The sequence below is a fragment of the Mus musculus genome, chromosome Y, assembly GCF_000001635.26.
Source record: "Mus musculus strain C57BL/6J chromosome Y, GRCm38.p6 C57BL/6J".
Taxonomy (NCBI): domain Eukaryota; kingdom Metazoa; phylum Chordata; class Mammalia; order Rodentia; family Muridae; genus Mus; species Mus musculus.
In genome coordinates this window covers 1,919,512-1,991,600 of record NC_000087.7, presented here as the reverse complement: position 1 = coordinate 1,991,600, position 72,089 = coordinate 1,919,512, and the positions used below count along the sequence as shown (strand labels likewise).

General features: G+C 39.0%; 1 pseudogene; it reads right to left on the bottom strand.

The window, feature by feature from the left end:
* Gm8446 (predicted gene 8446) lies at window positions 28,156-42,936 on the bottom strand (annotated as a pseudogene).

Here is a 72,089-nt window from a genome sequence, read left to right as displayed (position 1 = left end):
CTATAATGTTTTTATTCATTTCCATCATCTGTTTGGATGTGTTTTCCTCTTTTTCTTTAAGGACTTGCAACTCTCTAGCAGTGTTTCCTGTATTTATATAAGTGAGTTATTAAAGTCCTTCTTGATGTCCTTTACCATCATCATGAGATATGCCTTTAAATCCGGTTCTAGCTTTTCGGGTGTGTTGGGGTACCCAGGACTGGCTGTGGAGTGCTGGGAGTGCTGGGTTCTGATGATGGTGAGTTTCTTGGTTTCTGTTAGTAAGATTCTTACATCTGCCTTTTGCCATCTGGTAATCTCTGGAGTCGGTTGTTATAGTTGTCTCTGGTTAGAGCTTGTTCCTTTTGTCATTCTGTTAGCCTCTACCAGCAGACCTGGGAGACTAGCTCTCTCCTGATTTTCAGTGGTTAGAGCACTCTCTGCAGGCAAGCTCCCCTCTTGCAGAGAAGGTGCATCTGTTGTTCAGATTTGCCTCCTGGTAGAAGATAAAGGCCCGAAACAGGGCTTGTCCCAGAAGCCGTTAGCTTCTTTAGTCCACACTCTCACCTGTGCAGACTAGTCTTGGTGGGATCCGGGAAGGAAGATGGCTCCCTCAGATGCTCCAAAAATGCCCTCCCAGGCAGGGTGGACACCTCTGTTCTGGCTGGGAAGGTGCCTGGATGTCTGGAGCCCGAAACGGGGCCTGCCTTAGAAGCTCTGTGGCTCCCGCCTGATCCAGAAGCTGTTAGCTTCCTTAGTCCACACTCTCACCTGTGCAGACTAGTCTTGGCAGGTTCCGCGAATGAAGATGTCTCTGGCAGATGTGCCGGCAAAGCCCTCCCGGCCCAGGCAGACACCTCTCCTCGGTGTCTTCCTCGTTATTAGAATACACAGGTGTAGAGGGGTTTGAGTGATTGTTTGAGCCAACCATGCCTTAATCTGGTTCTGATATTATAACCAAAAAGAGAAGAATAAGGATAAGAATAGCTTAAAAAAGAATAAGAAAGGCTGAAAAGGAGATGGCCCCAACATCAAGACTTGAACATTAGCAGTTGAGAAGATGGTTCACAGGTTTTAGGTAAAGGCTTTGTGGCCTACATATAATCCCATTCCTGGGAGATAGAAATGGAAGCATCCTCAGAGCAAGATGGCTGTCAAGGCTAGTCATGTTGGTGAACTCTGAGTTTGACTGACAAATGCTGCTTTAATGAATAAGGTAGAAGAGAAAATGGAAGAGTTCCTACAATTTACACTTTACATTCATACACACACACACACACACACACACACACACACACACACACACACACACACACGGATTAATGCAGTCACACACTCATGCATGTACCCATGCACACAGTATGAATTTACCATTTTTTTAATTTTGCAATTTAAAATATTTGTGTGTGTGTGTGTGTGTGTGTGTGTGTGTGTGTGTGTGTGTTCACGCACATACATACCACAGTGGCTATGTGTAAATCATGGACATCTACAGAAGAAGTCAGGTCACTCTTGCCACTACTCTTCTAGATAGTTCAACTCCAGAAGTACCAATCTTGGCTAAGGGCCTTTACCCACCAAGACATTTCATTTGACATGTCATATGTATTCATATGCAACATGTCTTACCCTGAGTTCTCTCTTTGCAAGTTGACACCATACAAAGATTTTTTTTTTTTTTTGGATATGATGCTCATTCATTTAGCAGCTTTGCAGAGCATAGTAAATAGCACCTCAAATTGGTGACTGTTGTCTAGAACCATCATGAGAAGAAACTCCAAAGAAAGTAGCCTTAGCATCTGTGCCCAAGGTATCCGCATATGACAGCTGAAGGCAAATTGCACCTGGTCCCCCTGGAATTTTTGATGGTGCAGTCAGTTGCAGCTTTCTTCAAACAGCAATATCAGCAAATCTCAGAGTCTCTACATCCACCTCCTCTGTCAGCTGAGTCAGGGAGAAGCTCATTAACTCCTGATGTTTCTCCAACTTAATTGGAGGTTTGTAACTCCAGATACCCATGTGCATTTCTCAGGAAGTGTTCAAGCATGTGCTCACATCGTGCAACTCTCAGTTGCCCTGACACTGGACTGCCAACCTACTGATCTCCATACACTCTCTATACTAGTCTCCATTCCAGATACCTCTGTCACCAGCACTGACCTGAGAATCCAGCTCTCTCTTCCATCATTGGTGTGGACATGGAATGTTGCCAACCTGTGTGTACTGACTAGTTTTGTGTGTCAACCTGACACAAACTGGAGTTATACCAGAGAAAGGATCCTCCATGGAGACAGTACCACCATCAGATCCAGCTGTAAGGCATATTCTCAGTTAGTGATCAAGGGAGGAAGACTCTTTATGCATGGTGCCATCCCTGGGCTGGTAGTCCTGGGTTCTACAAGAAAGCAAGCTAAGCAAGCCAGGGGAAGCAAGTCAATATGTAACATCCCTCCATGGCTCCTGCATCAGCTCCTGTCCTGTGTGAGTTCCAGTCCTGACTTTCTTCGGTAATGAACAGCAATGTGGAAGTGTAAGCTGAATAAACCCTTTCCTTTCCAACTTGCTTCTTAGTCATAATGCTCTGTACAGGAATACAAACTCCGTCTAAGACACAGTGCCACCTGCTCAAGGCCTCTAGCTTCCTATATGCTATGCTGAGATGTTCCTCCATCCAGAATCTGGATAGTCTGCCCTTTTCCTTTTCATGTCTCTGCTCTGATACCCTGTTTACATTTCTCCTCCAGACCCAGCCGCCTGAACCACCTCAAAGTACTTAAACTTTTGTTTATTCTCATTCCTTTGTTTACAACCTATGTCCAAAGACAGAAAGAATTTTAACACTGCTGTGGTCCATATCACACTCACAGACTTTGAACTTTTATCAAGTATCAAAATCCCTCAGAAGCTTTGTTAAAACAGATATTACTGGGAGATTGTTCTGGAAGGATTAGCTCTGTTTGGTACCCTGGAGTTACATTTCTATTGAGACTTCAGTGATGCTGATGCTGTTGGCATAAGAAGCACATCAAGAGTTTCCACCTAGTACACAGGATGTGCATAGAAAATAATTGTAACGTGAATTGATGGAAAATGGATCATTATGTCTAACCATTCACATGACAGGTCCTAACTATGCTCATCTCTTGTGGCTTTCAATACGATAAGTATTGCTCATAGACATGACATAAGGAGTGTCTTCACATATATTTCAGACAGCTCATACCCAACTTCAAGTCTTCATTTCCAGCCCCCTGTTAACCACCAACCTCAAAATATATGTCATCAGAGCTACAATAACACAGATGGCAAAGCAGTATTTTGTTTTTAATGCCATCATCTCCTCCAGCAGGACTTTTCTGTTCATTTTTGAAGAGAAGCATCAACATCCCATTCATAATAACCAAGTGCAAGCAACATCCTAATGATCCAATAGCAGGGAAATAGTCAACTCCATGACAGTATATCTATATGGTGGAATATCTTTCTGCCATAAAAATCGTGTTTACACAGATTGTCTTAATGGCTCGAATAAAACAGCTTTTATATAATCCCATAAATAATAATACCTGAGTATCATTCTCTGTGGAACTTGCTCCAGGTGGGGTACTCAGAGGAAACCTTGCTCTGTAGAAGCTCATTTGTCAGCTGGTAGGAATGGTAAACCTTTGCAAGTTAATAGGCATACCTCCTGAGTTTGCTTTAGTAGAGGGGGAACAAAAGAATGGGGAAATGCATTGGAAATAGCCTGGAAAGTGCTTCCCACTAGGTCTTCAGACTGGGTTTAGCTTCTCCATTTTTAGAAGACAGTGGTAAGTTTATATTTACACAGGAAGAACAGCATTGTGAGGCAGTAACTATGCCCAGGGGACATGTATTCTATCTAAGCTATATATACATATCAGTTGCATTTCATTTATTCTGGAATCCAATTACTTCAAAATACCAAGGGAACCATTTATATAACTCACTATGTGCAGTGGCAGGACAAATCCGGACTTCTATTCCTAAAGATGCCTTTATAGAAACATATTATCTAAAGACCAAATTCCTGCTCCTGTGAAATTAGTATTCTATTTCATTTTGTGTTTAATTGTGTGCTTGTATACATATGTTATGTGTGTTTCTACAAATGAGTGCTTGGCTTTGCTGAGGTCAGAAGTGTTTGTTGGAGCACCTGGAGATAGAGTTGGCTGTGAGCCTCCTGATATGGGATGCTGGGAACTGAACCTGGGTCCTCTGTAAAAATAGAAAGTATTTTTAAACCTCTGAGCTACCTCTGTTGCACTTCAAGAAAATGTCCTAGTATGAGCAAAATGGGTGAGCAAATTAGAACAGCTATTACAAACTGGTGAAGGCTACAAAAAGAGAAAGCCAGGTACAATAACACTTTTTTGACAGTTAGGCAGCTTTCTTTAGTGGGTGGCAAAAAGTGACAGGTGAACATTTCAGACAAAGTTTGAGTTGTCATGGCCCTAGAAACTGAGTACTCAGGTTACCCCAAAATTTCTAGTTTGGCAACAGTTTTGTGAAGCTTCATGAAAGCAAAACAAAAGGTAATCATAAATCCACATAGATTTTATGGATCTTTATAGAAAATTGTCCAGCTCTTGTAGAACTTCTATGGTAGTAAATTTGTTTGTTTGTTTGTTTTACAATCTTTCCCACTTTTATTATGATGTAATCTCAACCCCCAATAATCAACAAAATGAGGTTTTTCTCTTTTACTAAATAAACCTGTAAGTATTGGGATTACATTATTAGTCTTTCTAAAGAAGAAACTATTTCCTTTATTACTTAATCTTTTTCCTTTCTTAACCTGCTAGCTTTAATTCTTGGGTTCTTATTTTATGGTTGAATTAGGATTTGGAAAGAACTTACAGTCATTTATAAATGCAGTTATGAAAGGATCCAATGCCCTATTCTGGCCTCCATGTGCACTGCACACATGGTACCCAGACACACGTATTGACAAAATGCTCATACAAGTTATATGAACATAAATAATTATTAAAATAAAATTAAGGATGAATAAGGAAGACATTCGGTGTCAACCTCTGGTCTCCATGTGAATATACACATGCATTCACTGTACATGTGGAGCTGCATGTATGTAGACATGCATGCACACAGCACATGTACAAGTTACACACATAGAAATGAAGATACACACATAAACATGTACATTACAGAAACAACAGAACACCATCTCTCCCTTCTTTTTTACTATGTGCTGTATACACAAGTATGTATGTGTGCTAGACAATGTGTAGTAAATAAGTTTTCCATCCTAAATAGGATGGACATCTACATCAAACCCGCCCCTTAGGCTCAGGAATCAGTGCAGAAGAGGAAGTAGAAAAACTAGAAGAGCCAGAAGCAACAGATGACTTTGAGGAAAGAGAATCTTCCAGACAAAACACTACAGTCATATCTACATACTCACAGAGACCATGGCATCACACAAAAGACCTCCACTGGTACAAGCCAGACAAGGTCACAGGGTTACGAGGGAAAAGTGGACATAGGCCACTACCTTTACCCAAGAAGTCTCTGTGATTTTTATCTTCTTGAAGAGGAAATTTTTAGTCATCCCCAGAGGATTCTCACTGAGTATATTAAACACACTATATGTATACAGACACAAAGGATAGACCCCATGCCCATGATAGATGTCCTACACAGAACAAATTCAGTGATACTGCTGTAGACTTTCCATCTCAAACAGGTTTTTATTGTTGTTGTTGTTGGTTTTTTTTTTTTTTTTGGACACATTTGTTTTCTTAATCATCTTCTGCTTGTACATTTTAATTTACAGTTTTGCATTTTTGTAGAGTGTGTGACTTTCTCGTGTCTTATTTGTTTTTAAAGTGAGGCAAGAAGAAAGGACATGGATTTTGCCAGGAGGGAGCGACATGGGAAAGAGTTTGAAGAAAAGCATGAACAGAATATATTATTGGAAGATAAAAAAATTCAATTAAAAATATGTGTGTGTTCAATAAAAGGCCACATTCAAATTTCTACAGTAATTTCATAATAAATATGAAATAATTTTTCAATTAAAAATCATGTGTGTGTGCAATGTAAAAATATGTTCAAATCCCTACAGCTGATTTTTATCTCAGTGATGGAGGCTGTAAACACTTGAAACTTAATCTCAGCCTCCATGACAATAGCCTCCTCCAGATACTCCTCTATGTACCCCTAGGGGATCATACTGAATTATCTCTGAAGGGAACTCTCCAATGAATATTCTCCAGTGCTCATTAGAACCTCAAGTTAAGGCCCAAACTCCTGGTCAGTAAACAAATATCAGCCCCCAATCACACATAGCCTGACATCAGATTCCACCTATCCTGCCTGACTGAACTCAACCTGACAGTTTCTACTTTAGTTTTTAGTGAGTTTAATATACTTTAGTTTCTACTTTAGCTAATGAAGAGAAATATATAGAAAAAATAATAATAATGGTGAAGCTGCTCCTGAGCTTTGAACCAAAATTCAGATGTGATTATACTACCTCAAGTGAGGCCAATGTTGAGGACAACGAGAGAGACCAAGATGCCTTTGACTTCCTCTAAACCCAGGTGCATTATGCAAATAATATCCATAAATCTCAGATACTGTGTCCTTTCAGCTGAAAGTACAGAAGAGGGCTTTTTTGGGAATTTGTTTCTCCTTGTGATTTCTAACACCTGTCTCTCTTTTCAAAGAGTTTTCCCAAATGTCCAATTTCTTCACTTACAAGATGGAACTACACCATGACCCTCTGAAACTTACTACTTTTCAAATTGTCTGACAGTTGGAAGCTTACACCATTTCTTGTACATGTACTTGCCACTCACTGTTTGGAACTGATTCAAAGATGGGCCCTGTAGGGTTTATAGAAGCTTTTGCCATAATCTGTCCTCAAAGAATACAGGAGTACACCAGAGAGAGAAACTGGGATGCTACACAAAATTGAAGACAACTTGAGTGTTGAGTGATTGAGATTTATTTTTATTTACATTATGTATGTGTGTGTGTGTATGTGTGTGTGTGTGTGTGTGTGTATGTATGTATGAATGTATGAATGTATGAATGTATGCATGTACGTACATATGTATGTTCACTCATGTGCAGTTGCCCAGGGAGTTCAGAAGAGAGCATCAGACTGTACTAGAGCTGGAATTACAGATAGTTGGGAACCATCTGATATAGGTTCTGGGACTTGAAACCCTGTCTTTTGGGAGAGGTGTGGACACTCTTAACTGCTAAACCATCTCACCAGTTCAATGTTTTCTGACTCTTAAATGACATTATTTCAGTTTTGCATCAATTCAGTTGTGAAGCATCTTACCATCCACTGTGTCATATAATGTGTGGTATTAGTTTCTTAGTGTAATGGTGTCTTCTCCCTCATGCTGGATTTTAATGGTTTGTTTGTATAAGAGTTGCATGGTGCAGACTATGAGCTATGTGAGCAGAAAGGTAGAGTGGGGGTGGGGATGCTAAGATGCAAAGGGAGGCATTGTGGGATGCATATGTTCTGATGCATTGCACTAACTGCTCAGGACACTGTCTTCATTCTGCAGCATGTGCCTTCTGTGGAGCTGACAGCCCCTTCAGTATGATCAGGGTCCTCCTCTGTGCATCCCCAGAAGATCATCTTGAATGATCCCTGAAGGGAAATTCTGAACGAAATTGTCCAGTCCTCATTAGAACTTCAGGGTAAAGCCCAAACTCTTGTTTGGGAAATAAAATCAGCTCCCAGTCAACCACAGATTGACATCAGGTCCCACCCATCATGTCTGTCATTTAGCCCACAAACACTTCTATTTTGATATGGTCAATGATCATACTGAAATAGGGACCCAGCACACTCCAGTGTGGCTATTATAACTACTTTCATCTGTAATGAATCTACTTCTGATGGATATCACAGCCTGAGCAGCCAGGAGTTAAGACCTTGGGGATGATAGTGTCTGATACATGAGCCAGACACTGACCCTGTCTAGGATATTGGCTTACTTTATTTAATTTAATGATAAAAGGATGGGATGCTAAAGTACTTAAGAATCCTTATTAAAGTAGATCTTGAAAAAAATAAGCTTGCAGATTAGAACCACTCCTTCAATAAATGTTGATTGACAAATAGTTTCTATGGGAGGTAAGGAACTTTATGGCTTCAGCTATCCTTGATGAAATGTTGAGGGGCCCAGCCTTGTGCCCATGACTATAGCATGAGTTTAAGAGTTCAATGACTTAGTCACATCTACAAGACATCTTTTTGCTGTCTATCCCCCCATCTTCTGGCTCTTACAGTCTTTTTAACCACTCTTCCATGATGCCCTCTTATCTGTGGAGGGTTACATTCAGCTCTCCTATTTCCATCTGAACAGTCAAACATCATTGATTCCCATTACTTTGTCCAGCTGTGCATCTCTGCCCATGGTAATCAGAAGCTTCTTCTCTGATGAGCGCTGAGTATAGCACTGATCTATAGATATAAACATGACTATTTGGAAGGCAGTTTGACAACATATTTAGCAAAATGCTAGTATTAGATTCCTTCATTGAGCATAAATGACCCTGACCAAGGATTCTTGACTGAATCTATGTGTATTCCTTCCTCTGAAACAGGCTTTTGTATCCAAGTGGAAAGCCACTGGTTACCCCCATGACAGGCATGCCATTAATGCACTAGTAGGGCATATTGCCTAATATTTTTGCTTGAATGGTTCACACCCAAGTAACACTGTAGATGGTTTTTCTCCCATGGCAGCCTACATAACACTTTCTTAGACCACAAAGGCTAGCCATTACAGAGAATGCTTACATCTCAACTCCAGACAGATCCTCTGTGACCTGTGACCAAAGTACTCAGTTACATCAGCAATAGGGTCTGACTGCCAAGTTCTGGTGGGCTAGCAAGAGCAATGGGAACATCCAGTAATTTCAGGGCTTTTTAGATTTCCGTGGTCTGCAACTTGCAGGAAGACATCCCAATTCTGGCACTGTGATTTTTGTTTAATAACTATCCCATTTTGATTTTCTGTTGCTAAGACAAATGCTCTTACCAAAAGCAACTTGGAAAGGGAAAATTTTATTTCATCTTACCTGTTCCAGCTCATCACCAAGGAAAAACTGCAGAGTCTTGCTTTTAATCTTGCACTGGCTTGCTTTTAATCTCCCATTCATCAACCTTCATATTGACTAGACTCATCTGTATAGGGTAGTGCATCCCACAACAGACTGTGTTCTCCAACATCAATTACCAATCAAGGAAATGCCATGTAGAAACAGCTAAGGCCAAATGGACCAAGGCAGCTATTCCACTGAGGTTCTTTCTACCAAGATACAAGAAATCAATTGCTTCAGGACGAGCAGAACTTATTCATGGAAAGTCCTCCATTTGAATTCAACATTTACTTTTGTAGACATATTCTGCAACACAACATCTTATAAGCCATCTCACTAAACTCCATTCTAACCTCATCACCTAAGAGGAGATGGATTGGAAAGTAAAAATAAATAGAATTGGAGCAGAAAGGAATGCTTCTCAGAAATAAAGCAATGACTTTATCCTACATGCTTTCCCCACACCATCTATACAATGATAATAAAGCCATTAAATTCCAGGTACAATAATTTCCAGTGTTACAAATAACATAAATAACACTGCTTGTCATTCATAAAACATATTTTCACTAATAATTTTGATGAGTTTTTCTGGCTTACTCCTAATGGAGAACTGACAAGTGGAATTGTTTGTTTCTTCATTTATACATGAAGGAACTTAGGTTTAAACACTGTGCCATTTTTCCAATACTCTAAGCTAGTAAGTGGCACTGTAAAAAAGCCACACTTCTCTCCGACTTTATGGCATGGGCTCATGATAAATGCAATGCAGCGTACTTAGCACGAATTCCAATGCTTGGCAGATGACAATTGAAAGTTGTCTTAGATGGAACACTGAGAGTGAAGCTCAACTCAGACGAGACCCAGCTCAGGATTCCTAAAACAAAAACCCAAAATATGTTAGAAAGTGAGGAAACTAAATTAAACATATGCGAGTCCTCAGCAGATTGTAGAGCTAATAAAGATCCAGGGCAGAGGTTTTATAGGTATCTTGGTTTTTGTGGGGAGTGGAAAGGAACATTTAAACACCTAACTCCTCCTATATACTACAGTGAAGTCAGTGCCTTTAGGTATCTTCAAAGTCCAAAGCTTTTTGTTCTGTTCCTGTGTGTGTGTGTGTGTGTGTGTGTGTGTGTGTGTGTGTGTGTGTGTGTGGGGCGCATGTGCATGTGCAGTGTATATTGTAGGAACTCTTTCATTTTCTCTTCTACCTTATTCATTAAAGAAGTGTTTTTCAGTCAAACCCAGAGCTCACCAACATAACTAGCATTGACAGCAATCTTGCTCTCAGGACCACTCCCTTTTATCTCCCAGGATTGGGATTATATGTAGGCAACAAAGCATTTACCTAAGACCTGTGAACTATCATCTCAACTAGTAAGGTTCAAATCTTGATATGGGAGCCATCTCCTTTTCAGCTTTTCTTATTCTTTTTTTGGCTTTTCTTATTCTTTTTTCTTCTCTTTTTGGTCATGATATCAGAACCAGGTTAAAGTATGGTTGGCTCAAACAATCACTCAAACCCCTCTAAACCTGTGTATTCTAGTAACAAGGAAGAGTGAGTCTCTGTTCTGTAAAGTAAATATCTTGACAAATGAATGAAAGGACAGGATTATGCTGGCATGTGGTTGTAGCTGCTATTGTTGATATTGAGGGAGGCTGGCAAGTGAGGGGTCACATCTGTTATAATAACAGATACAAATCTAGGTGTCATAGTGCACATCTATAATCTCAATACTTGGGAAGATCATAAGTTCAAATCCAACCTGAGCTACATAATAAATTGAAGGCCAACCTGGGCTACACAGTAAGTCCATGGCCAGGCTAGGCTACACAGTAAGTCCAAGGCCAGCCTGGTCTACATAATAAGTCTATATCCATCCTGGGTCACACAGTAAGTCAAAGGCCAACCTGGGATGCATAGTAAATGTAAGGACAGCCTGGCCTACTCACATGACTCTTCTCCAAACAGCAGCAACGTTTTATTTTTTCCTTTTTGGCTTCTGTTTCTCCTCTTTCTACTAAATCAATGCTTGTATCAATTCAATTGTTCTATAGCTGTTTGGTGTCGGGAAACATAGCTGTCTGGGAGGACGTTCACTATGTCTGATGGTCCAGGATCTCCAAAGCAGCTCAGCAAGCGAAACAGTGCAGCAAACAGTTCTGTTTTGATTTTTGCAGAAAAATCTGACACAGCTGAAGTTCTGTCTAAACAGATGACTCTAAGATTGAACAGCACCTGGGGAGACTGGGCTTGGATCTTCTGCTAGTCCTATGATAAAAACAATCACGTTCTCAAGTAGAGTCTGTGTTGGGAATACAATGCTTTGCTTCCATTTCAACACTGCATAATCTCTATATAGCAACACTGAGAATCTTTTATGATATTAAACAGACTATAGGAGAGAAAAGTTGAGTAAACTGTCATTAAAAAGAGTTTTAATAATGAATAATTTTTTTTTAAAAATTGTTCTGTTGTATAAGGTTCAGTGTACTGCATGAACGCTAAAACATAGTAATTTCTTCTTTTAAATCACCAAACAGAATGGACCTTATATTTTTCTATCTTGGTCTAATAAAGACCATAAGACACCATTCTTTGCTATAAATAAATAAAGGATGGATAGATGGATAGATAGATAGATAGATAGATAGATAGATAGATAGATAGATAGATAGATAGATAGATAGATAGATAGATAGAAAGATAGACAGATAAACAAACAAAAATTTTGCTTCATTGGCTTTTCTTGTTAATACTTATTTTTTAAAGTTGGTGTTTTGGAGTACATTTTAACAATTATTTTTTTTCTTTGAATTAATTCTTGTCTTATTTTCTAGTGTAGATAAGAACTTAGATCACTACTCTTGGTTTCTAATATAAGAATTAGTGTTGATAGGCATGGTGGCACACACCTTTAATCCCAGCACTTGAGAGGCAGAGGCAGGCAAATTTCTGAGTTCAAGGCCAGCCTGGTCTGCAGAGTGAGTTTCAGGATAGCCAGTGCTACACAGAAAAACCCTGTCTCAAAAAAAAAAAAAATAGTGTTGTAAATAAAGTTTCAACTTTCAACCTTCATAATTATATCTCACACATTTTAATACTCTGATTCCCCTTTTTCCCCCACTGTTATGTAGTTTCATGATTTCTTTACACATGTACTACGTGTGAATGTGTAATTTTAATTTTCCTGGATTTGTATTTCCCCTGCTGTCTTTTGCCGAGGACTTCTATTTCAATTTTGTTGTATTAGCTACTGTGAAGTGGCAGTCAGAGATATTGGTTGGTGAAGGCTGCCACATCCTTGCTGCCTGATTCTGTTGCTGATGAGCTGATTCATGATGAGCTATGCTCATAGCTGCCCTGTTTCCTTTTCAGTTCTACCTCTTCTTGTTTCCTTCTGAGGCTATGATAGAATAGTGACACAAAGAATCAGAGTTTCCTTGAACCCCAATGATCCTCAAAACACTACATATATCTCTTTCCCTAAAGAACTAGTTTCTCTGATACCTATCTTACCAGAAATAAATATAACACTTTTTTTGACACTTGGTTTCTTTATGTACCTATATAATACAGGCATTCAACTTATAGAGATCAGCCTGCTTCTGAATGCTCTATTAAAGGGGAATAACACCATACTTGGCTTCTTTTTTGTTTGTTTATTTGTTTACTAAAAATTTTTTTAAAAATTATCTCTCTGGGATGTGTGTGTGTGTGTGTGTGTGTGTGTGTGTGTGTGTGTGTGTGTGTGTGTGTGTGTGTGTGTGCGCGTGCCAAGGAGTCAACAGATCCTCTGGAACTAGAATTGCAGGTGCTTGTGAACCACCATGTGAGTGCTAGAAATTGAACCCTGGACCTCTGCAAAAGCAACCAGTGTTCCTAAGCAGTGAGCCATCTCCCCAGTCCCTTCTGCCTGCTCTAATTTCCACTTCACTGTTCATCTTGCCCAGACATGTCTTTAATTCCTACTTCTTCTGTCTGTTTTTATTTGCTGAATTCCCCTTTGCTTTTTTCTTGTTTCTCCAACTTCTTCATCAAGATTTTGCATTTCCTTTTGTTTTGGAAGTTTCTCACCTAATCTTAAATACATACATTAGGGCCGGTATTTAAAATCCTTGCTGGTGATTCTGACAATGGTTTCCTCCTTATATCTCCACCAGGGAACTGATTTTTTCCCTCTGCTTCTCATTTGGGGAATGGTCATGGTGTGACAGTGATTTCCATTTTGACTTCATTCTCCTAATGTCAGCATGTCCTACTTATAGACTGTGGCCCAAGAGCTGTTTAATTTTCATAATTTTTTGATGTTTTGATTTTTCTGAGTTTGTCTTATTGAATAAAGGGAATTATTCCTCCAGACCATACTGGCAGGCATGCTTTAGAGGGGTCAGGACTAGTGGTCCTCAGTCTTCCAAATGTTGTGATCCTTTAATCTGGTCAACCCATGGTTTGAAAACCACTAATCTGGAAACACTGGGGATACCCTTATCGATGTAGATTTTTTGTCCAGTGTTGCTGTGCAGAAGTCTCCATCCCTTGAAGGAAAAGGATGTTCCAAGAACAGGCTTCTTCTTCCCAGTCCCCTAACCTGTGTCCTCACCTTTACACCTTGTTGATGACCACTGATGTATCTATCAAATGACTCCAGACTTAGTAAATTACAGTAATACTGTTTTCTTTTAAGTCCTAGAAAATGGTGGTTCTAAAAATGGTACCATTAGCTAAAAGCAGTGGCTGGCACTCTTCCTAAGGATCCCTTACCTAGTGACCCCTTAGATCCCTAAGGCCAACAGTAGATGGCTGAGTCCCTCCTGGGCTGTACCTCTTTGATCTATACTCACCTTCTATGCTGCTTACTTTCATGAAGAGAACACATGATAACACTGAACCCATCCCATCTTCAGTCAGCACAAATAGCCTAATTATTTTTCCCATATGGCCTGGTTGCTCATGATTCTGAGGCATAATCATACATGTTGTATTGTCAAGAGAATGACACTGATTGGCTAGTATATAATGAAGCATATTTTGTGTGACTTCTGTTTCAGGAGCATGAAACAATTTCAAGATAAAGACACCATCAGCAGATGAAGGAATTCTTGTGTGATGTTGTCATCACAGAAGGGATCGAATGGACTAGAAAGACAAAAGAGGGAGCCAAACTCCCTTTCATAATTAAGCATTGTCTATAACATCACTATTAATTGATTTTTATTTGTATGTCATAGCCCTACTGACCCAATCAATTTCTTCCAAATATATTCACACCTGGAAATTAATCTTCAGAAAATTACTTTTGGGCAAACACATTCAAATCAGAGACGAGGGAGAATATTTCAACATCTATAGTAGTGTGAGGGCATTATTCCTCCTACCTCATGTACCCTTAAGAGCTACCTCCTTCCCTGTAGTAGTCTAGCAGCTCACGGAGTGACATGTGTTCTTGATGATTAATGATATACAAAGACGGAAGCACCTTGCCATATCCTGTCACCCATATCAAGCTCAAAATAACAATAGCCACATGTGAATAGAAAAATACAAATAAGCTTTATAGTCTTTCTTGAAGCTAAAAGCCCCAATTTAATCAAAATATTATTTAGGCTCTGTTTCTTTATACCAATGTGCTTTAAGTGTACAAATCTCAGGGATTTGTTGTGGCTCTTTACACAGGTTTATAGTGTCCCATAACCATCTTCATCCTCCCAACTATCCTCCATTTCCATCTGTTTACCCCCCCAACCTTGCTGCTGCCCTTACTCTTCCAAAATACCTCCTTTTATTTAATGTCACTTATTAAAAATCTAATTTCACAGTTGTCTTTTTAGTTTGGCTTGTTTCACCTAACATGTTGAATTTTACAGTTCCATCCGTTCTTTTTTCAAGATCAAGTTGACCATCTAAACAGTCCCATATCCCCCAAAGAAATAGAAGCAGTTATTAATAGTCTCCCAGCCAAAAAAAGCCCAGGACCAGACGGGTTTAGTGCAGAGTTCTATCAGACCTTCACAGAAGATCTAATTCCAGTTCTGCACAAACTTTTTCACAAAATAGAAGTAGAAGGTACTCTACCCAACTCATTTTATGAAGCCACTATTACTCTGATACCTAAACCACAGAAAGATCCAACAAAGATAGAGAACTTCAGACCAATTTCTCTTATGAATATCGATGCAAAAATCCTCAAAAAAATTCTCGCTAACCGAATCCAAGAACACATTAAAGCAATCATCCATCCTGACCAAGTAGGTTTTATTCCAGGGATGCAGGGATGGTTTAATATACGAAAATCCATCAATGTAATCCATTATATATACAAACTCAAAGACAAAAACCACATGATCATCTCGTTAGATGCAGAAAAAGCATTTGACAAGATCCAACACCCATTCATGATAAAAGCCTTGGAAAAATCAGGAATACAAGGCCCATACCTAAACATGATAAAAGCAATCTACAGCAAACCAGTAGCCAACATCAAAGTAAATGGAGAGAAGCTGGAAGCAATCCCACTAAAATCAAGGACTAGACAAGGCTGCCCACTTTCTCCCTACCTTTTCAACATAGTACTTGAAGTATTAGCCAGGGCAATTCGACAACAAAAGGAGATCAAGGGGATACAAATTGGAAAAGAGGAAGTCAAAATATCACTTTTTGCAGATGATATGATAGTACATATAAGTGACCCTAAAAATTCCACCAGAGAACTCCTAAACCTGATAAACAGCTTCGTTGAAGTAGCTGGATATAAAATTAACTCAAACAAGTCAATGGCCTTTCTCTACACAAAGAATAAACAGGCTGAGAAAGAAATTAGGGAAACAACACCCTTCTCAAGAGTCACAAATAATATAAAATATCTCAGAGTGACTCTAACTAAGGAAGTGAAAGATCTGTATGATAAAAATTTCAAGTCTCGGAAGAAAGAAATTAAAGAAGATCTCAGAAGATGGAAAGATCTCCCATGCTCATGGATTGGCAGGATCAACATTGTAAAAATGGCTATCTTGCCAAAAGCAATCTACAGATTCAATGCAATCCCCATCAAAATTCCAACTCAATTTCAACGAATTAGAAAAAGAAATTTGCAAATTCATCTGGAATAACAAAAAAACTAGGATAGCAAAACTCTTCTCAAGGATAAAAGAACCTCTGGTGGAATCACCATGCCTGACCTAAAGCTTTACTACAGAGCAATTTTGATAAAAACTGCAGGGTACTGGTATAAACACAGACAAGTAGCCCAATGGAACAGAATTGAAGACCCAGAAATGAACCCACACACCTATGGTCACTTGATCTTCGACAAGGGAGCTAAAACCATCCAATGGAAGAAAGACAGCATTTTCAACACATGCTGCTGGCACAACTAACTGGTGGTTATCATGTAGAAGAATGTGAATTGATCCATTCCTATCTCCTTGTACTAAGGTCAAATCTAAGTGGATTAAGGAACTCCACATAAAACCAGAGACACTGAAACTTATAGAGGAGAAAGTGGGGAAAAGCCTTGAAGATATGGGCACAGGGGAAAAATTCCTGAACAGAACAGCAATGGCTTGTGCTGTAAGATCGAGAATTGACAAATGGGACCTAATGAAACTCCAATGTTTCTGCAAGGCAAAAGACACAGTCAATAAGACAAAAAGACCACCAACAGATTGGGAAAGGCTCTTTACCTATCCTAAATCAGATAGGGGACTAATATCCAACATATATAAAGAACTCAAGAAGGTTGACTTCAGAAAATCAAATAACCCCATTAAAAAATGGGGCTCAGAATTGAACAAAGAATTTTCACCTGAGGAATACCGAATAGCAGAGAAGCACCTGAAAAAAATGTTCAACATCCTTAATCATCAGGGAAATGCAAATCAAAACAAACCTGAGATTCCACCTCACACCAGTCAGAATGGCTAAGATCAAAAATTCAGGTGACAGCAGATGCTGGCGTGGATGTGGAGAAAGAGGAACACTCCTCCACTGTTGGTGGGATTGCAGGCTTGTACAACCACTCTGAAAATCAGTCTGGCGGTTCCTCAGAAAATTGGAGATAGTACTACCGGAGGATCCAGCAATACCTCTCCTGGGCATATATCCAGAAGATGTTCCAACTGGTAAGAAGGACACATGCTCCACTATGTTCATAGCAGCCTTATTTATAATAGCCAGAAGCTGGAAAGAACCCAGATGCCCCTCAACAGAGGAATGGATACAGAAAAGGTGGTACATCTACACAATGGAGTACTAGTCAGCTATTAAAAAGAATGAATTTATGAAATTCCTAGCCAAATGGATGGACCTGGAGGGCATCATCCTGAGTGAGGTAACACATTCACAAAGGAACTCACACAATATGTACTCACTGATAAGTGGATATTAGCCCAAAACCTAGGATACCCAAGATATAAGATACATTTTTCTAAACACATGAAACTCAAGAAAAATGAAGGCTGAAGTGTGGACACTATGCCCCTCCTTAGAAATGGGAACAAAACACCCATGGAAGGAGTTACAGAGACAAAGTTTGGAGCTGAGATGAAAGGATGGACCATGTAGAGACTGCCATATCCAGGGATCCACCCCATAATCAGCATCCAAACGCTGACACCATTGCATACACTAGCAAGATTTTATCGAAAGGACCCAGATGTAGCTGTCTCTTGTGAGACTATGCCGGTGCCTAGCAAACACAGAAGTGGATGCTCACAGTCAGCTAATGATGGATCACAGGGCTCCCAATGGAGGAGCTAGAGAAAGTACCCAAGGAGCTAAATGGATCTGCAACCCTATAGGTGGAATAACATTATGAACTAACCAGTACCCAGAAGCTCTTGACTCTAGCTGCATATGTATCAAAAGATGGCCTAGTAGGCCATCACTGGAAAGAGAGGCTCATTGGACATCAAACTTTATATGCCCCAGTACAGGGGAACGCCAGGGCCAAAAAGGGGGAGTGGGTGGGTAGGGGAGTGGGGGTAGGTGGGTATAGGGGACTTTTGGTATAGCATTGGAAATGTAAATGAGCTAAATACCTAATAAAAAATGGAAAAAAAAAACTGGTAGCCATAGATCTGTTGGAAGCTTGTTGGTATAATCCAAAATTTTACATTCTTTTAATTTTGTGTAAAAGGAAATCCCTTGATCAGATGAGTGATTAATTCTTTTGAATATTGTCAATTCTTGAATTATTCTTTTCTCTTTCTCACTGGTATCAGTTAAGCTGGCCAAAAACTTTCTTAGAGCATCCTTGTGGGTTGGAAATAATGATGCTATTTGATTACACAACTTCTGTAGTGGTATCTTCTCCATTATCTACAAAATAGCACTCGGTAATGGGGAATGAATCTATTTTTTTAACCAGTGGATGCTGAATAGAGGTATCTAGTCTTTTCAGGACTACTCCCAAGTTTTTGTTCAATATCTGCTAAGAATTCTAGAAGCTGAGCTTCAGTTTCATCATCTAAAATGACTACTGATGGGATCCTGAGTCTGATGAGTTCCACACACATCTGGTCCTCATTCAGTATATTTCTAGGGATAAGTGGCATCTCATCAAATAAAGTCAAATCTTCTGAGAAATGTATATAGAGATTCTTCCAATCTTAAGCCATGAAAGGGATGGGTGATGTTTGTCTTCACTAAATGGATAGCACTGAACCAACAACTCTCCACCACGCCAGAATTTATTCATGACTTCTTTAATAAGACATGCAAATCATTCTGGATTTAGAAGCTGCAGCTGAGTACATGGTCTTCCTGAAGATCACACCCAGAAATGTTATGCACAGTTCTACTTTACACTCTTCTAGTTTCAAATTTAAGATGTCACTGGAAAGCTGCTTTTAAAAATGCAAATATCCAGTATAAGTAGACTAAAATAATTTTAAAATAATGATAGCCTATACAGAAACTCATACTTACAATAACCTCTAAGAGAAGTCATTCTCTCCACAAAGTGCTTATTCTAAGTAAATATAAAAAGGTCATAAAATACGTTCTCAAAAGTACCTAGTGTTCTACAGATGGAATCAGTAACAACAACAAAAAAATGTTTAATATTTAGTTGTCCACAAGTAAAACTATCAAAAATGCAGATAACATTTACATATTTTTTCACTTAATGGGTAAACATTGATAAGTAGATCCAACACAAATATGTTTAGAGTTGTTTTACACTTTCAGCACCTCACTTGCTCAAAGTCAGTACAGAAGCTGGAGTCTCCTTTTCAGAAGCTAACACTTTCTGAAATGTGGTACCAGTGAGTCGTGGAATTTCCTTTCAGTCTCTAACAGATATGCAACTGGGTGTCATTTACTGTCTTAGAGACTTGAACTCACCATTCTGGAAAAGCAGACAGTCATATACAGGGCACAGGCACAGTTTCTCCAAGGTTGCTATTTATTAAAGTGTGCTCTGCAGAAGTGGGGGATTTCATAAAAGTGCTTCAGGGAAACCTAACTGAACATGTGGGTGTTGCTGTAAGGGCAGGTATTCTTCCCACCAAAACAACTCTACTTCTGCATGCTTGTAAACTAGGAGGCTAATAACATTTTTCCTCTTAGGGGAACAGTTGCTTATTTTAATAGACTACCTAGAAATTAACATTTATTTAAAATGTATTTTGTATGTCAGAGTATTTGTGATATTTAACACCATTAACAACAAAATAGAAAAGCAACCACGTAGCTTTAGGTATGAATTTGTCCATACAGTAAAATAAAACATCTCAAAATCAGTTATGTGGAAACTAACATTTATCTTTCCCCTATGTGCAAAAAACTTCTAGTTCCCTAGGAGTGAATTTGGGAAATACTGTAACAGTATACCTCTGAGGGGTATACTTCATGCTCTTGGAACTTTTGAATTTAACTTTTTTTTCTTGAGAATGTCACATGTGAGGTGCTGTACAGGCCTTCTAATGGAGGGCTTGGAGATTCCTTAAAAGCTAGCTGTCTTCAGTACAAAGTAGCTAGAATTTGGACTTGCGATTGAAGATACTGCTTGTTCCCGTGTCATTCCCATGTTTCCCTCGCCCCACTCTAGCATGTTTTAGTCAAAGGAGGACATCTTTGTTTCAAAGGCTCTACTTTCTACCCCAACATTATGTCATGCTATTTTCAAACCATTGTCATAGAAATCTCAGCAAGACATACAATTGAAACTTCAGGAGAGTGATAACATACAGATTCAGAAACATTTCCAGTTTCCTTGTCATGTAACAGAATGACTCAAGTAATATTTTTAAAATGAAAATGTTAGTAATATAATCAATATAGTTTCTTTGGGCTATGGGGTGAATTAAATTTAATTTATAATAATGCTTCCTCAAGTGCTTGCTGAATAGAACTACTACCAATACTAAATATCTAAGTCATAAGTGAAGATATATTTTTAAATATATAAAAATGTTAAATTTAAAATTCAGAGTACTCAGAAAGCAAAATCTTAAATATGTATCATGTATATTCCATGTGAATTGTCACATCACATGAGCCTTATAGATAATCCTGCCCAATAGCCTTACATAGATGTGGCAATTTATAAAACATGTACTTACCTTTAGGAAAATTACTTGGTATGAATATGTAAATAAAATGTCAAAACACACACACCTCACACATAGCATGCAACTAACATATCAGTCATGCTCAACTGGAAAAACAATAGGAAGTAAAGGAGAGAGAAAATGAGGAGGGACTCAAACCTATGTACATTAAGTTCATTAAGGCTTTCGTCTAGCTACTGCATTTACCCTGAAGTATAAATGCTCACATAGGCATCTCCATGCCTCCATCAGAATGCCTCTAAAGCACCTCCACTAGGATGAGCAAATCAGTTTTTAGGCATTTTAGTAAATGACTTGTGGGTTTTGTGGCTTTTACAACTAAGAGCAAGGTCAAAACATATTTAACTATGTTTCTGAAAAAACTGATCCCAAGAACAGCAAACTTTTACCAGGTATGATACTGAAAACAACATGAATACAACCAGTCTCTACTCAGAGATTGTGCTATTTATGTTTCTATCTATTCCCGTGTCTATGATCCTTGCTAACCTTGAGAATGAATGCAATGTGGTCAGAAATTAGAAATATCAGATGGTATAAAAATTCATTTAACAATAACGTTTTAGTTCAAAATGCTTCAAGTGAGCTCCTTCAGAAATGCACCCCACTAGAGAATGCTAAATCAAGGTGCTGGGCACACAGACATTCTTTTGCTTTTCAGAGACACAGTGGCAATGGCAGATTTGATGGTTGCTGAGTTCTAATAATGTGCCATCATATAGAAAATTCAAGACTTTGTAAATACACATCAACGAGAAAAGTCCAATTAAATGATGAACTATATATGAGTCACATCTTTTTCTTTATGTTTTTTTTAATTATTATTATTATTCGTACATCCCAATCCCTCCTCTCCTCCTTGTCCCTTCTCAGTCACATCTTTAAAACCAAAACAAAACAAAAAGAATGAAGAAAGAGAAAAAAAAATGTAGAGGCTTGGGAGGGGGGGAGTAAAGGAAAAGGCAGCCCATTGCCTGCCAGTCAGAAGTCCACCAGCACTCACGCCTAGATGTGGTGCTGCTGGTCTCTGGCCTTTCAGAAGCATCTTAATCCAACTCTAATGGCCCAACTGCTTCCTAGAAAGTCTGTTCTGATATTCTGCCACGAACATCTTGGGTTTGGCCTTTGGTTGTTACTTTTCTTGTAATATTGGGCAGTGTCTAGTAGGTCTCATGCAAGTTAGGCAAAAACCCTACTACTGAGCGATATCCCAACCCTCCTTTTACTTTTCTCTTCATAGATTCTAAGTTGTCCAGGCTGGCCTCGAATTCACTTTGTAGCTCAGGTTGGTCTGGAACTTACAATCTTATAATCTTCCTACCTTAGCCTCAAGGCCGATGGTATTACAGGCATACACTATCAGGCTTGGCTTGGGCCTGAATAGCAACAGAGATTCAGTAACCAAAATGGGACAGTCCTTAGGGCAGCTGTTAACAGTGTAACTACTTACATCATGACTCTGTTGTCTCTTTTACTACACAGTCCCAATATAAGAGCTAATGATAAAGCATTAGATACTTTTAATATAAAGTAGAAGCCAAATTTAATATTTATAGAAATTATCACTCTAATAATGGCTTAGTTTTTAATTTTATATATGTATAAATGTATAATCTGCTTCAAAGTATATGTATATAAATAATTTCTATAAAGCAAATCTTGCATCCTTTAAATTTCCAAGTAAAACATGAACATTGGAAAATAATAATAAAGGTATTTATTAAGACAAAACAAAAAGGATGAGCAATCAATAAAATGACCCACTTGGCACTGTAAGATCAGCTAACTATCCCTAATAGGAGATTGGCCGCTTTAGTGTTCCTTGTAGCTTGGACAGGGGCTTTCTACTCGCACAGGTCTTGGTGCTGAACTATAATCCTAACAGTTTCCAGAATTTTCTCCCCTCCTTCATTTCTCCTCTGAGTATTTGTGTGCATAACAGAAATGCAGTCATGACACTCTCTCCCATTTAAGCAGTCTAACATGCAAATTTTGCAAGTTTCTTTTATTTGAAACTAAATAATTATGAAAGTTATCAAGTCATTTAAATGTGTTTTTAAAAATCAGTGTTTGCAATAACAAAAGCCTGTGTTTCCTCTCTCTCTCTCTCTCTCTCTCTCTCTCTCTCTCTCTCTCTCTCTCTCTCTCTCTCTCTCTCTTTGTCTCTTCTTTCTAGGAAGGAAAAAAGATTGACAGAATTTCTAGCTAGTTAGGTTAAAAGCAAAACAAAACAGAATTCAGCACACCAACAAATGACAATAAATAAATAAATAAATAAATAAATAAATAAATAAATAAATAAATAAAGTTTCAAATGAACACAACATTCAGTCAGTGATCTGACCTGAGTATCCCCAGAGAAGCTGCTGTGCTAGAATATAATTAAAGCCATGCTTAGAGAGGGCCATAATAGTCAATATTTCACAAGCTCATTACAGAAATTACTCTGCATTTTACAGCAATGCTGTCTGCAAAATCTCCACACAGCATTATGCAAAAGAAAAAGTGTAAACAAAGCTCCAAACAGTATATACATTTAAGATTTAAAGACCTATTTTTATGCAAATTAACCCTAAACTATGTAAGAACTGAGTCTTAGTTCAGAAAATAGCAAAGAAGGCAAGTGCATGTTTATAAGCACAAATTACACTGTGTTCACAGCAACCTGGAAGCCAACTATAGGCATTTTCACAGGCTATTAGCATTAAACAGTCAGAGGGCTTAGAGACAAATTGAGAAAGGGGGAAATAGAATTTTTATAAGTACTTTAACATTTACACAAAGTAAAATTACACTAAATTCTCAGTATGATAAGAAAAAGGTGAATTTATCAATCACTCCTATTGTTTGTTTATGACAATCAATAATCATAAAGTTCTAAGAATTACCCCCATGGACAGCTAATCTTTCTATGCAAGTCATTTATTTTATTATATATACCATTGCATCTCTGTACAATATGCTTGTGCACTGGGATACATTGGACTCAAATTCAGGGCTAAGACAGAGACTGTAAGTCTCATTGGAATAACCTCCTCACCAGCAGTATTTGTCAGTCAGGCAATACTAAGTGCTAGAGCACTGGAAATAAACAGCCAGACATGAACTCAGATCTGGTCTGTACCTAACAAGGATGGCAGATTAGAGAAAGAATTATAAGTAACTAGACAAGTGCAGGTGTGTAGTGCTTTGTTATAAAAGCATGCTTAGGTTGCATGTAACGAGATGAACTAGGTGTGCACATCGGGGGGAATCAGATGTCTGTGCCTAGTGGAGAAAAATAAGTGTTCTTTAAATATGTCAGTGATCAGGGGGAAAATAAAACCAAGGAAGGAGCTGGGTAACAGCAAACACCCACTTAGCATTCCTGTGTACCAGAAATCTTTTTAATGCCCAGAAAAAAATAGAACCAGGACATGAAAAAAGCCTCATGGACAATGTCAAGGACTTTGATTTTTTTTTATATGAATAAAAACAAGAAGCCTTTCAAAGATATTTGATAAAAGGTGGAAAAGCAATGTTTTAGAAAGGTAAGTTCTCTCAGTGCTGGGTTAACTGGAGAAGTAAGAATGGCTGTGAGAGTTACCAAGGTTATGCCTGAATTTCAGGGGGAGACGGCAGCAGCCTGAATAAGGGAGAAGGTAGGCTTCGAACAGACTCTTCCTAGCACATGGTCCTTTTTTGCAACATGTAATTATGGGTATGGCAGTCTCAAGTATCTCTACAAATCTTGTGTCAGTTATAGCTATCTGTATGCCAGAGGCTGACAATGAAAAATGCAAGATTCTCTAAAGATTTGGATACATGCATATGTGGTCATCATCTCTTCAATAGTATTCATCGTAATAAAGTTGTGTCAGAGTCATCACTGAAAACATGTTGTCCCCTGAGACATGAAGACTAGAGGCCAGGAAGAATACACAACACCATCCCTGCTGTGCTACCCAGCTGAGCAGGCCCAGTCCATGCTCAGCATCTGACCAAGTACTCATCACATGAGTGACAGTGTTTATTCCTATCCATATCCTATGCAGCTGTGGGTTTTATCATCTATTTATTAACTTCACCTGGCACAATGATTGGTATATACAGGAAAGTGAATCATTTAAGGACTTTTGAGTTACTAATTGTAACAGAGAATGTAATCTTACCTAATTTTTTAAAAAAGCTTAATTTTTAGATTAAGAAACGTATGTAGGATCCTGACACCAACTCCATTAGTAATTTGTCTCACTTAACTGCTTATTTTTTCTAGTTAGTTCTAGAATTATTTAACTAGTCATCTGTCACCTAACTTCAGCTATTCATCCATTTACTCATGTAATTTAAACCACAAATAATCTAACTCACAAAAAAATGCGAAAACAAAACCAGAATTGTGGCTACAACTGCATCTCAAGTTATTGAAAACCTTCTACTTCCTTGAACTTTTCAAGTGGAGATGACAGAGGCTCTGATACCTACGGGTTGTGGAGAGCAAACAACAGAAGGTCCTCATCACAAACAATGTCTCCTACTTGTAGAAGGGAGAAGGATCCAAGACAAGGTCTTGAACTTGAAACCCACTACTAAATCCACCACAATAGCATCTAAAACCAGATAGAGCTCCAAGACCATTCCCTCACACTGTGACCTATATACTTCTCAGGGCCTGTGCAGAATCACATTTACTTTGTGTCTCAAGGGCTGCCTCCAGCACCCCTCTCCCTCACTTGGGCAAAAGAGAAGACAAAGACTCCATCTACTAGGAAGCATTCTAGGAAAGCTAGGCAGGAATTTCACTCTGGAGTTCAAGGCCAGGTCTGCTATAGTAAGATCCAGACTCAGCAAAAAACAGAAGCCTTAAGAGCCTTCCCAACACTGGACAGAGATCTTCGAAACAGAACAGACTCATGTTCCAGCATGCTTCACTGTCAGCCTTAGAGCAGGACTTCTTCCTCAGCTGTCTTTTTCTCCCATGTTAATATCAAGCTCATGAGTGCCTTCCAAGCTTCTTCCATGGTTACCACATGATGGGAGTGCAGGCATGGAATGTGTGGGACACATAGAGGCTGTTCAGTTGGAATTATTAAAGGTCAGGTTAAAAAGTTCTGGGTACTATTGCATAGTAGGGTAACTGTGGATTAATATCATATATTCTATGTTTCAAAAAACTTGAAGATTCTCCATCAAGAAGTGGAAAATATTTTAAAAGACAGGTGTGGTTAACTTGATTTGAATATTATATAATGTGTATAAACATGCAATTTTTCTTTTTTATGTATCACTTAAAAGATGGATTCAAAGTGAGTTAGGAGCTGAAGATGTAGCTCAGTGGTAAAGCACTTGCATAGCTGCATGAAACCTTGAGTTCAATAACCAGGAACAGACAAAGTAATTAACGGACAAAGCACAAGATGGAAATAAGTCTTCCCAGCAAAATAAATGCTGGGTAGATAAGTATGGATATAAGAAAGTGCTCACATAGGTTTAAAACAATGACTGAGCATGAACCTTAAAGTGTTATGTAGTCTGTTCTACAGTGTGGGATACAGTGGAGACAAGTCTGACCAGTCTCACTGCTCTCCTGAAACTAGGAAGTGTCCAGGTTCACAAGTTTGTGTTCTTCCAAGACTAGAACAGAGAGGGGCCCTAAATGGATGGAAGCCACTGAAACAGCAGTTCACAATCACACATGTTCAGAATCACAGCTGACCACTCTCATGGCAAGTTAAGTCATGGAAAGCCACCTAACTCATACTACAAGCCCACAGCAGCCAAGTGTCACAGTCATATGAAGAGTGAGTGCCACAGCAATGGTTAATTCCACAAGTGAAGTAACATCACAAGAAAGTACAATAATAGCAGATCCATAGACAGAACAAACAGAAAGTTTCTACAAATTGTTGGACAGAAACTACAGTTGCAGAACAAAGATGATAACCCAATGGTTCATTCACTGTGGAGTAAGCTTCAAGGATAGAAACAGCATTTTAAAGGGGTCACACAAGAGGGAAACAAGAGAAAAGGAGAGGTCTGTGGCTGACATTCTGATTTTAAAATACCTATGGATCTCCAATTAAAGTGAACACAACAGCTCCCACATGCAGGAAGTTATGTGTTAGGCACTAGAGTGGACTATCACTTCTGCCTATATGATCGAGTCCTCATAGGAATGCCTACAATGTATTATTACAGTGACACTTTTAAGTAGCCTGCCTTGATGTAACTATGCAAATTAGAACCAAGCTCAATAGATATACAGTGAATGCTGCCAAATTCTTCCCAAGCCTGATCAACATAAAGTAACAAAACTTGACATAAAAAGGAAAAGAAAAGAGGGAGGCTGGGTAGAAGACTCAGTGGGAATGCATATCTAAATACTTCAATAGCTTTCTTGAAAAGAACAGTTTAAAAGTGCATCATCAGAATGCAGAAAACTGGCATCACTGCGGGTCTCACAGGCACAAATCCTTGTGACAAGAAACATTTACAGGCTCACTCTTGGTCTCACTTTTATCTCCAATCTCATTGCCCTGACAAGTTCCAAATCCTTTCATGCATATTTTAATGAATAAAAATAGAAATGATGAACAACTTTTCCTTGAAAGGAAAAGGTCATGTGTTGTCTATGACATATCCAAAGAATAAGCTTTGTAAGACAAATTCTGAAGTCTAGGGGGCAAATGTCTAACTTAGGAAATGTCCAGACAGTAGTTTCATAGGTGATAGAATATTTGCAGAAGTTGGGAGATAGAATTAGAGTCAGAACCATGGTAATTTTCCCTCCAAATTACTGTCATTTCCCAAAAATCATTCCCAATGAAGGGTGTTTATAGCTTCCGTAGGTCTTCTCAGTCTCCTTCTCTGGCAGTGTCTTGGAATTGAATTGGAACACATTTCCTGGAAGTTGATCCTATCTGGTAGCTGACCACTTATAACTGTGCTGGGATGTGAGATAGCAGACAAGGGAGATAAGGCAGAAAACCTGGCCTTCTGTACTCATCTGAAAACTCTGAACCTAACTTTTCCTCTCATCTGTGAAATTTTACAATTACTTTCATGCTGCAAGATCTGAGGACAGGAGAGTCTGAAAAGAACTAGCAAGCATTGAGAAAAAAACCAAAAGCACTGTGCAGGTTAAGTTACACTTCCTGTAAAAGCCTGCTACCAAGAGCGATGACATGAGGTTCTCAATGACATTGTCATTGGATTCTTGTTAGACGCTAGACTGGCTCCTGACACATCTTAAACTGAACAATTGTCCTAGGCTGAGCCATATGGACTCAGACTTAGAGGTCTAAAATGAACAGTTATTAGAAGAAACCTTATAAAACCTGTTTGTATTTTTAGAAAGAGGGTTTTTTTTGTTTTTGTTTTTTGGGGTTTTTTTTTTGTTGTTTTGTTTTGTTTTTTTGAAAAGCACTGAGAGCTGGAGAGATGGCTCAGCCATTAATGGTTAGGCTCACAACCAAAAATATAAGAACAACACTGGATAGTTATAATACCTCGGGTCTGCACAGCTTCTTTTAAAGCAGCTAGAAGGAGAGGCTTCAAGTTCTCCAAAATAAATCTGGCTTCAAGACCTGGGAAAGGGGACCTAGAATTTGAGAAGTACACAGCAGTTATAATTCCAACAATTCTTCTGTTAAAAACATCCACCATATAATTTCAAGCCAGTTAAACCTGCTATTTTATTTTATGTGAATTATAGTACACATCAAAGTTTACTTTAGGCATCATAAACCATAAAAATTCAAAAACAGTCTTAGTTACTGAAGCCAAGTATGATGATGGACACATGTAACTCCAGTAGAACATGATGCCGGACACATGTACCCCAAGCAAAGCATGATGATGGACACATGTAACCCCAGAACTTGGGTGGCTAAAGCAAGAAAACTTCTTTCCAGGCTAGACTGGGATACATCATGACACTGTCTTAAAAATACAAAGAAATAGTTATCTAATATACTAATCTAATTTAAATTTAATCAAAGTAATTCTAACTAAACTTACCTCTATAAGTGATTTATAATAATTGTTTTTAGTGTTGTGTATGACAAATAGCTACTAGAATAATTGGTTTTTTTGAAACAAGCTATTACTACTATGTTGTCTTGGAATTCCCAGGTCCAAGTGGTTAACCTACCTAAGCCTCTGAAACAGCTGGAACTGTCAATATACGGCAATAACCCAGCTTTTCTACAATGCCTTTTCACTTTAAAATATAAAATGTATCTTTTAACATTTCATGCCTCACCCACCCACAAAATCCACACAGACACCTGGAAGTAAAGAACTCTGTAGAAAAGCCAGCCCCCTACTGCTCAGATCAACAGTGTCTGAGCCCCACAGTACCCACCTTGGGAATTCTTCTGAGGTGATTTAAACAACATCTTGATCAGAGACAGATGAGGAGAAGGGGACAAAACCCCCACTCTGTAAAGGCAGCAGCTCAAGCCCAAGCAGGTAGGCTCGGTCGAAAAGCACAAATTCCAGAAGATGGAGCTTTTCTTCCTCACTGCCTTGGTGTGCACACTCCCTCAGTACCTGCCGCACCCACGCAGGCGTCACCTTCCTCACAGGAGATGCAATGGAGGTGGTAGAGGCTGCACTAAGCTGAACAGCAGCAGCCAAGTTCCCTGGTACCTTGGCAATCTGCTTCCCTGAGCTCAGAAGGTAGTTGAGCACAGATCATGTGGATTCTATACGTCCGTCAAGTTCTGAGAAATGCACCAGCTCCAGCTTCACCCACTCCCCACCAATTGAATAAATGACAGCATGATGGAACAGTTCACTAAACAGTGGACCCAACACTGGATGCCAGTGTACCTTGACCTTGCTGGCCTCAGGCCAAAGTTTGTAGATGGTGTCACTGATAAGGGGAAATCACAGCTCTTCTCTGTCTCTAGGCATTTTATTGAATCTAGGATGAGAGTAGCATAAGCTTTGGGAACAACATTCACAATAAGAAATTCATTCCACAAGGCTGCAGGGTCTTTCCATTGGTTCAACTCTCTCTATTTTATGCTCCTGCAGTTGTTAGTGAGGCCAAAGAAGCCACTGATATGAACTGGAAGCCCTATTCTGCTTTCTTCACCAGGAGGCAAAGGAAGAAAACAAAATGCATTTCCTGAGAAATCAGATATTGCTCCATTTTCTTCATCCTTGACTGATAAAGGCATGGCTAGTCCAATGATTGGGACAAATTTCAGCTCATCAGCCAAAGAATCCAGTTTACTACTAATGCCCTGCCCACCCACACTGTTACATACCAACCAAAATGTCTTCTGGGTATCTTTCGTGCTGTCATCCTCCAGAACTATGTTTATATGATATGTGACACAGGTGTCACTGTTGCTTGAGGTCTTTTTACAATGGTTACTTATAGCTGTTCCCAGAATCTTGATAGAATTTGGCAGTTCATGTTTCAGAGCCTTATTCTCACTAGCAGTCACTCTAAATACCAGTTTTTCTGTCCCATCAGCCTCTTGGACTTGTAAAGACATAGCCTGCCCACTCTTCAGGAAGAGTAGGCACTGTGTCTACATCTGCCTGGATAGAGTCAAACAACTCCAGAACCTTTTGCTTAGTGTAGAGATTGCTGCTAAGCTGGGAAGGCTGTAAGCAAATAGGGAAATGGAAAAATGTCCCTGGGAAGCTGCCATTTGTAAAGGTCTTTTTGGTGCTTCCAAAAACACCAATGAAGGGTGCAAACTGATCCAGAAGCTCATTTATTTCTTTGATGTCATCTTTGAAATTCCAACATTGGCCTGATTCATGGGAGCCGAAAAGTGTTTGATGAGGATCTAGCATCCCAATCTAGTTACCACTAAAGATACAAGGAACATCTGTAGAATTGAAAACCAAGGTATGACCAACTCAGAAGACCAAAGAACAACTGTAATTGCAGCCATAATGAAATGATAACTACCATTAAATATTATATAAGAAATAGTCTGACATATAAAATTCAACAAGTAACTTCATACTTTGACAGTGATACAAAATGGTTTCCGGTTTGAGGCAATCTAATAAGAGCCAATAATAGAAACTTCCATGTTTTTGTGAAAATCTGTGCTATCTCTTCAAATATTCATTAAGTGTAAGAGATAAAAACTATTTAGATATTTATACTCAGTGCTCACTGCCACATAAGCCCAGTTAGAAAGAAAAGAGTTACAATCTATGTTCCAAATTAAAGATTGAGCTCTTTACTATGATGATGCAGGTTGCCCCACTGCCACCTAACTGAGCAAGTACAGACCCGACAGTGAGTGAGCCATAAGCTTTCCTGGGGAAGGGCACACATGTGCACAGCTACAGTTCTTAAAGATCCACATCTTACCACATGGCCTCAAGACTAATGTCAACTGCTTCTTTTGTTCTTCAACTGAAGACAGTGATATTTCAACACTGGCAGAAATGGCTTTGTCAGATTTCTCATACTGAATGAAACATTTATCCATGGTGCTGCTCAAAGGGCTTCTTCCCAGGGGTAATTCTGGTGTGTCTTGTCTCCCATGCAGACCTTAGCCCCTAATCTCCATGCACAATGTAACTCTAGTAAAGTCTGCCACCCCTTTAAGATGTGTACTTATCAAATGCAAGTACTGTTGTGACAATCACCTAAATTCTTACTCATCTTAAGTAGCAAATTTTATGCCCACTAAATCAATCAACAGTATAATATAGGCTATATTTGTCTCTAGACCCTTACACAATGCCACATACCCATACTGAAATCAAGTCAGAGAGACTTCTGACATTGTAAAAGCATAACCTGTGGCTTTCTCAAATCTCCAGATTGCAAAACATCCTTCTCGAAAATAGCCCACATCAATGTGTTCACTGTCAAGATGGAGAGAAAATGATACTGAGCTGCACAGATGGGGCAACTGACCTGCTCTACACTGCTGCATAATAGTCTCTACATTTGTGCAATCCCCAGGTGTGCTTCAACACGCAGAAACAAACCATCACTCAGAGCCAGGAAGGTGATCTTCCAAAAGATGAATACTTAAGTACATTAATACTTACGTGTAACAACTACATTTTTGTGTATAGCAATATAATTTTAATATGACTCACAGTCAATATAAAACAAAATATCAATGTTAATTTAAACACAGTAGATATACTAACATTTATCTATAGTCTGGCTGACTCTCCTCCCCACTTGCCCACATCCAGTACTGCATCTGTTACATGGTAGACAGAACTCAACTCAATTCCAAACCTTCCAAACTTCAGGGGATCATCTTTTTTCCTGCTTCTTGCTATTTCCTGAATGCCATGAAAGTCCTCTGGGGTGAAAACCACATTGTTTTACAAATAGAGAGCCTGGGTGTTGAAATGCACAAGCATTTAGTTAACAAGGAGTGCATCAGAATGGATGACTCTGTTTCAGGAGACTCATCCATACAAAATCAAACCAAACCAACAAAAAACAAACAAAACCCAAAACAACAACAACAACATCCAAAAAACCAAAACCCTGATTTGATGAGAAAATAGAGACCCATGAGTACAGTGGCTAAATTTTGCATTATTATTTCAGTTTTTATCAAAATAAAAATAAAAACAAATTTGGTAAAAGCTAACAGCCAGAAAAAAATATATATTCAACAGTTCTGAAAGAAGAAATTAAGAGAATATAGAACTTAAATAACAAGAAACCCAAAGCAAACAAGGATATTCCCACAGTGCACCATGCTCTGTGAAAACTCTTTTGAGTTCCATATTTAAATCACTCATTGTAAGTGGAATTTCTTGAAATTTATCAGTGCACATCAGACTGATAAACCAATTTGTGCTGCTTAGCTCATCAAGAAGATAGCTCCAGGATTAGTGCTGCCCCCATCCATGTCAGACCCAAGCATGCTAGTGTCAGTGAACTCTCCAGGGCCTCTTGTGAGGATGATCTGGGGCCCCCTAACCCTGACACAGGGAGGGATAAGAAGAGCAAAACACTATATGGGTAAAAGCATGTGCCCTAGCAAAAGCTGGAAGGGAATTGCCACACTCTCCAGTGGAATCAGCTTGACAGGTGAAGGCTTGGAAGCTGCTCATGAGGAAAAAGGAGTTTCAAGGAAGCTCTCCTCCTGGAGTCTGGCATTCTCTCTAACCCATACATTAATTTTCCATTCCCGAGTTAGTCTAGTGTATGAATCCACGTGCTCTCTATTAGTATTACCCTATTATAAGTGCCTTTTAAAATTGAATTCTGACATAGCTAAAGCCTCCCCCAGTGTTCCAAGATCGCAGAAAATCCTGTGAGAAAGCAGCAAGGAAGTTTAACCTATTCAGTAACTAATTAAGCATTACAATGGATGAAGCCAGTGGCTCAACTGATTTGCAGAAAGAGCCTGGGAATCTCACTGAGATAGAAATCTTTAGTACAGGCTACATTCCATACCTAAAGCAAGCTGGTATACTCTCCTGACAAATGGAGATTCTCCAGATAAGATAAGAATTAGCAAGGCCTAGAAATTTAGGGGTCTGTGACATTACATTATTCTTGAGCCCTGCCAAGAGTAAAACACCCTGGTGCTATTAACACTAAAGTGTGAAATTCTTGCCTGTCACTAGGCTGATCCTAGGCAGGACTGCTAATCTCTATTGTAAACATTTACTTGGTTCCTGCAATTCCATTCGAAATCATTCCTTTGTATCTGGTAAACTTCAATGTACTTTGCCTGATGTGACTTGCAATCCCTGGCATTCTCTGTATTATAAAAAAGTCTGGTGCTCCACCTGACATTACATTCAGATTCAATACAACCTCTCCTGTGTGCATTTGTTTTTCAATTCATCTTTGCCCACCTGCCTGAGAGACCCGTTCCATGCAGCACAGGGACCCAGAGGGTCTGCGGCAGGGAAAGTGTTTCTAACCAACATCATTGCCGGTTATTCCATGATATAAAAGTTCTGCAGTGCAAAAGTGAAGCCAGTTCCACTGCGGAAAGCTCATCCAGGGGGAGAAAGCTCAGTAGGGAATTCCAGTCTGATTGTCACAGCTTCCCTAGTCAGTTCTGTTGTATACTGTGTCCAATTTGATGATGTCATCTCTAGTCATTGCTATTTGCTCTTTTATTTGGACATCACTCTGAGGGGAGACTCTGTTCTGCCCCAGACTCTCTATTGGAAACTCCAGCTGGCTGTCTTAAAGGGGCTTTCTCAATAAATTTCTGCTGGATGCTTTCAGCAAGTGACTTGATGCTTTATTATCTATCTATCTATCATCTATCTATCTATCTATCTATCTAACTATCTATCTATCATCTATCTATCATCTATCTATCTATGTATCCATCAATCTATTTGTTGCTATGTATTGTTTTTTTTATTAGATATTTTCTTCATTTACATTTTAAATGTTATCCCAAAAGTCCCCTATACCCTCCCCCTGCCCTACTCCCCTACCCACTCACTCCCACTTCTTGGCCATGGCATTCCTCTATACTGGGTCATAAAAGTTTGCTAGACCAAGGGGACTCTCTTCCCAATGATCACCAACTAAGCCATCTTCTGCTACATATGCAGCTAGAGACATGGGCTCTGGGGGTACTGATATTTCATATTTTTGTTCCACCTATAGGGTTGCAGACCCCTTCAGCTCTTGGGTACTTTCTCTAGCTCCTACATTGGGGGCCCTGTGTTCCATCCTATAGATGACTGTGAGCATCCACTTCTGTATTTGCCAGGCACTGGCAAAGCCTCACAGGAGACAGCTATATCAGGATCCTTTCAGCAAAATCTTGCTGGCAAATGCAATACTGTCTGGGTTTGGTGGCTGATTTTGGGATAGACCCCCAGGTGGGGCAGTCTCTGGATGGTCCATTCTTTCGTCTTAGTTCCAAACTTTGTCTCTGCAACTCCTTCCATGGATATTTTATTCCCTATTCTAGGGAGGAATGAAGTATCCATGCGTTGTTCTTCCTTCTTGATTTTCTAGTGTTTTGGAAGTTGTATCTTGGGTATTCTAGGTTTCTAGGCTAATATCCACTCATCGGTAAGTGCATATCAAGTGACTTCTTTTGTGATTGGGTTGTCTCACTCAGGATGATATCCTCCAGATACATCCATTTGCCCAAGAATTTCATAAATTCATTTTTTTAAATAGCTGAGTAATACTCCATTGTGTAAATGCACCACATTTCTGTATCCATTCCTCTGTTGAGGAACATCAGGGTTCTTTCCAGCTTCTGGCTATTATAAATAAGACTTCTATGAACATAGTGGAACATGTGTCCTTATTACCAGTTGGAACATCTTCTGGGTATATGCCCAGGAGAGGTATTGCTGGATCTACTGGTAGTACTATGTCCAGGTTTCTGAGAAACTGCCAGACTGCTATTTATTCTTTTACTTTTTTCTGTATACTGTATAGGGTCATCCATTCAAAACTGAAAGTATGGCAACCATAGATCATTCTCTAGATGTATAGAATAATCAATTAAGAAAACCTACAACCTAAACAACTTTGACACTGTATTTCTTTTCCATAAAGTAGAAATCAATTTCTTACTAATGTTAGTAATCACCTTGTGAATATTTGGGTTGTATGATTTTGATTTTTGCTTTACTTGATTTCTATAGAAGGCATTGATGGTGTAATTTAAATAGCCCTGAATTTGGTAAATATTTAAATAAATTATTTGAAATTATAATGCTACCTCCAAAGTAGATTCTTTAACACTATATTGTATTTATAATTCTGAGCAAATACTCTCTTTTGGGACTGGTTTTCAGAAATCCTAACATTATCTCTATATAAGCAACTATGCCAACTTTAAATATGACAATGTTTTCCTTTGAAAAGTTGCTTAAGAATAACACAGACACAATAAAGCATAGAACCAATATGTATCTCCTCAGACCTGTGCAACCTCCATGCTAATGAACTACACTGAGATTCCCAACACACAAAGAACATCTCTCCATAAGTTTCTTTAAATATGGAATTTTGGCCAGGTCTGGTTTTGGTTGTGGCTGTTTTAATTAGTGCAGCAGCTATCTTTAAAACAAAGTCAGGACATGAAATTGATCAAGGCTGAAAAGGACAAACACACAGTTGTGAAAAGGTACTCAGGCAGCAAGGGGGTCTGGTATCACTAGAGTCACTGTTACCAATTACAGCCACAGACTCAGCTTCTTCATCTTTACCACCTTAATAACTTTACCTTCCCAGACAGGAGTGTTAAGAATCCAGACAGGAGTGTTAAGAATCCACTGTGGTATAAATAAAGGCTCACCACAGCACACACCATAGAGAAGAGACCTTAAACTGTCAGCTATTTCTATTATGATACAGTAAGTCTTCAATATAATATTAATCTTTATGTTATACCATATATAACTTTACGTAATATGCAAAAATAGTAATAAATGACTTGTTAATAACCAATGGCTAACTACAGCTAATATAAAATGTCATCAGTCAAATACTGACCCGTCCAGCAGATCCAGTTATTTGAGGGTCTCGAGGGTACCTTCTCCTAAGAACCAAATGGGGGGTAGAGAGAGAGACAAGAACCTTGTGCAATGAATGACACACGGAAGCAGTCTGAGTAACATCAAGGTCTCACTGTATTAGCAAGGCTCAAGGTTTAAATGCACCAAGCAAAAGGAGAAATACTTCTCAGCAGGAGGAATGGGGCATCAGAAATGCACCTCAGCAGGGGGGATGGGGCAGTGGAATTTTTTCTTTTGGCGACTATACTGGGAAGCAGGAACTTGGCAGGGTACATCTTGAGGTCAGGACATCTGGTGCTGACTTAGGGCTGGAACAATATGTGGTTGTTCTTGGAGCGTGGCCCGCTTTTGACCCTCTTTTCTTCTGGGGGGGGGGAGAGGCCCAATTCAGAGATCAGGACAATCCTGTTGTCTTAATAGCTCCCAACAAAATACTATATATTTCTGCCTACTCCTTTTTCACTAAAAATATCAGACAGAAAAGGAAATATCTCAGAACAGACCCAGGAGTGAATTTCTTCCTAGAATCTAAAAAATCAACGATATAACTTTAAGCTCTCTAGAAGGGAATTAGGAAGCCCAGCAGTCACCAGTACTGCAGCAGACCACCACTAGGGGAGGGGCAGTCCTCATCCCTCCTAAGGTCACCAGGAGAGCTGAGAGCTCAGCTCAGCTGGGGCAGGACTCCCTACCTCTGCATTCTATGAGTGATTTCCAGGCTTACACGTGTGCATGGAGTCATGGCTGCCACCAGTTTATATAAGAATGCCTGTTGTGTCCAGAAAACACGTGTATGTCTCTGGCTTATACAATCTTCTCACTTCTCTAGAAGGCACAGATTAAGAAAAAATTGGGAGAACCACACTTACTAAACAAGTCTTCAAAGGAAGAAGAATGACTGATCCCTGGTCACCCAGAAAGCTGGCATGGGTGCTGCCTAACAACCTAGTGATCTTTTTGCTGTTTTGCGGAGCCAGCCTTCCTGAATCCTTCAGTATCATGAACATTTTTTAGGCCGTAATCCTAAACTTAGTCTCTCAGTAAAAAGAGCCCGTCCTTCTGAAAGAGGCCCCAGATACTGTGTATTCTCCATCAACAGAATCTGTCCTGTGCTTATTACAAATCCTTCCTCTGTAGGCCCTTGCCCTGAGCACTGTTTATTAGTCAACAGAACTCACTCGTATTGTAAAGGTTACAGGAGCTTTGCTACTTTGAAGTTTTTAAGTTTCTATGCATCTGTGACTAAAGCTTTGTTGTGATAACAGTCACATGGAAATGGCTTCATTCCCAAAGTTTTACTGGGCTTAAAGGTGTAAGGAAAGAAAACCCTGAATTCAGATTCTGGGAGTTCCAACCCAGAGCTTGTCAAGGTGGTGCTGACTCCAGTTTTTTTCTTTACCTTCTACCTCCCTGCTGGCTATGAGACGTGCAGGGGACCCAACAACACCTCCTCTTATAAGGTGATCCCTGAGCCAGGCGAAGACAATTCAATGACTATTTCAATCTTTTGGTGGTGGTTGTGGTGGTGGGATGTTGAAATGCTATGTGGAGGTCTGGCTGGCCCAGAACTCACTATACAGATCAGGTTGGCTTTGAACTCACAGAATCCACCAGCCTGAGTGCTGGGACTAAAAGTATGTATCACTATACCCAGCTGTTTCAGTGTTTTCTTTAATGAAGACTGGAAGCAAACAAAAAAAAAAAACAAAACCTTAAGAAATGCTTCTAGGAGGTCTACACCCTCACCAGCACAGTGCATCAGAGCAATGAGCACAGAATTCCTGGGGCATAAGACAGCCCATCACACCATGGCCCCCATTTCCTCCTAAGAGTAACTGGGAAAAACAATTTCCCTTTCTGTCACTAGTTTTTCAGCAGGAGAACATAGAGATCAGAGGGTACCCGGTGCGTCACTACCTGTGGATCTGTGCAGTGGGTAGGACTGTGTAGGATCAGAATGCAGTCTGGTGTGTCACTGCCTGTGGAGCTGTGCACTGGGTAGGGCTGTGCAGTGGGAAGGGCTGTACAGTGGGTAGGGCTGTGCAGGACCAGGATAGAGTCTGCAGGACCCTGAATGCAAACTGAGCATCAGTGCTAAGATACATTAAATAATAAAATTAGAGCCAAAAAATGACAAAGCTAATCCTCTTTCCACTGAGTCAGCAAGGTGGCAGGTCTCAGAACCAGGGTGCAAGCCTCCTGATATTACCACAATATACACATCTCTTTTTACATATCAAAGTTCCATGGCCAAGTCTTAAAACTAATGTCAGAATGACAGTAACCATGGCAATAAGTGTTAAATATCCAATAACAATGGTGACACCTTCACAAAACACCATTTTGTCACTTAAACTTCTCTCAGCAATATCTAAGAAAATGATCTAAGACTTCTTTTTCACAGTTACTGTGCAAGTATTCACAATTGTCCACCAATTTCAGAGCTGAGCTAAGTCACATTCACATTTTTCCAAACTTCAGAGTTCGAGCAAGCCGGCAAGCATCTACAGGTAATGGCTCCCTTATGATTTTCGCTCTCACCAACCTTCTTCCCTCCCCCTGGAGAGTCTATGCTCTCACCCCCAGCAGAAGGGCAGCCCTAAAGCAGGACACAAGATACAAAAGCACAGCATCATAAGACTGGGCTTCTTTCCAAATGCAAAAGAAATGATATTTACATAGAGGCACTGTCCTTTATCTTATTCATAATAAAAAGTACAGGTTGACTGAAAAGAATGGGAGGCTATGTGACTATACTGCTAGCCATTTAATTTTAATCTTTTTTTCTCTAAGGATACTACCAACTGGCGGAAAACATCTTCCCACCAAAAACAGAGAAGAAGCCCAACGCCTGAATTAAACATTCCAAGAAGTACAAATAACTTCTACTGTTTATTAAGTAAACAACTGTAAATCATTAAAAATTACCATTAGTTAGGGAGAGGGAACTTATAGAGCCCACCCCCCCCCAGCAGGAAGACAGACAGGGCATCAAGTGAGGAATGGGGTGGCCATCCCACAGTCATACCTCTGATAATTATTCTTATCTGAATGAATTACAGGGATGGAAATGGAGAGGAATCTAAGGAAAAGAAGGTCCAGGAAGAGGCCCAAAGTGTGTTCCAGCTCAAGGGGAGGTCCCAAGGCCTCACACTATTACTGAGGCTATGGAGTGCTCACAAAAAGGGATCAATCATGATTGCTCTCTGAAAGACCCAACAAACAGCTGAAAGAGTCAGAAGCAGACATTTGTACCCAACCAATGGACAGAAGCAGCTGACCTGTTGTTGAATTAGGAAAGGTGGAAAGAAGCTGAGGAGAAGGGTGATCCTGTAGGAGTACCAGCAATCTCAATCAATCTGGATACCAAGGTCTCTCAAATACCAAACAGACAGCATACACCAGCTGATATGAGGGCCCCAAAACACATAACAGTAGAGGACTTCTGGGTCTGTGTTCATTCAGAGATGATGTGCCTAACCCTCAAGAGAATGGAGGCCCCAGGGAGTTTGGAGGTCAGGTGGGGTGTGGGTGTGGGGATATCCATGTGGAGACAGGGGAAGGAGGGGTAGGATGTGGAGCAGTTGGAGGGTGGATGGGGAGAATGGAAGATTTAGTGTAAAAAACAAATTAATTTTTAAAAACCACCATTAGTATAAAAAGTAAAATTTACTCCAATTTATTCTTACCCTGATATTGTGCCATATCTTTCGACCAAAGAGTCTCCGTTCCATATTGTGTTTCATCATATAAAATTTAACCTCTTTGTCCCCAGCATCTTCTGCATTCTGAATTAATTCCTAGCCATGAAATACACCAAAAATGACATTAATATAGTATCTACTGTTCAACTTTGTTTTACCTAAAATATCTAAAAAGGAAGTATATTACAGAGAAGAAAACCTCACTCTCTCCATGGGTAAAGTTAAGCCCTAGTTAGGTTTCTATTGAAAGTAGCTCCTACATACACAGGAGTTGGGAAGTCTTTCCCAGCAACACATCTGCAAGTCGCCTTTGAAACTGCTATCTTTTAGCCTGTATCTACAAATCCTGGAACTTGGAAATATCCACCCAAATCCTTTGTTCAAAGGAGGCTACTCTAATTCAAAGTTCTATACAGATTATTTTGAGATAGCTTGTCCTTAAACAGCTTCCAAAAATAGACCATTAGTTCTCAATTGTTTACCAAACTTTAAAAAGAATTTTAGAATCGTTTTATCTCCTAGAAACAAGGATATTCAATAGTATTAGTCTACATGCACCCTTAATAGGCAATACTTTTGACAGCCTGACACTTCTGAAGCAGAAAGTATCTTAGTACTGAGAACCATTCATAAAGTAGTATTGATCATTTATTGGAAATGGGTGAATGGGTGGGTGTCTAGACATCTGTGACCTAGAAAGGAAAGGGCAAGAATATCGACAAAATTCTCAATCCTAATCACCCAAATACTTCTACACAAAATATTCTACAACTGAAATAAGTTCAAGCCATAAAGAAACACCTACAATCGTCAAAACTTGAATGGAACTCTGGAGAACCACCCCCCTTCCTTATTGTCCAAAGCCTGTCTATAGATTCTGTAAGGGAGAAATCATCACATGGTAAATTCCTGAATAGGATCTTACTTAGAATAAAGCAAACTGAGGGCTACCACCTTAAATGGATATGTAGGTGTCTAGAAAAGTCCACACATCCCCTCAAAAATATCCCCTCATATTACCAAACTCATCAACATCTGACTTTAGGGAAAATCCTTCTTATTTCCCTGGAACCTTGCAATCACTAAATTAAAGAGCACTTTTGCTGATATCAAAGCAATGCCAATGGTAAAGCCTCTAGAAGAGTACAAATGTCCAAGAACTCAGGATGAAGAAGAGACTTAAACAGCCAGCCTGGGACTGGGCTTATCAGGTTCACCAAGTACATCCACAGGCCTTGTGGGTACCTCCGTATAGCTCAAGGGCACAGTGCTCGGCTAGCATATGAGAGGCTCTGGGTTTGAGTCTCAGAAGATGGAGGGCTGGAGTGTTTGAGCCAGCCAGAAGCCATATGTCTAACCCTGAGTATAATCACCTGAACTGTCTCTAACTACCCACACATCCACTGGTGCTATGGCTGCTATTTACACAGCTGCCATTTCTCATAGGTGTTTTAATTGCTTAGATCCCTTTCCTTTCCATTCAGTCCAAGGAAGTATTTAAAAATGAACAAGATGTTAATATGATGGGTGGACAATAAGAACTAAATGATTGGTAAAATACTATGTTAGCTTACAAACAATGAAAGAAGTTCATAGAGTTTGTCTTCATGCCTTATGTGCATTATAGTAAGCAGGGTTTAAGAAAACTGAAGATAAACCACTAAGTTCCAGGCCTCAACCGCCAATCACAGGCTACACAACAAGTAGAGATATAATGATCTCCTCCATTGTGTAACACTTAGGGGTCATGTCTATGGATTCCAGGAAGCAGCAAGTCCCTGAAAATCTGGACCCACTTTAGCAAACACCATAGAATGTCTAGGCTAAGCTACAGGCAATTCTGAGAAATGTCACTGAGCCTAGCACTAAATACCCAAGGAATAGAGATGCTACAGAACTGGCTACAATAAAAACATCACAAAAAGAGCAAAGAAGGCCACCCCCAGGAGTTCTGGCACATCACTCAGTCACTTCTGACACAACTCCTTTGGCCAACAACTGAATCCTCACTCTGAATCCACGTGGATCATCCCACACAGTCCTCCCCAGCCCCACAGCATCTCCATAATCATACCCTTCATTTCTCTAGCAACCAATATTTAAAAAATATAGCTTTCAAACTAGCCTTCTACAAACACTATCCTGAAAGTCACTGGCTGCCATTCTGAAAGTCCCACTGAAGAAGCTACTCCAGTATCCCTTAAGCCAGTCTCTGCCAGCACAGCCTTTGTGCCTATCTCAGCATGACAACATGAGCTACTAGACCTTAAAACACTGCTAAGCTGGAAGAGAAATAAGGGTTAAAACACTGAAGACGAGCATAACAAGGAGGGTACAGAATAACTGATCTTCTGCCCTAGTTCATTAAGGAGGGTTCTTACTGAACACCAAACCTAATTACCACAAAATCTTCTTTCATTGCCTTTTTTGTGGATGTTTAATGTTTTCCTATTAATAAGTATATTCATATTTAAAGAATATATCCCAAGCCATGCCCATAACCCCAGCACTGAGACTGAAGCAGAAGCATTATGAATTTGAGGCCAACCGGGACCACAAAGAGAATTCCACTCCATCTTGGAGGAAAAATATTATGATCATATGTAATATAGACATAAATAAATAAATACCCTATTAAAGTAAACACACAAACAGCCTGTAAATCCAGAGGTGAAACAAGGATATGTCCCTGACGTCTCAATGGACTGGTATTAGGCTGCTGAACTATTGGTTGGTTATTTGATTGATGGCTGGTGCATGCCCAGGGCTCACTGCTCTACAAGAGCATTCCTAAAGGACGCTGTGTTTAAAGGGAGTGAGTATGGAGCAGCTTAGTGTGGTCCTGTACCCACAATCCATTCTCTCTTCACACCAACTATATTCTCAAATCTACCCCCATTCAGCTATGCACTTCGTCCATGCAGGCAAGGTAATACAATCAAGTCTAGACCAAATGCAAACTCTAAGTGCTTCACTCTGAAGGTAAAGCATACAGGACTCTATCACATCTCCTACCTTAAGGATCTGCCCTCCGTCTGGATATCTTCTTAAAATATCCTTGAGAAAATCAACAAGTGGTGGAGTTGTTTGACCAAATCGACCTAAAATGCAGGATATATTTTAAAAGACTTAGAAAAATAGGATTTCATGACTTTTCTCCTGTGTGTGATTTGGTACTAACAGATGGTTTCAGGTATGGCACAACAGAATCCTAGGACCAATTCAATGGAAAGTAAATCCAATTCAGTGTTATCAAATATAATGACATTTAACTACTGACACATTAGGTTTCTAAAGATTTTTCCGCGGTATACTTTCACAAATGGTTAATTCAACAGCAAGCACCATGTCAGAGGGATAAAGGTGCTGCTATTTTTTAAGGTGATTAAATAACTGGTGCTGTATATTGCTCCTGTAATGAAAAACAAGTCAGGAATAATGTTACTTATTATCACATTCTTATTACTCTCAAATGTAACCGATACTCTGATGGCTCTGCCGTTCAATGACTGACCAGGTTAAGAACTAAGTCCTGCCTGCACTGTTCCACCCCGGCTGACCAGGCCGTTCTCAGATAGGTGGCAGGAAGATGTAAAGAGGAGGATGGAGAAAAAATTCCTTAAGAACAAGGAAAATTTAAGATCTGCCGATAAGTAAAAAGTAATACAATGCTTAGACAAAGTAACCATCATCATAGGCTGGAACCAGAGTATCCCATTCTTTAGGATTCAGAATATTTGCACTAGTTAATAGAATATCTTATGGATGTAATCCAAGGCCAAAGAAGAAATCCATGTATATTTAATATACATAATGTATATGTATATATGTATGTATATGTTTAGATCCATTGCCTGAGGGTAATTTATATAAAATTTTTAGTGTGTCTGTGTTTTTACAATTAACTGTCATATGAGGTCAAGCAGTGAACTTTTAATTGTTGGCATTAGATGCCTTTGGCTTATTTTTAGATTTCTGCATTAGGAATTCTCAACCTGTACAACTTTGTATAATTTTGACACAATCATTACCGAGACAAGACTGAGCAAGACTATGTCAACAGATTTCTCTCATCACAAAACTAGCTTCATCCACCATTTCTTTCTGGCTTGGGCAGCCCCTTCCTGCATTCTGTAATATGCCCTCATTCCATGTTTAAAATAAAACCTTTATTTCAGGTTACTTTATTGAAATGTGTACAAAAAGGTACAAATACTTAATACATGAACTTGGAGGTCAGTATATATCTAAGAAACTATCAAACCTCATTATCATCACCACCATACCTTATCAATCACCTCCAAATGTTTCTCCCAACTCACTTTAGTTTTGACTTTATTTCTTTTGTGGAAAAGCATTTAATATGTTCCTTCTTCACAATTTAATTACTTTGTTTGCTTGATTATTTTGAAATAGGATCTTGCTAGGTAGCCTAGTCTGGCATCAAAAGATCCTCCTGCCTCTGCCTCCTATGTACTGAGATTACAAGCATGTGCACCATGATCTGCTCTCTTAGCAAGCTCTTCAGTATACATTCCAGCACTAACACTCACCATAACTGGGCCCTCCACTGTGCAGCAGATCTCCAGATCACATCTGTTTTACATAGCTGAAATTTCATCTTCTCGGACCAACACACCTTCATTTCACCCTCTTCCCAGTTCTTGGCAGCCACTATCCTCCCTGCTGCTTCTGCATTAAAATAAAATTTTTAATGTGCCAAATTGTAGTGTATTCTTCAGGTAAAATCAATATTATACCTCCCCCTTTAAGCCTTTTGATTAAAGGTTTACAAAAAGATGGCAGGTTTTAGAAGTCAGGTCTTCAATCTTGATCCAATCAGGTATCTGAAAAAGAGAACAGAAAATGCATAAGAAGCAATATACCAAGCATGTAGTACCAAGGAAGTGTTTGTGAACCCCAAAAGACCAACCAGAAGCTGATCCGGTGCAATCACACAGAGTCTTTACTTACAAGCTTGAGCTTAGGCTTAATCCACCGCCGACTCACAGGATGGTTCTGGTGAAGAAAAGCCCTGAACACTCATCAGAACAAGATTTTATAGAAAATGGCAAGTGAGGGGTGAATGTTTCTAGAGTGGCAAGCATCTAATTGGGGTGCTACTGTAGCCTTTAGCATAACTGGCTGGTGCTGGGAGCCAAACCATAAACTTAACTTCTGCTTTCCTCCTTATTGATGGTTGTTAGGCAGGAGTGAGGGACTGGGGGCTGTAGACTGGAGGTGCATATTTGTTGGGGAATAACCTGGAAACTGGTGCTAGATTCTGGATTTGTTGGGGAAATAACCTGGAGATGCAGGTCTTGTGGGGGTTAGCCTGGAAACTTGAGCTAGGCTCAGGTTTTTGTGGGGGATAATCTGGAAACTGAAGTTAGGAACTGACCTGTTAGTTTACTAAGTTTAAACTTAGATCAGGTTTTCTAAGATGGAGTCTGAATCCAAAAAAATTGGTCTCTCAATAACATCAATACAGTCACTTCAAAACTTTCTCAAATGTTTTTCATTCAAGTAACATCCTTACCAAGAATTAAGTTGATCTGATGGGAACACTCCAGAGGGCATAAAAGAATGCTAGTTAAAATCTTTATGGAATAATTAAATTATTTAAATTTAAGTTAGAAATATTGTTGATATTCACTAATAGAGGAATTTCTAGAAGGGAATAAGAAATTCCTGGGAAAGGTAAGAAACTATGCACTTACTTTCCTATGTAGGAAGAACAATAGTGTTTACAATTAAACATGGAGTGATCTCTGACTTTGAAGCAACCAGTTCTTTATTGAATAGGACACAGGAGGTTCTCTATAAAGGTCAGATCAGATTCTGGTCAGTAAGGAAAGACCATTAGCACAGAGGCAATGACATAAAGATCCACTTCTCTGAACATTCTACTATTTTCTAGAGATCTCACAGAATCCCCCTGTATTGTCACTAAGTGCTGTTAGGATATCCAATATCTGCATATAAAACTTATCCATAGGCTTTTTCCAAGGTTTTAAGGTCTATGTGAAAGAGAGAATTGGAAGCATGGATAGACTAGAGAGAACAACAGAAGGAAGCTTGCATTTCCTGTCAGTCTGATCAAGCAAAGTATAAGTGGTTGCAGCGAGGCACAATGTGGCCATTGAACATTTGTTGGCTAGCCAGTTAACTCAGATCTCTCAGGAGATGTCGTCAAAGAAGAAAAGTCTGGCTTTATTACTGGCTACATAAACCAGGGCCTGACCCCTGATCGAACAAAATATGAAGAAGAAAACCCATTCAAGGGATTCTGAGGTTTCTGGGGGAAGAGGCTAAGCAGTTGGCTTCTTATACAGTAGTTTTTTCTATAGTAGTTTTTCTTCCTTTGCTCTGGTGAGGAACATGGCATATAGAACATACTGGAGAAGATGGAATTGGGGTGAACATTACTTAATGGCGAACAAGATATTGAATCTCTGGGAAGCAAATGGACTTCACTGCTTATCATAATGCCTGAAAGCCAAAGATTCCAGAATATTATATGTGCATACATGTAGCCTCAATATGGTATGGCCAAAGTTGTTGTGCTGCAAGATCCTAGATTTTGGCCTTACTTTAGAGTATGGTTATAGCCTGTCAAATAAAGGTGGGCATCAGGATTTGGGTTAGGGCTAAAGTTTCCCAGTTGAAGACAGTGCATCACAACAATTTATTCCTAGTGCACTTTTTCTTCACATGTAGTGTCTATCTGACAGTAATAACTGGGAGAGAAATGTTCTATTGGCTATGTGATCTCTTATTTACAGAAGTTTTCTGACTTTTACCTAAGAGTGGCACTGATTGCTTTATGAATCATCTTCTGTGGGTAGCAGGCATTTCTCTAGTGTAGCTAAACAAAACTCTGATAAAGTGGATCAATAGAGAGAGTAGATCTCTTGCCAATTCAGGGTTGTTTAGGGTGAATTTACCAGTTTGTTGACAATGACCTGCCCCTACATGACATTTTATCCCACAGTAATGGGCCTAGGTTAATAAAACATGACACTTAGTTATTCGCACAGCAGCTGAGTTCATTTATACCTGGTTTTTGATAGCAGAACTGGAGTGCTTTTTAGCCATGTTGCATCCTTTGAAATTGTTATTAAGCAAGGAAATGTGATATAGGTATGCATAGGGAGGCAGAGAAATGCCTGGCTCATTAGATACCCTCCCATCTACACAGACTTTCCCATCTCAACTCATGGACCAAAATCTTGCTTTTTATCATTTGGTTCTAAGCATGCTCTCTTTTTGCTTGGAAATCAGAGTGGTTGGTCCATCTTTCATGACTTTTTGTCATGAAAGCTCTCTTGTGTTCTTCTCCATTCAGGAACTGCAACGAGCAAGGATCCCCTCCTACACATCACCACAACTTGCAGTTTAAGAATGAAATGTAGATGCCAACCTCACAGTAGCCTCTGATGTCCAGTGAGAGGAATAAATTTTGAGATCAGTTCATAATTACTAAATGAACCTTGGACTGTAGATAGCTATTGGTATAGATACCATAATGTCTATGTTAGTCCTGCATTGTTAGCCCAATTCTTTCCATTTATGGCTTTGGGCTGTACATTCAGTCTGTCCCTGTTCCTAATCTCGTGAGACTAAATGATTCTTAGACCAGAGAAAGAATCAGAAGCTTGTTCAGTAGCAAAACAAGAAATTGAATCTTTTGGTTTGTCCACTGAAAATGACATGCTGTTTTCTGAGTAAAAGAAATCAGTGATTAAGACAGTGGAGAGGACATTCACAAAATATATTTGCAAAGGCCTTGAGAAATAGTGATTTTTTTTGAGACTGTTGTGACTTAGTGGTGGTGCTCCATACTTCCCTATCAGGAGCTGGCAGCTCATGGTAGCAGACAGAAGGGACTTGCCCCAATTTTTTGAACTCAGTGGTTATCTGGAATGAATCATGTCATTGCTGTTTCTTCTGTTTCTTATATCTTATACTTTGAGTTAATATTGCTCTATGCATGTTTTCTGCATCAGTGTGTTCCTATGCCTCTCTATCTTAATGTGTTTCTCTATGTCTCTTTCTCTCCTCCCCTCTCTCAGCTTTTCTCCATTGTTTATTTGTACATACATAATAACATGCTGTGTTTCCCTCCAGAATCAGGGTCCAAGTGTCTATACTTTGGCCTGAGGGTATGTCTGCCTCACTATTTCTAGCTGCTGCAGATACTATGATTATGGAGCCCTACTTAACACAGTACAGCTCTTGGATTATATATATATTGGATTATATATATCTTGGAGGCACATTGAAATCATTTGAATAGGTTTTAAGACAGTTCTGCTCCTTGGTCTTATCCTCAGAATTGTGTGCCATCTTTTCCACTGCAGGAATAGCAACCATGGACCCAGAATTATTTTTTGAACCCTACAAAAATGAAATAACAGGTCTTTATTTTGTGAATACCTGTGGCATAAACTCCTGAGAACAAAATAGAATGTACTGCCCATCTAGGCCTACTAGGGAGCTCATGCATTCAGGTACCCTTCCCCTATAAATATACCCTCTACTGTTCTTGACAAAGGATAACACAGTTAATAACCACAATAGTTTCTCTGTATAAATTATATAGAATATGGCATCTCCTGGTATGGTGTCACTAATGACCCAGCCCGAGTATACATGTTATGTGTTCATGTAGTTCTAACCTCTTGGTGCCAGGTCCTCCACAGGCCAACTCCTTTTTATGCTTATAAGCTGAGATCCCTGAAGCCTCAGAGGGCCTTAAGAACTTTAAGAATACTGGCTTCTATTGGCAAGTGCCAGTCAGAGAGACAAACATTTGTGACATGAATATTTGTGCCTTTCAATGTTTTTGGAATGGAGAATCTGCAGCTCTTGTTGTATACCTTCTTCCTCTTATCCATAAGTGTGCCTTGGGGCAACATGATTAAATTTTGTTAATTGAGAATGAGACTGTTTCCCTTCCTACCAGAGTCCTGCCAGCCTCAGACACCTCAAGAAAGAAAGTGATTCACATTACGTGATTGGTATCTGGAAGCTGTTTTCCTCTGGGGCTTATACGGTGTTTTACAGAGCTAATTGCTATGGAAAAGCTGGACAGTTTGTCCTTTCTTCGTGCATTGTGTCCTACATTAAGGTGGACATTTACCCCATACCTTTTGATGTTTCCCCATTACATTGGACAGCCAAGGACAGGTAGAGATTCCTCTTTCTTTGGGAGGGCCATGAATCCCTGTTGCTGTTGAGGATATCAGAACATTTTTGTTGTTTTTGAATTGATTCTTGTTTGTGCATAGTCTTGGGAGCACACTGTCACAGCTATACTGGCATGTTTCCTAGGTGTTCATGGGTTTCTTAGACTTGGAGAGGATAATGCAGACTTGAAGAAGGGCTAGAAGGAGGAGTCTGGCAGGGGTTACTGTGCTGTGTGTATTTTTAGCAACATCCACACATGACAACTAGTAGAGGAGACTCACCTGAAGAATAAACTGGACATTCTGAGACAGGAGAATAAGACATTTCAAGGGGATTGTATCCTGCTGCACCAGAACTTTGAAGACATGAAGCCAAACTCTAAAGATCTATAGATCTATAGATACTAGCATCATTTGCCAACTGGACTTCCTGTCTGCTAAGGCACCATTTTCTGCTTTCAACACTCACCTTAGTAACCCAAACTCTTATCCAAAAATTCAACTCCTGTAATGTGATTGTTCATTTGTCTTTCTATACATGATTCTGGGAAGTTAACCTCTTACGCCAAACAAAATTATTAGCAATCATATTCCTGCTCAACTTGAAGGCCCAGCTCAATAAATGACACAGGGGAATGAGATGTCAAAAACCCTCCATTTGTTCATGATAGGTAGGGTGCTATTCTCAGGACTTTGACTAAATTTTGACCATATACTTACTTCTTAAAATACAAATGGCTTTCTTCCTTTTGCCCATTTCTTGGCTCATACAGACAGACAATTGCATTCGACCTTCTTGGCCCTGTTCTCTGCTAGTGTTGCTGGAGACTTCTCTGTTCTTGCAGGTTATATCCTGGAATTTAGCACATAACTAAGGATATGGAAAGTACATTTTTTGGTGGGGTTGAACCTGAAGAATTGATGATTCTACCAACCAGAGCATACTCAACACTGCTGATTTACTTTCCAAAGGATAGATATCAAACTTCTCTAAACTGGAATCTGAAGGTGGTTTTGGGCACCTGTGTACACTAGCTAATACAGTGAGTTTGGTTTCTTTGTCTTTAGTCACTCACTTAAATCAGGTTTTCTTACTTCCGCTGAATCTTGGAGGGAAGATTCTGGCTTCCCAGGCTAACCAGATATCTCCTTGTATCTTCTATATGTGCTTACCCTTGTATGAACTTCTTTGTGTATTTTTGTAACACACTTCACTAAGAATACCATCTTCTAATGAATAGCATTGGGAAAGACTGGATGAAATTTTCCTGTACATGATGAAGCAGAAGTAGATGGACATCCAGAAAAAGAACTGAAGAGAATAGCTGCAACACCATTTTGAGGTCTACCAGATGATGTAGTAGCCCGGGATAGGAATATACAACGGAATCTTGAGGATTCTCTGCACTTATGATCATGTCCCTTATAGGCTTTTCCTCAATAGCAAAGCCAAACACTCATGGGTGGAAAGAATACCTCGAAATAGATCTGTGGCAGACACTTGTTTCTGGGACTCCACTGAGAGTATTCTGCACAGGTGAACCGGATTTAAAAGCATATCTCATAATGATGATAGAGGACTCAAGAAGGACTTTAATAACTCACTCAAAGAAATACAGGAGGACACTGCTAAACAGGTAGAAGATCTTGAAGAGGAATCACAAAAATCCCTTAAAGAATTACAGGAAAACACAACCAAACAGCTGATGGAATTGAATAAAACCATCCAAGACCTAAAAAGGGAAGTGGACACAATAAAGAAAATGCAAAGTGAGGCAACGCTAGAGATAGAAACCATAGGAAAGAAATTTTGAACCATAGATGCGAGCATCAGCAACAGAATACAACAGATGGAAAAGAGAATCTCAGGTGCAGAAGATTGCATAGAGAATGTTGGCACAACAATCAAAGAAAATAAAAAATGCAAAAAGATCCTAACTCAAAACATCCAGAAAATCCAGGACACAATGAGAAGACCAAACCTACGGATAATAGGAGTAGATGAGAAGGAAGATTTTCAACTTAAAGGGCCAGAAAATATCTTTAACAAAATTATAGAAGAAAACTTCCCAAACTGAAAGAAAGAGATGCCCATGAACATACAAGAAACCCACAGAATTCCAAATAGACTGGACCAGAAAAGAAATTCCTCCCGACACATAAAAATCAGAACAACAAATGCACTAAATAAAGATAAAATATTAAAAGTAGTAAGGGAAAAGGGTCAAGTAACATATAAAGGCAAGCCTATCAGAATTACACCAGATTTTTTACCAGAGACTATGAAAGCCAGAAGAGCCTGGACAGATGTTATACAGACACTAAGAGAACACAAATGCCAACCCAGGATACTATACCCTGCCAAACTTTCAATTACCTTAGATGGAGAAACCAACGTATTCCATGACAGAACCAAATTCACACATTATCTTTCCAGGAGTCCAGCCCTTCAAAGTATAATAACAAACAAACAAACAAAAAAACAATACAAGGATGGAAACCACATCCTAGAAAAAGCAAGAAGGTAATCCCTCAACAAACCTAAAATAAGACAGCCACAAGAACAGAATGCCAACTTTAACAACAAAAATAATAGGAAGCAACAATTACTTTTCCTTAATATCTCTTAATATCAATGGACTCAACTCCCCAATAAAAAGATATAGACTAATAGACTGGCTAAACAAACAGGACCCAACATTTTGCTGCTTATAGGAAGCCCATCTCAGGGAAAAAGATAGAATGAAAGGCTGGAAAACACTTTTCCAAGCAAATGGTCTGAAGAAACAAGCTGGAGTAGCCATTCTAATATCTAATAAAATCGACTTCCAAACCAAGGTCATCAAAAAAGACAAGGAGGGCACTTCATAGTCATCAAAGGTAAAATCTTCCAAGAGGAACTCTCAATTCTGAATATCTATGCTCCAAATACAAGGGCATCCACGTTCATTAAAGAAACTTTAGTAGATCTCAATGCACACATTTCACCTCACAAATAATAATGGGGGACTTCAAAACACCACTTTCACCAATGGAGAGATCATGGAAAGAGAAACTAAACAGGGACATATTGAAACTAACAAAAGTTATGAAACAAATGGATCTGACAGATATCTACAAAACATTTTATCCTAAAACAAAAGGATATACCTTCTTCTCAGCACCTCATGGTACCTTCTCCAAAATTGACCACATAATAGGTTACAAAACAGGCCTCAACAGATACAAAAATATTGAAATTGTCCCATGCATTCTATCAGATCACCATGGACTAAGGCTGATCTTCAATAACAAAATAAATAATAGAAAGCCAACATTCATTTGGAAACTGAACAACACTCTCCTCAATGATACCTTGGTCAAGGAAGGAATAAAGAAAGAAATTAAGGACTTTATGGAGTTTAATGAAAATGAAGCCACAACATACCCAAACTTGTGGGACACAATGAAAGCATTTCTAAGAGGAAAACTCATAGCTCTGAGTAGCTCCAAAAAGAAACTAGAGAGAGCACACACTAGCAGCTTGACAACACACCTAAAAGCTCTAGAACAAAAGGAAGCAAATTCACCCAAGAGGAGTAGACAGCAGGAAATAATCAAACTCAGGGATGCAATCAACCAAATGGAAACAGAAGAACTATTCAAAGAATCAGCCAGATGAGTAGCTGGTTCTTTGAGAAAATCAACATGATAGATAAACCCTTAGCCAAACTCACTAGAAAGCACAGGAAAACCATTCTAATTAACAAAATCAGAAATGAAAAGGGAGACATAACAACAGATCCTGAAGAAATCCAAAACATCATCAGATCTTTCTACAAAAAGGCTATACTCAATAAAACTGGAGAACCTGGATGAAATTGACAAGTTTCTAGACAGATACCAGATACCAAAATTAAATCAAGATCAGGTTAATGTTCTAAACGGTTCTATATCCCCTAAAGAAATAGAAGCAGTCATTAATAGTCTCCCAACCAAAAAAAGTCCAGGACCAGATGGGTTTAGTGCAGAGTTCTATCAGACCTTCAAAGAAGATCTAATCCCAGTTCTTCAAAAACTGTTCCACAAAATAGAAACAGAATGTACTCTACCCAACTCATTCTATGAAGCCACAATTACTCTGATACCTAAAACACAAAAAGACCTGACAAAGAGAAATTTAGACCAATTTCCCTTATGAATATCGATGCAAAAATCCTCAATAAAGTTCTAGCTAACCGAATCCAAGAACACATCAAAATAATCATCCATCCTGACCAAGTACGTTTCATCCCAAGGATGCAGGGATGGTTCAGTATACAGAAATCTATCAACGTAATCAATTATATAAACAAACTCAAAGACAAAAAACACATGATCATCTCCTTAGATGCGGAGAAAGGATTTGACAAAATCCAACACCCATTCATGATAAAAGTCTTGGAAAGATTAGGAATTCAAGGTCCATACTTAAACATGATAAAAGTAATCTACAGCAAACCAGTAGCCAACATCAAAGTAAATGGTGAGAAGCTGGAAGCAATCCCACTAAAATCAGGGACTAGACAAGGCTGTCCACTTTCTCCCTACCTATTCAAAATTGTACTTGAAGTCCTAGCCAGAGCAATTCAACAACAAAAGGAGATCAAGGGGATACAAATGGGAAAGGAAGAAATCAAAATATCACTTTTTGCAGATGATATGATAGTATATATATGACCCTAAAAATTCCATCAGAGAACTCCTAAGCCTGATAAACAGCTTCAATGAAGTGGCTGGATATAAAATTAACTCAAAGAAGTCAATGGCCTTCCTATACACAAAGGATAAACAGGCTGAGGAAAAAATTGGGGAAACAACACCCTTCTCAATAGTCACAAACAACATAAAATACCTTGGCATTACTCTAACTAAGGAAGTGAAAGATCTGTATGATAAGAACTTCAAGTCTCGGAAGAAAGAAATTAAAGAAGATCTCAGAAGATGGAAAGATCTCCCATGCTCATGGATTGGCAGGATCAACATTGTAAAAATGGCTATCTTGCCAAAAGCAATCTACAGATTCAAAGCAATCCCCATCAAAATTCCAACTCAATTCTTCAATTAATTAGAAAGGGGAATCTGCAAATTCATTTGGAATAACAAAAAACCTAGGATAGCAAAAACTCTTCTCAAGGATAAAAGTACCTCTGGTGGAATCACCACGCCTTAACTAAAGCTGTACTACACAGCAATTGTGATTTAAAAAAAAAACTGCATGGTACTGGTATAGCGACAGACAAGTAGACCAATGGAATAGAATTGAAGACCCAGAAATGAACCCACACACCTATGGTCACTTGATCTTCGACAAGGGAGCAAAAACCATCCAGTGGAAAAAAGACAGCATTTTCAACAAATGGTGCTGGCACAACTGGTGGTTATCAAGTAGAAGAATGCGAATTGATCCATTCCCATCTTCTTGTACTAAGGTCAAATCTAAGTGGATTAAGGAACTCCCCATAAAACCAGAGACACTGAAACTTATTGAGGAGAAAGTAGGGTAAACCCTAGAAGATATGGGTACAGGGGGAAAATTCTGAATAGAACAGCAAAGGCTTGTGCTGTAAGATTGAGAATTGACAAATGGGACATAATAAAATTGCAAATCTTCTGCAAGGCAAAAGACACCGTCAGTAAGACAGAAAGGCCACCAACAGATTGGGAAAGTATCTTTACCTATCCTAAATCAGATAGGGAACTAATATCCAATATATATAAAAACTCAAGAAAGTGGACTCCAGAAAATCAAATAACCCCATTAAAAAATGGGACTCAGATCTAAACAAAGAATTCTTACCTGAGGAATACTGAATGGCTGAGAAGCACCTGAAAAAATGTTCAACATCCTTAATCATCAGGGAAATGCAAATCAAAACAACCCAGAGGTTCTACCAGTCAGAATGGCTAGGATCAAAAATTCAGATGACAGCAGATGCTGGCAAGGATGTGGAGAAAGAGGAACACACCTCCATTGTTGGTGGGATTGCGAGCTTGTACAACCATTCTGAAAATCAGTCTGGTGGTTTTCAGAAAACTGGATATAGTACTACTGGAGGATCCCACAATACCTTTCCTGGGAATATATTCAGACAGAAGATGTTCAAATTGGTAAGAAGGACACATGCTGCACTATGTTCATAGCAGCCTTATTTATAATAGCCAGAACCTGGAAAGAACCCAGATGCCCCTCAACAGAGGAATGGATATTAAAAATGTAGTACATTTACACAATGGTGTACTACTCAGCTATTAAAAAGAATGAATTTATGAAATTCCTAGTCAAATTGATGGACCTGGAGGGCATTATCCTGAGTGAGGTAACCCAATCACAAAAGAACTCACACAATATGTACTCACTGATAAATGGATATTATTCCAGAAATTTAGTATACCCAAGATATAAGATACAATTTGCTAAATGCATGAAACTCAAGAAGAACAAAGACCAAAGTGTGTACACTTTGCCCCTTCTTAGAATTGGGAAGAAAACACCCATGGAAGGTGTTACAGAGACAAAGTTTGGACCTGAGACGAAAAGATGGACCATCTGGAAACTGCCATATCCGGGGATCCTACCCATATTCAGCCTCCAAATGCTGACACCATTGCATACACTAGCAAGATTTTGCTAAAAGGACCCAGATATGGTTGTCTCTTGTGAGACTATGCCGGGGTCTGGCAAATACAGAAGTGGATGCTTACAGTCAGCTATTGGATGGATCACAGGGCCCCCAATGGAGGAGCTAGGGAAAGTACTCAAGGAGCTGAAGGGATCTGCAATCCTATAGGTGGAACAACAATATGAACTAACCAATACCCCCCCTCCCCGGAGCTGCTGTCTCTAGCTGCATATGAATCAGAAGATGGCCTAGTCGGCCATCAGTCGAAAGAGAGGCCCATTGGTCGTGCATACTTTATATGCCTCAGTACAGGGGAAAGCCAGGGCCAAGAAGTGGGAGTGAGTGGGTAGGGGGAGCTTGCGGGGCATTTTTGGGATAGCATTGGAAATGTAATTGAAATAAATACCCAGTAAAATATATGGAAAAATAATAATAAATCTAGATGGAAAAAAAAGAATGCCTCAAAATACTGCGCTGGTCTATTCAAAAGAACATCCGTCCAGGAAAAAATGTATTTACTTCTCTATTTATCTGAGGCAATGTAACTCCCTTCCATCAACTCTAACAAGTTCTAGGCAAACTGTCCACGAATTCGCAGTGATCTGCCTGCTTTTGAGAGAACTTGATGGAATCCTGTGCTATACAGATTCATGTCTGTCTTAAATTGCATGTTTATTTAAGAACATTCCCTGAAATAATTCAGATTCTACTCCTGTAACAGTGCTCTCAGCTGTCATTACACATTTTTTTGAAAAATTTTCTCTGTGACTGCCCTACCCAAGGATTCATCTCCTCTACAACCACTAAACTTTGACACTCTTGCATATGCAAAATTTTGCTCACTGTACTCTGATGTAGCTGTTTCTTGTGAGGCTATGCCAGTGCCTGGCAAATAACGAAGATGCTCACAGTCATCTATTAGATGGAACACATGTCCCCTAATGAATGATCTAGAAAAAGTACCCAAGGAGTTAAAGTGGTCTGCAACCCTATAGGAGGAACAACAGTATGAATTAACCAGTACCACAAGAGCTGTGTCTCTAGTTGCATATGTAGCAGAGGATGGCCTAGTCAGTGATCAATGGGAGTAAAGGCCCTTGGTCTTGCAAAGATCATATGCCCCAGTACAGGGAAATAACATGTCCAGGAAGCAGGAGTGTGTGGGTAGAGGAGCAGGGCAGTGAGAGGGTATAGAGGGCTTTGGGATAGCATTTGTAATGAAAATTTTAAAAATTATCTAATAAAAATTTATTAATTAAAAAAAGAAAAAGAAAATATTTCTCTGCCTAGAATATGTAAAGTGGTTTTCTGCTTGAGTCCACTGCATATGACTCTGCTGAAGAGATTATCAGATTGTTCATGAGAATCTGTTATAAAGACTCCTACAGATTGTCAGGATGTGGTTTCCAGTTCTAGTGCTAAGGAAAGTCAGGTTTCTGGTTGATGCCAGATCCTGTACAAGTATATTCGTCTCAGACACATAGCTCCAGAAATGATGCTTCAGAATGACAGGGTCTGTCTTTAATATTGTTTGGTTGCAAGATGCATCCTGACTGAACAAGGGGACTGATCTAACATTATTTCCTAATTCAGCTGGTTATGTTGCAATTCTGAATTGTGTCTGTCATAAAATGCTGTGTGTTTTTCAGAAACTCATCATGAGTAACTTCTCTACCACTTCTATACTGTTGACTATGGTAGGTTACCTGTACAAAATAATGGCCTGGGATTGTAAGAGAAAACCTAGTCATTTAGTAGAACAGAGGACACACAATTCCTGGAATAAATTCTGGCACCTGTTTAAAACTGAGAAAATTTTGAGGCCCAGCTACTGTTTGAGTATTCTTTGGATGGACAATGATTTCAACTAAAAGATCAAAATTGACTTTTCTCTTATGATGAGGGTGTGGTAGACAGCAGCTTGACAGCAGACATGTCATATCTGTACTGTCCATATGTCTTAACTGAATTCAACTGTCAAGTGTGAGAAACTGCAGTGTGAACTTTAACTGGTGATAAACCAGGAAGAGTTTACTAGGTGATAAACTAGAAGCTCCATCAGAAGGAGCTTCTACATCAGAAGCCACTTGCTGAGCCCCATGCCAAGTAACCAAAGAATTTCCTGAATGGTTTTTCTTATATTTCTTTCATTTCGTGACAATAGTCTCTAACATAATATAAATCTAGTGAGCAAGCCACACTGTTACTAGGTTTGATTTTCTTTCCTTCTCTAACAACATCCTGTTACAGAACTTTGGTAATTGCCTTGTGCCTACATGTTCAAGAGCATCCAAAGGATGCATGTTGTACTGTAACATATAAAGTGATAGAATGACTTTTAGCATAATGTTTGGTTTGTATTTTGGTTTGGGATTTTCCTTTTGGATTTTTTTTTTGATTTGATGTAGTTTGGCAGTGTTATATGATGCCATCATCAAAATTTGCTAAAGCAAAATGGATTTTTATGAAACAGAACTAGATTGACTACTCTTCACTCTTTCGATCATCTTTTTTTTTTTGATGTGATGTCACAGTCCTGTAAAACCAGAACTCATATGTAGAGATACATCTGTGTAATTCCTAAGCAAATTGGTCCACATCCTGAATTCCCAGACAGCCAAAGATATATAGTTGAATCATATGTGTTTGTGTTTATAGTATGATTTACTCCATGAGTACACATTTTTGGATACAGCCAGAACAATACTGTATCATTATCCAATATATATTGCTACTCCTAATATATAATATTTTATAACACAAAATCCTTACTTGTCGTGTGGAAAATTATTGAGAAATACACCTTGGAGATTACAAAATTGCAAGATTATTATCTTCCTCTTTTAAATTAATAACCAATTATGCATGAATTTGTATCATGTTTATCTTTCTGGGTCTGAAGTATCTTGCTCAGAATGATTTTTTCTCCATTCTATCCATTTTCCGAAGATTCTGTTTTGTGTAAATGTAACTTATTGCCTTTATATTTCCTTCTGTTCAGGGACATATAGTTTTGTTTTTTTTTTTTTACAGTTTGAGGCCTATGCCACAAGAGCCCTTGCCCTAATGCCCAAAGGCACTGTATTAAAAATCAGAAATAAAATGTCATATGACACTGAGATGTTGGCTAGAGCCAAAAACAACTGGAAAAAAAGTCAATAAAATGATGTTTATGTTAATGCTATTCTCCTATACTCATATATTGGTGCCTAATCCAATTTTCATGTTAGAGGTATCACCCAGAAACTGATGGAGTGATAAGTAGAGACCCACAGCCAAACATTAGGCAGAGTTCATTGAATCCTGCAGAAGAGGAGGAGAAAGGATTGAGGAGACAGATGTGTCCAGGACATAACAATAAGCCACACAGAATAAACACACATGTGCTCACTGAGACTCCCCACAACAATCAGGGTATCTGCATGGTTTACACATGTAACATCTGCCTATATGATGTAGTTATGTAGTTTGTGTTTATCTGTGTCTACTAACAGAGGAATCAGGTATGGTGACTGATACTTTGTTTGTTTGTTTTTTGTTTTTGTTGTTATTTTGTTTTGTATTTTTTATTGGGTATTTATTTCATTTATATTTCCAATACTATTCCAAAAGTCCCCCACATGCTCTCCCACCCACTCCCCCACCCACCCACTCCCACTTCTTGTCCCTGGCATTCCCCTGTACTGAGACATATAAAGTTTGCACGACCAATGGGCCTCTCTTTCCACTGATGGCCGATTAGGCCATCTTCTGATTCATATGTAGCTAGAGACATGAGCTCCGGGGGATGGGGGTACTGAATGAACAATATGAAATAGTTCATACTGTTGTCTCACCTGTAAGATTGCAGATCCCTTTAGCTCCTTGTGTACCTTGCATTGCTTAGGCTCAACATAAAGGGATCTGCCTAGCTTCTATACAACTTTACTGACATCTCTGGAAGGCTTAACATTTTTCTAAAAGCATAATATAAGAATGAATGGGGAAGTTGGAGGTTTGTGGGGTTGGGAAGATAAGAAGGAAGGATGTAATATGAAAGAATATACTAAAAACAAGTTTGAATCTAGGGATATATTAATGATATCTGTGTAATGGTGGGTTATATCTTTGCAAGAAGCCACAGTAGAGGAAGTATTGTTTTTGTTGTTGTTATTGTTGTTGCTGTTTTCACCTTGCTCTTATGTGTCTTTCTACACTGGATATTTGTGAAGGGCTTGTTAATTAGACTTTTAAGCCAGTACTAGGAGTTAAAGAAGTCAGTTTATCTTAGACCTGACACTTTTAGAAAGTTCTTGATGGTGCTATTGAGTTTGCTTTCCTTGTAAGTGTATATCTCCAAGTCAGAGACAAAAGAAGAACACCATTTCCTACAAATGGTACTCTGTCTTCCCAATAGAGCATTGACAAGTATGTGTGTGTATATGTGTTCATATGCACATACAGAAAACCATAACTAGTTGTAGAAATTATACATGTAAAATATTTTCCCTAGGCTTTTCACTATATCTTTAAGTAATTCTGATTCAATCGTCCTGCTTCAACTTCCCAAGTGTAATTAGTAAATCAGGGTCACAAAGGCCAAGGAAGACAACCCTTATCTGAGTTCTGGGATTCCTCCATGCTATGCAGTAACACTGTAAGAGGAAAACTCATAGCTCTGTGTGCCTCCAAAAAGAAACTAGAGAAAGCATACACTAGCAGCTTGACTCCATACTTAGGAAATCTAGAACAAAAGGAAGAAAATTCACCGAAGAGGAATAGACAGTAGGAAATAATCAAACTTAGGGTTGAAATCAACCAAGTGAAAACAAAGAGAACTATACAAAGAATTAACCAAACCCGGAACTGGTTCTATGAGAAAATCAACAAGATAGATAAAGCCCTGGCCACACTAACTAGAGGACACAGGGACAGCATCCTAATTAACAAAATCAGAAATGAAAAGAGAGATATCAAAACAGAACATGAGGAAATCCAAAACATCATCAGATCCTACAAAAAAAGGCTATATTCAACAAAATGGAAAACCTGTATGAAATGGACAATTTTCTAGACAGATACCAGGTACCAAAGTTAAATCAGAATCAGATTAATGATAAAAACATCCCCACATCCCCTAAAGAAATAGAAGCTGTCATTAATAGTCTCCAATCCAAAAAAAAAAAAAAAAGCCCAGGATCTGTTGGATTTAGTCCAGAGTTTTAGGAGACCTTCAAAGAAGACCTAATTCCAATTCTCCACAAACAATTCCACAAAATATAAACAGACCATACACTGTACATTACCTGTTCATTCTATGAAGCACAATTAAGAACCTAAACCACATAAAGACAAAATGACAAAAGAGAACTTCAGACCAATTTCTCTTATGAATACCAATGCAAAAATACTCAATAAAATTCTTGCAAACTGAATCTAAGAACACATCAAAACGATCATCCATCATGATCATGTAGGCTTCATCCCAGGGATGCAGGAAAGGTTTAATATATGGAAATCCATCAATGTAATCCACTATACAAACAAACACAAACACAAAAATCACATGATCATCTCAATAGATGCTGAGAAAGCATTTGACAAAATCCTACACCATTTCATGATAAATGTCTTGGAAAGATCAGGTTTCAAAGCCCATACCTAAACATAATAAAAGCAATATACAGCAAACCAGTAGCCAACATCAAAGTAAATGGAGAAAAACTTGTAGCAATCCCACTAAAATCAGGGGCTAGACAGGGCTGCCCACTTTATTTTTATCTGTTCTTTATAGTATTTGGTGTCTGTGATGGTTTGTATGTTTTGGGGCAAGGGAGTAGCACCATTTGGAGGTGTGGCCTTGTTGGGAATAGGTGTGACCTGGTTGGAGTAGGAGTGTTACTGTTGGTGTGGGCATAAGATCCTCACCCTTGGAAGTCAGTCTTCTACTGGCAGCCTTTGGATGAAGACGTAAAACACTCAGCTCCTCCTGCACCATACCTGCCTGGATGTTGCCATGCTCCCACCTTTATGATAGTGGACTGAACCTCTGAATTTATAAGTCAGCCCCAATTAAATGTTTTTTTATAAAACTTGCCCTGGTCATCGTGTCTGTTCATGGCCATAAAACCCTAACTAAGACAGAAGTTGGTACCAGGGTCTGGGGTATTGCTGTGATAGGCCTGACCATGTTTTTATTTGAAAGAATGTTGATTTGGGGACTTTGGATTTGGAAAGCAGTGGAATGCTTTAAATGGGGCTTAATGGATCATCCTAGTAGGAATATGGAAGACTTTGATGGTGGGAGTAATTTGAACTGTGTTGGCATGGCCTAAGAGATTTCAAAGGAGAAGAATTTCAGTATGTGGTATAAAGACTGTTTTTGTGTTATTTTGGTGAAGAATGTGGTTACTTTGGCTCTTGTCTGAAAAGTCTGCCTGAGGCTAAGGTGAAGAGTCTTGGATTAATTGCATTAATTGCATTGACAAAAAGGACATTTCAAAAAATCCCAGCAGTGACTTTGTTCTCTGGTTAAGTCTCACAAAGAGAAGTTTGAACAAGCATAGCAAGCTTAGAAAGAAAAATATAAAATATATGGTTCAAGTATTAAAGCCATACCAGGAAGTGAAATGGAGCAAAGTCTTTTGTTCTATGAGATAACACATTAAGGGAGTGAAACCTTGGGGCAAGATCCTACCCAGCTAAATTTAAATCCAGGCATGGTGGTACACACCTTTAATCCCAGGATATAGGCATGCTAATATCTGTGTTTAAAATCAAACTACAGAGCAAGAACCAGGACAGCCAAGCTTGGGCAGTGAAGGATTTGTAAAACAGGAAGCCAGTGACAATGTAATATTACAAGCAGGTTATGTTCTAGTTCTTGCAAGCAGCAGAACTCTGCAGCTTCAGCCATGTGGCTCTGGCACAAGAGTTAAAAATGGAAGGAATTACTGGGACAATTGACGATAGTTAGCTAGAGCTAAGAAATTAACAGTGATTAAGAAGGGACCAGAATCACTGATGTGAAATCTTCTGGGATGTGTTTTCTGGGAGCAAAAAGAAGCTGTGTTCCAGAGATAGCCAAGGTTGTACGTTGTGCTGATGCTGGACTTGATAATATGTAATATCACCCAGGTGGTACTGGTTTTAAAGGCATGAAGGTGTCATGAAGAACAGTTGAGGCTTGGCACAGTGAGAATTCATGGAAGGTCATTGGAGAAGGTATAGCCTCAGCTGTAGTTGATGGCCCAGGACTGAAGGTGTCATGCAAAGGATTTGAGACTTGACATCATGAAGAGAGCCTATGAGAGGCTATTCATGAAGCCTAGTTGGAGTGGAACACCCAAGTGTATTTGAGATGTCCATCAGATGATCACCAAGAACAGGAACCATAGTGGATTGGATCAAACTGAGCATAGAGTGCTACAGAGAGCAGAGCTGAGAAGTGATGCCAGCCCTTAGGAGGAGCCCAAGAGTTTAAGTGGAATCCCAGACACTGAAACAAGAAGCTGTAACATTTAAATTGCCTTGGAGACTCAAGGATGTTAAAGATGCTATAGCCATGGGATACATGCTGAGAAAAGTTGCTAACAGGGAGTTGAACCAGCCCAGGAGAAAGCAGTTTGTTGCAGTCAACAAAGATGAAAAATATGTGGATATCTGAAGACCTCTTTGACATCAACCATGGAGATGCAGAGCTTGGAATTTGCCCAGCTGGTTTCCTGCCTTGCTTTGGGGATTACAGTTGAGTGATTGAATAAATCTCAGAAGCGACCTTGAACTTTGGACTTCTAACACTGTTGGAGGCTGCTATTGATTATGAGAACTTTAAAAGTTAGACTAAATGCATTTTGCATTATGCTTTGATTAAGTATAGTCTCCATAGACTCATGAGTTTGAACAAGTCTATGGGGGTCATATGTGGAATGTGATGGTTTTTATATTCTTGGACCAGGGAGTGGCACCATTTGGAGTTGTGGCCTTGTTGAAATAGCTGGAACCTGGTTGGAGTAGGCATGTCACTGTGGGTTTTTGCTTAATACTCTCTCCTTATGTCAGTCTTCAACTAGCAGCCTTTGGATGAAGACATAGAGCTCTCAGCTCTGCCTGTGCCATACCTGCCTGGATAAAGCCATGCTCCCAACTTGATGATAAGAACTTGAACTTCTGAACCTGTAAACTAGCCCAAATTTAATATTTTATATAAGACTTGCCTTGGTCAGGGTATCTGTTCACAGCAGTAAAACCCTATGACAATGTCATAACCAGAGAAATTAGGCAACACAAGGAGATAAAGGTGATACAAATCAGAAAGGAAGAAATTAAAATATCACTCTTAGCAGATGATATGATAGTATAGATAAGGGGCCCTAAAAATTCCACCAGAAAACTACTAAACCTGATAAATAGCTTTAGTGAAGTAGCTGGGTTTAAAGTTAACTCAAACAAATCAGTGTCCTTTCTTTACACAAAGGATAAGTAGGATGAGAAAGAAATTAGGAAAAAATACCCTTCAAAATAATCACAAATAATATATATTGGTGGGACTCTATTGAAACATCTGTATAAGAACTTCAAGTCTCTGAAGAAAGAAATCTAATAAGATCTCAGAAGATGGAAACATTTCCCATGCTCACGGATTGGCAGGATTAATGTAATCAAAATGTCTATCTTGCAAAAATAATCTACAGATTCAATGCAATCCCCATTACCGTTCCAACTCAATTCTTCACATGCTTAGAAAGAGCAGTTTGCAAATTAATCTGGAATAACAAAAAACCTGGAATAGCAAAAACTATTCTGAACAGTAAAAGAACCTTCTGGTCGAATCACCATGCCTGACCTAAAGCTGTACTACAGAGCAACTGTGATAAATACTGCATGGTACTGATACAGTGTCAGATAGGTAGATCAATGAAATAGAATTGAAAACCCAGAAATGAACCCACACACCTACGGTCACACAATTTTGACAAAGGAGCTAAAACCTTCCAGTAGAAATAATACAGCATCTTCCACCAACGGTGCTGGATCAACTGGCAGTTAGGATGTAGAAGAATGGAAATTAATCCATTCTTACCTTCTCTATTTTCTTGCACAAAGCTCAAGTCTAAGTGGATCAAAGAAACCAGAGACACTGAAACTTATCAAGGAAAAAGTGGGGAAGAGCCTCAAAGGTATGGGAACAGGGGAATGATTACTAACATAACAGCAATGGCTTGTGTTGTAATATCAAGAATCAACAAATGGGATCTCTAAAATTGAAAAGCTTCTGTAAGGAAAAGGACAGATTTGGGAATTTTTTTTTACCAATCCTAAGACTGATATGGGGCTAATATCCAATAGATATTAAGAAGTCAAAAGTTGGACTCCAGAAACTAAATAACCCTATTAAAAAATGGGGTACAGAGCTAAATAACAAATTCTCAACTGAGGAAAAAGGCATGGCTGAAAAAGGCAAACACACACAGTTTGGCAGTTCCTCAGAAAATTGGACATAGTTGTACTGGAAGATCCAGCAATACCTCTCCTGGACATATACCCAGAAGATGCTCCACCATGTAATAAGGACATATTTTCCACTGTGTTCATAGCAGCCTTATTTATAATAGCCAAAAGTTGGAAAGAACGCTGATGTCCCTCAAAAGAGGAATGGATACAGAAAACGTGGTATATTAATACAATGGGGTAAAACACTGCTATTAAAAATCAGTTAATAAATGTCTTAGACAAATGGATGGATCTGCAGGATATCATCTTGAGTGAGGTAAACCAATCACAAAAGAACACACATGATATGTATTCATGGATTTGTTTATATTAGCCCAGAAGCCCAGAAACCTTTTTAGAGGGGGTACAAAATACAAATGGTAGGAGATACAGAGAGAAATTTTGTAGCAGAGCTTGAAGGAACAACCATCCAGAGACTGTCCCCGTGGGGATTCATCCCATAAACAACCACTAAACCCAGACACAAGGCAGATCCCAACAAGAGCCTGCTGACAGGAGCCTGATATAGCAGTCTCCTGAGAGGCTCTACCAGTGCCTGGAAAATACAGAAGTGGATGATCACAGACATCTACTGGACAAAGCACAAATTCCCCAATGAAGGGTCTAGAGAAAGTACTCAGGGAGCTGAGGGGGTCTGAAGCCCCATAGGTGGAATATCAATATTAACTAACCAGAACCCCAGATTTCCTTGGAACTAAACCGCCAATCAAAGAAATCAAATGGTATGACATGTGGCCCTAGCTGTATATGTATATGAGAATGGCCTTGTCTCTCATCAATGGGAGGAGAGGTCCTATGTTTTTTGAAGGTTCAGTGTTCCAGTATAAGGGAATTCTGGGAATGGGAGTGGGTATGTTGGAGAGCAGGGAGAATTTGGAGAGGATAGGGGAAACAAGGAAAAGGGATAACTTTTGAAATATAAATAAAGAAAATATCTAATAAACATATATTTCACTAAAGTAAAACCAATGAGAAGGCTATGTTTTTCTGTCTAATAATGGAATTAGCATAATTGGGAATGATGATAGATTTGGAGCCAAGATTGAAAATATGGAGTGTATGTCAAAAAGCTGCTTAAAAATGTAATCTTGTGTGCATTATCTCTGGAGGCTCAAAGTAGTGAAAGTTAAATACTATAATTTTTTCCATTTGTTCTTCATTTTCATCCTGGAAAAAAAAAACTGGTTTGCTCATTTCTTATCAAAAAATTCTTGTAAAAATTTTTTATCCATGGGGTTGTTAAACAGTCAAGGAGAATTATGTATAAGCCTAAGTAATCAGCAGCTATTTATATCTAAATTGCATGGGCAATTTTGTTTAGAGAAAGTAAACAAATCTCTTCAAAATATAAAGGTTTTCTCAGAATCAAGAAGAGTGGGACTACACAAATATTAAAATAAAAAAATAAATCAAAATGACTCAGAGTAATATTTTCTAGATCTTTCAAGTCAAAAGCCAGTATCTTTACTGCCATTTCCTAGGTTATTTAGGGAATCACAACATTTGAAGTGACAAAGGAACTTAACTCCTGGGTTGGAAAGATTTCTAAGTAGTTAATGCTATTTTGTTTGTAGATGTCAAAATTTAACACACAATATTACATGAAACCTAAAAGCCATCTGTACTCCCAATTTCTGTAGCTATAAAGAGTAGGAATATAGTCCACACACATACATGCATGGACACTCTCATAGAATAAATTTCGTAAAAGAATAGCTTCTCAAAGAGTCTTCATAGAACTTGTCATGTAAGACTATGTTGAAAGTTGATGAGGACCTAGTGTTTGAGGTCAGATATAAAACCAAAAGGAAAGCCAAATTGTTGTTAAGTAGTCCCATAATTACCGTTTGTAATTAAATTTCCATATTACACAAGAACAAGTTAGTTAGCTTCCTGAACTTAATGTATCATAAAAATTATGGTTTTCAAATTACGGTTTTCAAATTATGCTCAACTATGATGTATATCCATATCCTTTTCTTTCTTAAATTCTGGAACCTGTGATATATGATTTCCATTACCTTACAAAATACTGTTGTCCCAACTGTCTCTGACAGGTGCCTAGCCCATTATAGATTTTTGCACTTATCTACACCATACACAATCTTGTGCCCTGAGCCACACACTCTTCTGTTCAGGCGCTAATAGGCAATTATCCCAGTAGCTGTTTTCTATAAACCCTACCCCAACCCTCAAATGACAGGGGCTGCTTTCTGAAACCACAACTTAGGTGGAGGCAGTTGTCTGTTTGGTGCTTGGCACATATTAAAACACAACTTTATTGAATTAGACAATTTTTCCTTGGATCAAACCCAGACTGAACTGTAGTGAGTCCTTCATAAAAACAAATCAAATAGCAGGAAAGAAGCTAACCAAACATGATTTCACTCAAACATGATATAAAATTTAATCAAGCAAACTTTCTGTTATATTGATTAAATATGTTTGGACTACAAAAAGGAATTTAATGAGGCTAATTTGCAAGTCTTATGAAATATATTTTTTTCTTTTTTATCGCTTTTTATTTATTAGGTATTTTCTTCATTTACATTTCCAATGCTATTCCAAAAGTCCCCCACATTCTCCCACACCCACTCCACTACCCACCCACTCCTACTTCTTGGCCCTGGCGTCCCCTATACTGAGGCATATAAAGTTTGCAAGACCAAGGGGCCTATCTTTCCAATGATGGCTTACTAGGCTATCTTCTAATACATATGCAGCTAGAGACACAAGCGCCAGGGGTACTGGTTAGTTCATCTTGCTGTTCCACCTATAGGGTTGCAGACCCCTTCAGCTCCTTGGGTACTTTCTCAAGCTCCTACATTGGGGGCCCTGTGTTCCATCCAATATCTGACTGTGAACATCCACTTTTGTGTTTGCTAGGCCCCGGCATAGCCTCACAAGAAACAGCTATATCAGGGTCCTTTCAGCAAAATCTTGCTAGTGTATGCAATAGTGTCAAGGTTTGGAGGCTGATTATGGGATGATCCCCGGGTATGGCAGTCTCTAGATGGTCCATCATTTCATCTCAGCTCCAAACTTTGTCTCTGTAACTCCTTCCATGGGTGTTTCTTTCCCAATTCTTAAAAGGGGCAAAGTGTCCACACTTTGGTCTTCGTTCTTCTTGAGTTTCATGTGTTTTGCAAATTGTATCTTGTATCTTGGGTATTCTAAGTTTCTTGAATAATATCCACTTATCAGTGAGTACATATCAAGTGAGGTTTTTTGTGATTGGGTTACCACACTCAGGATGATGCCATACAGGTTCATCCATTTGCCTAGGTATCCCGTCCCATGGGATTCAGTTATTCGTGGGTGTGTGGGAGACCGAAAACCTGGAAGAAGATGGGAGGAAGAAAAAGAAGAGAGGAGACCAGGAAGGATACCTATTGAGATCTCGTTTATTATGCTGAGGTGCCTTCTTTTTAAAGCATACATTGAGGGGAATATGGGAGGGGTCAAGGGAGAATTATACAAAGAACAAAGAAGTGGGCATCTGCTGACCTGGGGGCCAAGTCAGGCGCCAGGCAGCGGGCACACTGGATCTTATCTCTGGAACATCGATCCTCCTTGACAGCCTTGGGGGTCAGGCTGGGCTCAGGAGTAACTCATGTCCTTGGATGGCATGGGAACTCAGGAAGATAGGGAAGAGAGGACTATAATTCAGCTTTTACAGCCTCAGGTGCCAAGAAAGGAATAGGGAGGAAAGGGGGGTGATAACCAGCTCTTAGTACAAGGCCATTTGGCCTGTTAGGGAGATTATGAAGGGCTCACTTTGTCACGGGATGGTCTCTGACACCTAGGAATTTCATAAATTCATTCTTTTTAATAGCTGAGTAGTACTCCATTGTGTGAATGTACCACATTTTCTGTACCCATTCTTCTGTTGAGGGGCATCTGGGTTCTTTCCAATTTCTGGCTATTATAAATAAGGCTGCTTTGAACATATTGGAGCATGTGTCCTTCTTACCAGTTGGAACTTCTCCTGGATATATGCCCAGGATAGGTATTGCAGGATCCTCCAATAGGACTATGTCCAGTTTTCTGAGGAACTGATTTCCAGGGTGGTTGTACAAGCTTGCAATCCCACCAACAATGGAGGAGTTTTCCTCTTTCTCCACATCCTTGCCAGCATCTGCTGTCACCTGAATTTTTTCTCTTAGCCATTCTGACTGGAGTGAGGTGGAATCTCAGTGTTATTTTGATTTGCATTTTCCTGATGATTAAGGATGCTGAACATTTTTTCAGGTGCTTCTCAGCCATTTGGTATTCCTCAAGTGAGAATTCTTTGTTTAGCTCTGAGTCTCATTTTTTAATGGTGTTATATGATTTTCTGAAGTCCACCTTTTTGAGATCTTTATATGTATTAGATATTAGTCCCCAATCTAATTTAGGATAGGTAAAGATCCTTTCCAAATCTGTCGATAGCCTTTTTGTCTTATTGATGGTGTCTTCTGCCTTACAGAAGCTTTGCAATTTGAAGAGGTCCCATTTTTCAATTCTCAATCTTGCAGCAAAAGCCATAGCTCTTCTATTAAGGAATTTTTCCCCTGTACCCATATCTAAGAGGCTTTTCCCCACTTTCTCCTCTGTAATTTTCACTGTCTCTGGTTTTATGGGAGTTCCTTATCCACTTAGATTTGACCTTAGTACAGGAGATAGGAATGGATCAATTCGAATTCTTCTACATGATAACCACCAGTTAGTTGTGCCAGCACCATTTGTTGAAAATGCTGTCTTTTTTCCACTGTATGGTTTTAGCTCCCTTGTCAAAGATCAAGTGGCCATAGGTGTGTGGGTTCACTTCTGGGTCTTCAATTCTATTCCATTGGTCTACTTGTCTGTCGCTATACCAGTACTATGTAGTTTTTATCACAATTACTCTGTAGTACAGCTTTAGGCCAGGCATGTTGATTCCACCAGAGGTTCTTTTATTCTTGAGAAGAGTTTTTGCTATCCTAGGTTTTTTGTTATTCCAGATGAATTTGCAAATTGCCCTTTCTAATTCGTTAAATAATTGAGTTAGAATTTTGAGGGGATTGCATTGAATCTGTAGATTACTTTTGGCAAGATAATCAATGTTTTACAATGTTGATCCTGCCAATCCATGAGCAGGGGAGACCTTTCCACCTTCTGAGATCTTCTTTAACTCCTTTCTTCAGAGATTGGAAGTTCTTACCATACAGATCTTTCACTTCCTTAGTTAGAGTCACAAGGTATTTTATAGTACTTGTGACAATTGTGAAGGGTGTTGTTTCCCTAATTTCTTTCTCAGCCTGTTTATCGTTTGTGTAGAGAAAGGACATTGACTTATTTGAGTTAATTTTATATCCAGCTACTTCACTGAAGCTGTTTATCAGGTTTAGGAGTTCTCTGGTGGAATATTTAGGGTCACTTATATATACTATCACATCATCTGCAAAAAGTAATATTTTGACTTTTTTCTTGCCAATTTGGATTCCCTTGATCTCTGTTTGTTGTCTAATTGCTCTGGCTAGGACTTCAAGTACAATGTTGACTAGGTAGGGTGAAAGTGGGCAGCCTTGTCTAGTCCCTGATTTTAGTGGGATTGCTTCCAGCTTCTCAAAACCCTTTACTTTGAATTTGGTTACTGGTTTGCTGTACATTGCTTTTACCATGTTTAGGTATGGGCCTTGAATTCCTGGTCTTTCCAGGACTTTTATCATGAATGGGTGTTGGATTTTGTCAAATGCTTTCTCTGCATCTAACAAGATGATCATGTGGTTTTTGTCTTTGAGTTTGTTTATATAATAAATTATGTTGATGGATTTCTGTATATTAAACCATCCATGCTATCCAAAAAGTCCCCAATACACCTCCCCCCACCCCACTGAACTACATTGATGGATTTTTGTATATTAACCCATCCCTGCATCCCTGGAATGAAACCTACTTGGACAGGATGGATGATGGTTTTGATGTGTTCTTGGATTCGGTTAGCAAGAATTTTTTGAGTATTTTTGCATCTATATTCATAAGGGAAATTTGTCTGAAGTTCTCTATCTTTGTTGGGTCTTTCTGTGGTTTAGGTATCAGAGTAATTGTGGCTTCATAGAATGAGTTGGGTAGAGTACATTCTGCTTCTATTTTGTGGAATATTTTGTGAAGAACTGGAATTAGATCTTCTTTGAAGATCTGATAGAGCTCTGTACTAAACAAATCTAGTCCTGGGCATTTTTTGGTTGGGAAACTATTAATGACTGCTTCTATTTCTATAGGACTGTTTATAACATTAACCTGATCCTGATTTAACTTTGGTACCCGGTATCTGTTTAGAAATTTGTCCATTTCATCCATGTTCTCCAGTTTTCTTGAGTATAGCCTTTTGTAAAAGGATCTGATTTTGTTTTGGTTTTCTTCAGGATGTGTTGTTATGTCTCCCTTTTGATTTCTGATTTTGTTAATTAGGATGCTGTCCCTATGCCCTCTAGTGATTCTGGCTAAGGGTTTATCTTGTTGATTTTCTCAAAGAACCAGCTCCTCTTTAGGTTGATTCTTTGAATAGTTCTTCCTGTTTCCACTTGGTTGATTGCCCCGCCTGAGTTTGATTATTTCTTGCTGTCTACTTCTCTTGGGTGAATCTGCTTCCTTTTGTTTTAGAGATTTTGGGTGTGTTGTCAAGCTGCTAGTGTGTGCTCTCTCTAGTTTCGTTTTGGAGGCACTCAGAGCTATGAGTTTTCCTCTTGGAAATGCTTTCATTGTGTCCCATAAGTTTGGGTATGTTGTGGCTTCATTTTCATTAAACTCCATAAAGTCCTTAATTTTTTTCTTTATTCCTTCCTTGACCAAGTTATCATTGACAAGAGTGTTGCTCTGTTTCCATGTGAATGTTGGCTTTCTAACATTTATGTTGTTTTTGAAGATCAGCCATAGTCCATTGTGATCTGATAGGATGCATGGGGCAATTT